Source organism: Tachysurus fulvidraco, chromosome 2, assembly GCF_022655615.1.
Source record: "Tachysurus fulvidraco isolate hzauxx_2018 chromosome 2, HZAU_PFXX_2.0, whole genome shotgun sequence".
Classification (NCBI taxonomy): Eukaryota; Metazoa; Chordata; class Actinopteri; order Siluriformes; family Bagridae; genus Tachysurus; species Tachysurus fulvidraco.
The window spans coordinates 24411308-24468325 of NC_062519.1; the positions used below are offsets into that span (position 1 = coordinate 24411308).

Below are 57018 nucleotides of genomic sequence, written 5' to 3' on the forward strand. Positions count from 1 at the left end.
AGACCTCAGTTCTAATGTTAAACTCTGAAAGCACACATTTCATTGCACAGTTCAACTTGACTACAGGTGACTTCCTTAGAACATATTCATAACAAGTTCAGAAAACACCAGTTCCAGGAACCTGTAGTGACCTATTTACACACTTTTGCACACATCACAGAAAAGCAGATGTTAAAGGTTGGTTTCGTATGACTGTATGGGGTTTGCCTTCGATGTCTTTAAGTGATTTTTGTCTTGTTTTCTGATGCTTAATTTTATTGTTAATGATGGGCTATGCTGTGTCATTGTGTGAAATGAAACACACATTGACATACATATGAAACACCACTTTCACTCAGCAGCCCTGCTTCTTCTGCAGCGTCCATTCAGTGTTCATAAATATAAATACATAAGTAACTGCCCTGCTCATTCTGCACTATTACCTATGGCAGGGGTGTTCAAATAAATTGCATTCAAGTAAAAAGTTACATGATTTACATAAGTCTGACTGACCAGTAAGGTCTTTAATTAGGGAAAATTTCATGTCTATAAACAATTAATGACTATTTAGTCGTGGCTTTAAACCAGGGGTAAAAATGCCAATGAACAATTAATAAATTAAAGCATTGCCTTTAAATAGGGCAATTTGAAGTGTATGTATACTGTATATAGTTTTAATTTTTATTATCAATTGTTTTTGATTTTTGTCACAGCTAGTCAGAACAAAAAAGGTAAATGAAAATGGGGAAGTGGTTAGTGTTGGAGTTAAAATCCCAGCACTGTCATGCATTGGTTGTTTCACCCTTTGGATAAAAACGTCAGACATGTTCATTTCTGACCTCTTCAGCTGTGCCAGAACAAGTTATCTGTTTAAATGTCTTTTGAAATCTGTTTGAAATGTACAAATTCATTTAGACAAATTGAGATTAGATATGCAGAATATCTGATACAGAGTGTAGAAAGTCTTAGAATTATGTCTTAGTCTAATTTTGTATGTCTATCTGCTCTGCTACTTTATTTTTTTATCTCACTTCAATCTAGGTGAGTTGATGACCTTTCCCTAGGTAAAGCAAAAAACTTTACCCTTTGAGGATATTGATGTTAAGTACCTTGGAAAAAAATTCATACCCACTGAACGTTTCCACATTTTGACATGTTACAATCACAAAGAAAAAATTATTTTATTGGTATTTTATGAAATAGACCAAAAGAAAGTGGTACATAACTGTGAAGTGGAATGAAAATTATAAATGGTGTCCAAATTCTTTTTACAAATAAATATCTGAAAACATATTTATTCATGTGTTAGAATGGCCCAGTCAAAGTCCAGACCTAAATCCAATTGAGAATCTGTGGCGAGACTTGAAAATCGCTGTTCACAGACGCTCACCATCCAATCTGACTGAGCTTGAGCTATTTTGCAAAGAAGAATGGGCCAAGAAAAATCTCACTCTCTAGATGTGCAAAGCTGGTAGAGACATACCCCAAAAGACTTGAAGCTGTAATTGCAGCGAAAGGTGGTTCTATAAAGTATTGACTCAGTGGGGCTGAATATAAATGCACGCCACACTGTTCAGATATTTATTTGTAAAAAAAAATGTTGGACACCATTGATCAATAATAATAAAATACATTTTGGTTTGTGGTTTTAACGTGTGAAAATGTGAAAAAGTTCAGTGGGTATGAATACTTTTTCAAGGCACTGTAAGTATCAGTTTTTACAGTAACGATAGCACATAGCTATCCAGGCAACTAGCTCAGATTAACACTGAAGCATTATCTCAATACGAATAACAGCCAAAAGCCTCATCATCATTGAAACAAACCTCAACGATCATGTAAGTTTTGTACTGAAAAGTTTCACGCTATCAGATCGTCAACCCATAGTACTGTATTTTAGAATATTTTTAATTTACAAAATTGTACAAAAGTCAAATTCAGAAATTATATATCAAATTCAAATTTTAATTGTCACAATCATACACAGTACAAGATGTAATGAAATGCTTTATAGATTTCAAGCTGTGGCTAAAATTTCAACCCAAATAAAATAATAATAATAATAATAATAATAATAATAATAATAATAAATACTACTATTAATAATAATAATAATAATGATAATAATAATAATAATAAATACTACTATTAATAGTAGTAGTAATAATAATAATAATAATAATAATAATAATAATAATAATAATAATAATAATAATAATAATAATAATAATAATAATAATTTTAATGCAACACACTTAAATTATTAAGATATCTGGTCACTTATTTGTGAGAGGGGATTTTAAAACAGGTGAAATTTCCATAATCAAGCTCACTTTACAACCACAAACACGTGGTTAGGTTATTTGTCTTATGTCACCCACAACCACAAAGTTGAGAATGGAGACCCCGACTCAGATCTATTAATGGCAAAACAAATAATGTAAAGTTTAAAAGAATTATTGCACCTCGTAACACAAATCTGTTTTTTATTTCTGTTCGGCTAATAAAAAAATAAATACATTTCACATATTTTACACTTTATTCGACTCAGAATTACACTGTGAGCTTTTATTTCTTTAAAGAGAAGTTGATTTATAAACGTCTCACAGTAAAATGGAGAAAAGCAACCTCTAGTCAGCCAGGACACAGTGGTGACGTTACCTAACCAAGAGGTGTGGTCTTTACTATATGTGAGTAATTTCAGAGAAATTGAAAGCTGTTACAGAAGGTGAAAGTGGTAAAGAATGGTTTCAGGACATACAAGAAACACAAAAAAACTTTATATTATTATAAAAAATGTCTTTATATTATTCACAATGAGCATCAAGTACATTGTCATATATGTTCAAATAGAAAGTGAAGATAAATCTTCAGAGTGGTCAATAGGTATAAAATGTGATAATAGACATACAAAGATGTCCTATGATCTGACATTCTCTAAAACAAGCATGTTCTTTAGTTGTCTAAGACAAACATGCAGCTTTTTTTTAGTAATAATTGTAAAAAAAAGTGTGGGAAAAAAAAAGTGACCAAGTGAAAAACTACAACTTCCATTTCCCTTTAGTGAAATGTTAGAGGATTTATTTAGATTGCAATGAGGATGTAAAAACAGGTTTCACTAATCAAATCCTAAATCACACTGCCATTTATGATCCCATAGTCTTTAGTAGAAAGCAATTTAAAATGCAGTAATAGCAAACAAATATAATCCAAACTCCTATACCAATGAAACAATACCTTTGCTGCTCAATAATCTTCAGCCATAGATCGATTTTGAATACAGCTAGAAAGAAGCTAGACTTTTACACGTGAGGCATCTGAAAGCAACATAGCTCATCTCTTTTCAGATCACAAAAGTCCCCTCCTCTACATAAAGTGTGGTTTGTGGTTATGCAGCATAGCTGCTTGAACTTCACAAAGAGTAATTACATGCTGACATTAGTTGCTCATGGTTTCAGTTTGAGACAAAAGAAAAAGAGGGAACATATTATAGAAGGAGCTAAAGCTTGTAACTCTGCTTACGATGGCAGGTAGGATCATGCACTGGACTATTACGAATGCCTGAGCTGCTTCAGGACCTGTCTGTGTACTAGACACTATGACGACTAGAGCGCATGAAGTAGGACTTTTGGTGCTTGTTGTTGCTGTGTTTGTTGATAAAGGTATGTTTGTATTCTGATATGCTTCATATTAAGCAGCATTTATCATGTGCAATCAACAACCACAAAATGCAGATATTGTTGATGTGCTGTCCAACCAGTACAAGGGTTAACCAAAGATTTGATTGATTTAAGCAAATGGAAGCAATATTCCATTGTATAAAATCCCTTGAACTATCTGTGAAACTTAACTGTGAAAAATAGTGTATATAGCAAATTTCTATATGGAATACATCATGAATTGTTCTGTCAAGATGTTATTACATAACAAAAGTACTTGGATACATTTTTTAAATTAAATATATGTATTTCAGATGACAAGCTTATACTATAGATAGGCTATTTATAGATAGGCTACTTATGTAGCTCATACTGTAAGTATTTTGTTGAATTTCAAAATTTCAATAATTCAAAATAAAAGAAATGACAGTATTTGAACATACTGTAGGTTAGGAGGTCATTAAAAATTCTTAATAAAATGCACATTCCTGGTCTTGACAACATGTTTTTAATCTTATAGTTGCGACATGTAGCGTCTCAAATCCACAATGTTACAAAAATACCACTAGACCTGATGATGATTTCTTGTGTGAATGGAAGGACCAAGATCCTTCTCCAGATGCTATTTATACCATTTTTATGCAGTAAGTTATTTCATTTAATGTTCTCTACTTCTGTTTTTTTTTTTTTCATTTTCTTTGGCTGTCCTGATGCCAGCACACATAAATACCCCATTTTCTCTAAAAAAAACAACAACAAAAAAAAACAAAAAACAATTTCTCAAATTGTATATTTCTGCAATGAGCTGCAGCCAGATTGCAGTGAGCTCGGCGGAATAATGCTTCACATTTTTATTATTTACCTTTTTTTTTCAGGACCTCATCTCTTAATGATATTTCATATTCTAACCAGTTCGATGCTGGCAAAAAGTTGTTCAAAATACTACCTGTAGAAGATTTAATTACAGCACGTCTTTTAGACATATGGGTGCACAGACAAGTATTCAACGTGACCTGCAGCTCGCCAACCATATCTGTGTTCCTGAATAATTCAGGTAGGATGGAGCAATCATTTCATTAAATCACTTGGCTTGGAAAGTTACTCTGCACTGGCTAGTAAGACAGTACCGCATAATGTATGGCTGCTCGGACCACTCCTATATACTAGCACTTCCTGCTGCCATGACTCTTTGTTCTTTCGATATCCCTTTTGCATTTGCAGTTTTTGGTCATGTCATGGACTTATTCTTCTAGCACTTATATAACTACCATCATTCATCATTCTTATTTTCCCAAATGAATAAGTGTAAATGTAGACTAAATGCAGTAATTGCACAACCAGCCTACCTTACCAGATTAGATTAGACCTTTTTGTACCAAATTGTCTACTCAATGTTCTGATGTCAAAATACTGATAGCTCATTTTTTTTTTGTTTTTTTGTTCTTTTTTTGTGAGCAGTTAAATACAGTCCACCCAATATACAGAAAAAGATAAGGTCAGCTGAAAAGCTCGTATTAAGCTGGCCAAGAGTGAATGACAACAGAGGTGCTATTCATGAGATCAGATGGAAGAAGATTAATGATTCATGGCAGAATGTAAGACTTTTCTTTTCTTTTCTTCCTTTGGCACTGTATGCAGTGTCATGATGTACGTACTAATCTAATATATATTTTACAATTACAGAAAACCTTTAAAACTGAGGATGGTACAAATAATGGTCTGTTTCCCTTTTTATTATTTTGACTAATGCTTGTCCTTCATGTCTTTCTGTTAAAAGAGATTTGAATACATGTTTCTGATTGGCTGCTGGGTTTGGGAAGTTCATTTAAAATGAACCAGAATGGCATAAATACTCATGACAGATGTTATAGAGGCCCCTCATATCTGTACCCTGCTCTTCCAACCACTGAAGTTTCTTTACCTCACACTAACGTCAGCATCATTGTGTGTAAGAGAGTACTCATAGTTGTAAAGCAGGAAAGATTTCCTTAGTACAACCAATAAAAAACACAGTGATGTGCCATTTTTAACACCTTTAATGGCTACACCAAACACCAGCCGCTCAGATGCTGAAAGAAATAAATGTGCAATCGGTGAAATGTAATATAAAAAGGATACTGATGGGCTATACTGTGTGTTTTCACACACTCCAGGTAATTTGGACTCCTACACATTGCAGCTACAAGCGCACACCAGGTACCAGGTCCAAATCCGACGCAAGGCCAAGCAAAGTCTCCTCTGGAGTCACTGGAGCCAGACCGTTGACATTCCCATTGGTGACTTGTCTACTTGTCTGATTTTAAGAATACTACTACTACTACTACTAATATCTTTGATATTTGCAGTTGTTGCTTATAACCACAGATTTTGTTGGGACAGAACTCACCAGACACTTGAGTGTCAGGAAGATTTAAATACTAACTTTAACAAACTAACACAACTTTAACAAACTAACTCTGCACACCAGTTTTTCAGTGAGAGGACAGAATGATGTAGTCTGGTCTAAAATTCAGCACCTCTGTACAAACAAAATCTTCCAAATAATACAACTGCTGTCCATTTGCACTTATTTATAAAATGTAACCCTGTGAATATTTTTTGTATTGATATAATTTTATATCCAGTTGATGTCATATAATATGGATTCTGGTTGTGGAAAATTCCATTCGAGAGACATAATAACTAGCTAGTTATATTCCCTAGTTCAGGGACTTCTAGGCAAGGACAGGGTCCTGTCCACTGCCCTTGTCTTACTCATAAACATATTGTTTATATAACACACAAGGATGGTGTAAATCCTGCCCTTGTCAGCTTTAGTTAGCTTTCCTTTTGTAGTTCCTATTCTTTGACTAATAGGTTTATAGTAGCTAAGTAGCCAGTGAACGCGCTGCACGACACCACACCACACCACAAAAATCTACTAGGAAGAACCAAAAAGGGATTTTTTTCATAGTAAAACTATTTCTGGTTCCTCAGTAAAGGATTCAGTAAATGGTTCTTGAAAAAGGAAATGTTCTACAAACGTTAAACGTTCTTCATATGAACCAAACACAACCCTGACCTTTTAAAGACTGCAGGATGTGCATGTACGAAGATGCCCAGATAGAATACTACATATTTAAAATCATTTGGCATTCATAAGTGGTATTTAATACCCAACCTGGATATTTTATATTTCATATATCATATGTGCTGTTAAATTGTAATGAATGAGTACAGTGATATTTGCCAGATGTGATATTTTCAATCTTTGGCTGTAGTGTTTTTAACAAACTGGAGTCTGTCAGTTACATTTTTAGTAAATACATTGCAGTGGTCTAAGTGAGAAAAGAAATCATGACTCATCTTTTTAGCATCTTACGATAATATCTATGTCACTTCGGAAATAATCACTTTGTACTTTAATGTCAATTTGACTTATATGAAGTGAGCTGTTTCAGTGTCAGGCATTTCAGTGCTTGTGGTGTTCTATAACCTCAACAGGTTAACATGTCACTGGCTTTTTTTTTTTAGAAATTCAACAGCCTGTTGTTCATTGGAGAGAAAAAACTCATGGAGGAAAACGGAAAATCACAATCAAATGGAATGTATGTTTCTCAGCAAGTACTGATTTTTTTTTTTGTTCAACGGATTTCAAAGAAGTCAATGAAAGAGAATATGCATTTTTTTGTTTTATTTGTTTGTTTGTTTGTATTGTTTTAGATTCCACCTCCTGAAGCCTCTTTTGGAGGTGTCTCGTACAATCTGACATTGAATTTACCTTGCGAAAAGACGAAAATGTATACGACAGTGAACCACACTTTTAAAACTCTGGCTACATATTCTGAAGCCAGGGTGTCTCTTGTTGCTATAAACAACGTAGGAAGCTCACCTTCTCAGGAGCTCGTTATTCCACCTGTTGAACATCTCAAATGTAAGCGTCTGTAACTGGTCTCTATGTGAAAAATGACTATGTATTATGTAACCATTGTGCAAACTTCACACAGGAAGATAAGTCTAAGGTGTAATTTCTCAGTTGCATCTGTTTGTGTCTCTCAAAGCCTGCCACAGTGATACCCACAAAGATTCGCTACCAAAGCGTAAACGCTACTGCTTGGAGTGGTATAAGCTTGAAGATGGTGAGACCCGGCCAGCAAAAGTAAACATCTCGAGGTCTAATACACTTGAAGACATTAAAAAAGGTAGAGATAAGAAATATGTTACCAAAAGGTGCAACATGCCTATCATATGATTGCAATAACACACTATGACTAATGAGTTTGATTTCAGATATGGAGAAATTTGTGCGTTATTACTACTTTCTTCACACTGGACGCAAAAAAAATCTACGCACAAACATCTCATGTCCTGTTTATTCCAAAGAAGGTGGTAAGTTTACTAGCTTATACAGTAAGTGGGTTGACTCTTGTATGGTAGGTCTGAAAAGAGTTTCACCTATTAATAAAGTTTTTTCCCCCCTTTTTTGTCAGTACCTTCTTCACAGCCGAAAAATGTCATAGTTTTAAATATCACACATGATTCAGCTGTGCTATGGTGGCAGTCAATTCCAGTGCAGGAGCAGCATGGGTTCCTGAAGCATTATGTAATACGGATATCAAGAGAAGGCCACAATGAAACAGGTGCGGACATTTTGACATTCATTTGAAACTCAATGATGAACTTCTTTGTCATGTCTCCACAGTGATGCTTAATAGCTCATATACTGTAAAAGAAGGCACTTAGGGATTTAAGGATTTGTAGTTTTAACTAACTATTTCTGTTTTTACTTACTGAGGGTGGATGTTTGATCCTGCTTTTTCCCCCACAAACGTTATCTAAAATCTGAAGCCACTATATATTCAATACAAAAAGAAAAGGTAAAAACATCTCACACTGAAAGCCAACAGTATCAGACTCATGGCAACAAAATAATACATTTTTTTATATGTATCACCAATCACAGATCACGTTAAGGCCCAGATTTACTAAACTTGATCACACCAAACATACAGGCTGATTTATTAACATGTATCTATATGTGTCTTTTACAAATTATACCATATTTGTGTATTTTCCTTTAATAATTAGTTATAATTTGTAATGTTCCTACTTTGAGTGTATAGTTTGGTGTCCATACAAAGCTAGATTTACTACAGTCTTGTTGTCAATTTGAAAAAAAAAAAAAAAACTTATTGCAAGAATAAAATGAATCACTTCTTAATTAAAGGTATAACATTTGCCTCACAACTTGTGGCACAACTTGTTCCTGCCATTTGAACTTGTTCCTGCCAGTTCTTTATCTCAGTATCTAATAATAATAGTGAGAATTTGACTTAAAAGGCAAAAGCATGTTCAGAGTCTGTAAAAAGTTTATCTATCTGTCTGTCCGTCCGTCCGTCCTTCCGCCCGTCTGTCCGTCCGTCCACCTGTCCGTCCGTCTGTCCATCCATCCGTCCCTCTATCTATCTATCTATCTATCTATCTATCTATCTATCTATCTATCTATCTATCTATCTATCTATCTATCTATCTATCTATCTATCTATTATACTTTACATAGGCTAATGTATAGATATCTTCTGTTGTGTAAGTGTGAGTATTCAATGTATACACTGTATGTCTTTTCATACTGACACAACTGCATTTCACTGAACTCACTACTACTATTACTGCTGCTAGGATTCTTCCTAACATTTTGATCATTTTCCTTCTTGTATCTCTATTCTTTCTCTCAGGCCACCATGAAGTGACAGCAAACAAAACCAGTTTCCTTTTGAGGAACCTTGAGCCAGGCTCCTCTTACACGGTCAATATTGCTGGGAGAACTGAAATCGGAGAAGGGCCAAATTCTACTAGGACCTTCTTCACGCTCAGTTCTTCTTCGACTGACAATGGTGTGCATTACTTTTAAATCTGTGATTCATTTGCATTTTTAAATGTAACAGAAATAATGTCTATTACTCAATAATATAAAATATATATTCACAATATGTGAATAAAGTTAGAATTTGTGTAACAAAATAGACTATAATAAAGACCTGGTGGCATAAATCTAGAATTTAAAAAAAAAAATTAAATAATAATCATAATAATAAAAAGTAATTAAAAAATCAATTAGAACAGTGTTTCGATTCATGTTTAGTATTTTTTAACTGATTAAACCACTATATAAGCACAATGAACAAGAGATTATTGCAGTCATTGGCTATGAAATACAGCTCTCAATGACGCAACTACAAACTGGGATTATTCACAACAAACACCAAAAATCTCTTCATATCCTTTTCTGTAAGCTTCATAGCATCAAAGGAATCACCGGTGATTTTTCTCTCTCTTAGGGATAAAGATGACCAAGATCCTTATTCCTGTGTGCGCAGTAGTGGTTCTATTTTCAGCTGCATTGTCTGTTGCAATCAGAAGGCAAATATAATTTATTTATTTATAATTGACATATAAAATAACACCATTTTATAAATTCTTTATTTTGGACTTTTTTCAACCATTTGATGTACATTCCAGGTTAAGGAGAAAGCTGTTACCAATAATCCCAAGTCCTGTGATCTCTCCAGCAGCTATGCCTTGTATGGACAATAAGGTTAGAAAGCCTGATCATTTGAAATAGTGTTGGTGTATTTTTTGGTTTATATTTTTATTTTTAACTGTTAACTTCAAAAGCGGGAATTTTTTATTAAATTGTGCCATCAATACTTGACCTACATACGATTTCCAAGCTGTGGTGAGGTCAGAAAAAAAATCATATAGTCTCAGCAAAGTGCACAGTTGCACAGTATAGCATGAACATTTTGCAGATTTAAGGTTTAAAGGTTTAAAGGTTGTGTGTGTGTGTGTGTGTGTGTGTGTGTGTGTGTGTGTGTGTGTGTGTGTGTGTGTGTGTGTGTGTGTGTGTGTGTGTGTGTGCTTACTGATTTATTGTTATAGAATATGAAGCCCATGACAGAGAAGGTGGATGATGTCATTCTCTTGCCCCGTGATGATCAGGATATACACCGCCCCTTTCCCAGACAGAAACACACCACTTCACTACCAGACTTTGAGGTCAGTCTTCCAGATGAAGACGAGGAAGACGAAGATGAGGATGAGGATGATGATGATGCTGAAAGTCATTTTACTGGCTTAATCTCTAGTGCCATAACAAGTTCCTTTCCGAACCCTAATTATAAAGGACAGTTGCTTCAGTTTACTGAGATGCTGGAGATTGCAGACAAAGGGCAGACTGAAAGCTGTGATGTCAACACACCCTCATACAAGAACGGCCTCTTTTTTGAAAATAGAACTGGGGAAAATGAGGAGATATCAGTGCAATCATAACACATAGTTTACTGGAAGTATTACTGCAGCACCATGATCTGAGCCTGGAAAAAAAACACTGTGTGAAACTAAATGGCAGAATTATTTTGGTTCATTCCAGCTTTCTTTACTCTACAGAATCTCTCAGGAGTTGTCTTATACTGTATATTGACTGCACTTGGACATGTGGGTACGTGCTGTTTGTGTGCACGATTGTGTGAACATGTGTGTGTGAGAATGTGTGTGTTTGCGTTTATATCTTTTACGGTAATGCATGAGCTGTGTATGTTTTGTGGGTCTTGTCTCAATTTTGATTTGCTTTGTAAAAAAAAACATCCTCCAGCTCGATAAAGTGCACTTACATTTGTAAGGGTTACCAGTTATTTAAAATATCAACACAATTCAAACAAAGGAATAGAAAGTTTTCTTCACATTGTGTTTTAGTTATTTGCAACATGTGATGGAAATAACCAGGTTCTGAGAAATGTTCTGAGAGCTTCTCAGCAAAATGTTCAGTTGGTGGTGATTACTCACTCTAACACCCAGTTGTGGTCACAGGTATGTGTTTACTGTGCAGTCTGTGAGTTAAATCGCTAAGCTTCAAAGGCAAATACACCAACTGATTTTAGTTCAATAGAGAAAAAACAGACATTTAACTACTGTATACGACAAAAGGATTTATATTAGCAGCAGCATAACTCTGTATAATGCATGTCAACTGTATAGTGGGTTATTGTGCTGAAGAAAAAAAAAAAGTTTGGCACAGATCTGTCCCTAAAGATCAGATAAGAATCAAGAGGAAATGAATGATTAGCATCTGATTTGATTTTAGATGTAGTGGTTTAACCATAGTTTGTATGTGCCGAAAACAGATGTGTTGTGTTTACCTACTGCATAAGATAGTACAGTACTATTGAAATCTTGACTCTGATTGGTCAGACAGGTTCTGATGTTTTTTCTTTTTTTTCTTCTTGATGTATTATCATTTGCAAGGTTTATATTAACGAGTACATTGAAATATGTTATTGTTTTTATAATTGAACCCTTTAACTGTCATTCATTCTGAAACATGACCTTTTTTCCTGTGTGACTTTCTGTTCCTACAGGCTTTTATTTATATAACTAGCATTAGCAGTTTGTTTTAAACATTAATATGGTATCTGTTATGAAACGGGTTTGTTTTATTATCTCTAAGAGAACCTTAAAGTTGTTGTGTTTAACTTCCTAGTTTTGAAGACACTCTTGTGACTATTATAGAAACAATTATGTAGAAACGTTAGTATAGAAATGAATGCTTTGTCTTGTCTCGTCAGAACTACTGTCTGAGTCGTGCTGTTACAGTAAATGAATCATACTTCTTAATCTTCTCACCAGTCAGAAATGGGAAATCAACAGCACTGTGGTTGAAACAACATTGTTACGCAATTGAAGAAAAAGAATTAATGAACACATTTAGAAAAAAAAATGCACACAAGCTAATTGGTAAACAGATCTGAATCAGCATAGGATACAGAATCAACAACAGATGGGAGTCAAATGCCTCTAGAATGCAATGGTACAGGAAGGAGATTGATTGGTCTCTCAAGATCTCTACTGTTACAAAATTGTGGTATATACATGGAAATGTTTCCACTTAACAACAACGTGGGAGACGTTTCTCTCTGTCTGAAAACATAAAACATGCAACTTGTTTATTGAGTATGTATTGTACTAAGTTAGTTGTACTTTCTCTCTTGACTTCCTGAAGAATTCCTGTTTCTTTCAGTTAGAAATGAAAGTAATGAATATTATTTTCTGTGTGCACGCTTAATCTCAGTGCCATTTTTAACATTTGCATGTAGGAAAGGAACTGATACAAACTGTACAACCAGGCAACGGATCATCGATTCTTGGGCCCTTGATGTATCAGTCAGCTGTATGGTCTGGTCTTTATCAGCAATCAGGTCTGTGCTGAACTCAGTTGCACTATTATAAACTGTTGTAGAAAGGACATTATTTACATTTACACTATTTCCTGTTCAGTGTCACCCACATGAGGATGGGTTCCCTTTTGAGCCTGGTTCCTCTCAAGGTTTCTTCCTCATATCATCTCAGGGAGTTTTTCCTTGCCGCCGTTGCCTCCGGCTTGCTCATTAGAGATAGGGACAGATATATAGTATCTTAAATTTTAAGTTAATCTTTTATAAATTAATTTAAAACTTTAATTTTATATATTCAATTATTTATTTTTATCCTTATTTTCTTCTTCTTCTTCTTCTTCTTCTTCTTCTTCTTCTTCTTCTTCTTCTTCTCCTTCTTCTTCTTCTTCTTCTTCTTCTTCTTCTTCTTCTTCTTCTTCTTCTTCTATATTTGTTTCTTTTTCTCTGTCTTCTGTTTCCATACTTCTGTAAAGCTGCTTTGAGACAATGGGAAATTGTTAAAAGTGCTATACAAATAAATTGAATTGAAATTGAATTGAATTGTAAAGACAGGTCATGAATTCTGCTTAATACCAGTTATAAAACTAACAGCTCAAAACCTGGTTGCCTCTACCAGATAGATAAGAAAGACTCTAAATTTGCTATAGATGTTTGAAGAAAGCTTGCATTGACGTTGATCTTTTCAGGGGAAGCTTAAAAGAATATTGTGGTCAGGGGAATTTACAGTTTCAGAAAAATGGCAAAATGATTTGTGGTTCAAAACAAATTTGTGAAACCGTCATTTGTTTTATGCCCATTGCATGTGTCATTCATATAATTTAATGATTAGTGCTCAGTCTATGAAAGATGTTGACCTATCAGGGGTCGGATGTGGTAGCCTAGTGTTTAAGGCATTGGACTACTGTATGTAGAATTAATGTATTCAATGCTAGAGATTTAAGCACTTATGTACGTCGCTCTGAATAAGGGCTCTGCTGGGCCCCTGGCCAAGGCCCTTAATGCTCAGTTGTATAAATTGAAATAAAATTATAAGTCACTCTGGATAAGGGTGTCTGCTAAATGACAGAAATGTCATGTAAATGTCATGTAAATGGCTGTGAAGGATTGAGGATTGACAACATTGGTGTATTCTACTGCCACCTCCTGGTCAATTCATGCAGTACAACACAACCTTTTCTCCATTTAACTTCAGAGAAAGTCACCATCATTTGAGTTAGTGAGCAGCATTTGATCTTAAATGATCCTTTTAAACGGCTCTCTAACTCACAATCTTACTCGGATTGTCGAGAGCTTTGCTATGACGTCATTTCAACATGGCGGCGATCATGGTGAAAAGTAAACAGAAGAAATGACAGTGTGATTTCAGGTTTTCTGCAGTCTTCTGGGATCTGGTTTATATTTTAAAATTCTCCGTTATACCAGGTTAATTAAAACATTAATTCACTTTCACTTTAACGAAAGTGATACTTCATGCACTTTTATCATGATCGATCACATCTACCTTAACAATAAAGAAAGCTTTGCTAAAAATTGTGACACTTTTGAGAGGCTTTTGGAAAGTATTACCTAGCTAATCAATAATAAGTAATATGTGGGGTCTATAGTGAGGAATGCATACTATACACTGTCTTTTTTTTGTTTATGTTTATTTTAAGAAATTTAAAAATAACTTTATTTCTATACATTCTACATCACAATTTTTTTTACTACATTGGCTTAAAAATAATAGGGGATCCTATGATGTTAAAGGAACATTGACCCAACTAGACATCGACATCACAATTTGGTGCAAAGTTTTTGACACTATGAAAATGCCTATCGCTCTTTATGGTTGTAAAGTGACAGGCTAAATGCTATAGATAGAACAAACAATCCACAGAATCCCTGCATGCTGAATGGTGTCAAAACAACAACTGGGGACAAGTTACACATGGTCAAGTCCAAGCAAGTCTCAAGTCTTAACCATGAAGTCTCGAGTCAAGTCTCAAGTCACAGTTCAGATAAATCAAGCAAGTCAAGGGTTCACCCTAAGCAAGTCAAGTCGAGTCCTGATGAGTTTCAAGTCAAGTCAAGTCACAGTACTAAAATAAATAGAGGTTAATTTTTTTGATACATATTTATTTTTGCACAGAAAAGATGAACTTGTACACATATGTATCTTATTCATTATACATTTGCTATATATGAATCATATGCATATCTGTGCTACATTAATATTTGAAAATAAAATAAAATTGTGTTGTTTACAGAAAACATTTAAAATTGAGTCTAAGATGTATAATCTAATCTGTCTAATTCAATTTAATTGAAACTGTCTAAAATGTGTTGCATTTACAGAAAATAAGGTTTGCCAAGACATTGGCACTTCACAGCTGTGAACAATGGGGCTGCATAATAATCCCTCCATGACTGAACACATGCTCGACAGGTGCGCTTGTAGCAGGCACAGCTAATGCCCTCATTGCAATTTGGAACAGTAAAGGCATTTTCTCCTTGTTCATTCCCCAAAACAAAAGGCAGTTCTGGCCATCACAATTGTCCAGGTAATGGTTGAGCTGGGCTGCAGGGCTGACATGAGTGGATTTCTTGTGCTTTTTGTCGTATAAGAACAGCACAGATTCATCACCTTTGATTTGCTCTTCTTCATCTCCATGACCTGTCTGGTCCATATTGGTATGCTCTGCCTCCTGGAGAATCAGATGGAAAACACAAGAATGAAAAATTACAAATGGGGGGCACGGTGGCTTAGTGGTTAGCACGTTCGCCTCACACCTCCAGGGTTGGGGGGTCGATTCCCGCCTCCGCCTTGTGTGTGGAGTTTGCATGTTCTTCCCGTGCCTCAGGGGTTTCCTCCGGGTACTCCGGTTTCCTCCCCCGGTCCAAAGACATGCATGGTAGGTTGATTGACATCTCTGGAAAGTTGTCCGTAGTGTGTGAGTGTGTGCTGCGTGAGTGAATGAGTGTGTGTGTGTGCGCCCTGCGATGGGTTGGAACTCTGTCCAGGGTGTATCCTGCCTTGATGCCCGATGACTCCTGAGATAGGCACAGGCTCCCCGTGACCCGAGAAGTTCGGATAAGCGGTAGAAAATGAATGAATATTCTAGAGCTGCATGATTCTGGATACATTGAGAATCGTGATTTTTATTTTTCATGGTTCTCCCACAATTCTAAACAGACAATGAAAATAAATTTCATGTCATTTACTAAATGTTTTGACAAAATGTTAATCTCACCCACAAAGGCTTCACTTGTTTCATTAGTGGATGAGTCAGTGTTTTTGAAGAATCTCTTGAATGAATCATTAAGTGACAGTCACTGTAACTGACAGAAACTTAATTTGAAGCATCAATTTACTTTAAGTAACTTTTTTTAAAATCACTACTTTTAAACTGCGTAGACACAAGGGTGTATATCTGAACTACAAACTTTTAGTGACAAACTTTTTTGTGTTAGTTTCCACACAAACACTTAAAAATGCACACAATTAATATAGACATTGTTGCCTACATGTAATATAGGGCAGCTCATTTTATGATGCAACATTAAAATTCAGGTTACGTCACTGTTATAGCCAAATTCCCCAATTCATCTATTTACGAGTTGTATCAGTGATGATAATCACATTTTTAATAAGAATTTATTGCTGTTTGTTTATTATAAGTTTGTCATTGTCGAGTCTTCCACTTCAAGTCAAGTCACGTCTCAAGTAACTTGCTCTCAAGTCAAAGTCAAGTCAAGTCATTTCATACTTAAACAAGCAAGTCTCAAGTCCTGAAAATTGTGACTCGAGTTCCCCACATCTGCAAAACAACCACCAACTAATGCAACTAATTCCCCTTAATTACCTTAAAAACAAAGATCTCTGGACAGTTGTACACACATAACATACATTTTATTTATTCTATTACTAATCTAGTTTATTTTATTGTGTATTGCTACATAATTACTTGCACCCAGTGCAATTTGTCACTTTTTTTTCTTCCATTTTTTTTCTGCATTATATTCTATATAAATGCTTTGTCAGTATTGTATGTACACAATTGGGCCAATAACGTCCTTTGAATTCAATTGAAATTTAAAAATTTCAGAAAGAAAGAGAAAAGAGACAATTGTATGTGAATTTTAAAGAACCTTTATATTATACGAATGGAAACAATAATAATAAAAAAATAATAAATAATAATAATAATAATAATAATAATAATAATAATAATAATAATAATAATAATAATAATAATAATAATAATAATAATAATAATAATGTACAGAGCTTTATTCTTACCCTACCTCAGTTAAGACTCGATTTAAATAAATCTGCAAACAGTACAGTAACATCTGTGTGTGTGTGTGTGTGTGTGTGTGTGTGTGTGTGTGTGTGTGTGAGAGAGAGAGAGAGAGAGAGAGAGAGAGAGAGAGAGAGAGAGAGAGATTGATAGATAGAAAGAGCCCTCTCGAGCTGTGTATATTATGAAGTGACCAGCAGGTGGCAGCAGCAAACGCTCATGTGCTGAGCCCATTAATGCAGTGTTTCAGTAACTGTGCTGCTGATTTTTAGTGCATTTCCATTCCAGACCCAGTCATCTGGACTGCTCTTGTCTTCTCCACACTGCAGCACCAAACATCTCTGGGTTCCACAGCTGGGATATGGCGCTAAAGACGCGAGAGTCGACGGGACAGAAACGGAGAAAACCGTCAACTTAAAGTTCTAAAAGGACAAAACTAGAACCCAAAAAGCGATAAGGTTATCTGAGCATTCAGGAGAGCTTTTAGTTCTCTTTGTCTAGTAAAAAAGAAGCAGAAAGCTAACGAACTCGCTTGTTTACTTCTGGAGCTACAGCAGAAACACTTCCCAAACTTATCCGTGTAAAATGGGGTGAGTTTGTCTCCTTCTTCAGTGTAGCTGGGTGTAGTTTGCCTGTGCAGACACGGGATACTTAGTAAACATGTGATACTTTGTCATGATTTGTGTCTGTATGGTATCCGGGGTGTAGTTTCTGGGTAACAACTCATTAACTTTATTAAGTCGACTTAAGTCGTGTTTCTTTCAACGTGGCGATCCGAGGCTTCGTCCCAATCTGTGTAGTAAACAGTGCCATATGTTTGTCACCATGCTGTTTAGTGCCAGTGTGTGTAGTGAAGCCTCGGTGTGCAGGACAGCTGTAGTGTTGAGGAGATGTAATGGGACACGTTATTGTTAAAGCTGCTTTATAAGCTCTGAAGCAGCCTGATGTTTTACTCATTACATATCAGCATGAAAATGCTCTTTTCTCCAAAAGTGGCTGATCTGAGGAGAGTTGATTTGAACTAAGGTTTTACACTTAAACTTATAACCCATCATGTTTATATCTCAGAATCAGGTTTATTGGCTAAGAATTTAGTTCCAGCTGTCTGTGACTCTCAAAAGTACAGACATAAATAACATTATACTATACATTTAGCTTGGACTATACAAGACAAAACAGAACTCTCTCTCTCTCTCTCTCTCTCTCTCTCTCTCTCTCTCTCTCTCTCTCTCTGTGTATCAGAATCAGAATTAGGTTTATTGGCCAAGGAATTTGGTTCCAGCTGTTTGTAACTCTCAAATGTACAGACGAAAATAACACTGTACAATACATTTAGCTTGGATTATTTAAGACAATACAGGGTATGTGAGACAATATAGACAGTACGAGTATGTATAGTGTATGTGTATGTATGTATTTATGTGTGTGTATATATATAAATACATTGAAAGGGTAAAGCATGTTTGAAACGGCAATAATTTTAGACCCTATCCAGACTCGACACTGTTATCCATCTTGGTTGATCCAATTATCAACCAATCTCATCAACAGTTTATAAATATACAGTAGACGTGCAGGTTGGAAAAGATCCAAGTGACTTTGAAAGAGGCTTTGTTATTGGGGCCAGATTGAAGAAGCTTCAGTCCTAAAGATTCCTCAACTGTGTTTGAGTAAGAACGGTGACTAGGTGGAACATATCAGCAGATAGGATTGGAGAATCGTGACCAAAAATTCACATTAAATTATAGTAAGGGGAAATATAGTAGGGTCGCATTGCAAACAGTGCCATTCCAAAGGAGCTTTATGGTAACATACAGCAGTGCAAATACCATAAGTGCTGATTTACAGAGATGTGGAAAAGGGGATATGGTCAGATGAGTCACTTTTTTACCACTTCACTTTTTGACAAGTGAGTGAGATTGCACATTCGACTCATACCAAGAGGATGGTATGGTATATGCCTGAATACTTGTCCACTATAAAGGAGATCCAGCAGCTCTGTTATATGAGGGTACACTCTAATCAGATTGAACACCTATGTTAAATTTTTGGTTTGTTGTGTCAGTTGTCATTTGGAAAAGTGGTGTTCATCCTGTAGTCTGATCTAGAGACTTGTGTCTAATCCATAAATCTGTGCATCGGAATTGTTATGATAGCTCGTGGTCAGACACCATAACTGAAATAATTTTCTTTCCATTTTGTCAAACCTTTGTGGTGTGGGTTCGTAGTGATACTGACTTTTTGTAGACCTGGCAAACTTTCTTTTCTCATAGAGCAATCAAGTGTGTACTGAAGACACTTGAAAATGCCAAGCGTGAAGGACTAATCTTCTCATCTGTCCAGTTGTAACTGGAAAGATCTTAATACCAAGACTGAACAGGGCCTGACACAAATATCTGTGGTGTTTTGCAAAACATTGTATTGTAACAGCTCACTATTGGGCACAAGTTGATACTCACAGCTTTTTTTTATTAAGAATGGGGGAAATGGGTTTAAGACATAATTAATGTATATTCCTGATCTTAATATTGCCTCCAGGGAATCCCAGTACGCTAAATTTGCCAGAGATTCATGTCCTCTTTTACAGTGATTATAAAAGGGATCGAGCCAAATGTGAGATTTTGTTTGAGAACAGCCAAACTGTTCTCAGAGCCCATCTAGATGCAAGCGGATTGACTCTGAAGATTAGTCCATCAGATGGTGCATTTCTTGTAAGCCAAATGAAAGATCCCTAGCTTTTCAACAGAATGTATATATTTTTTTCTGGTAAAATAAATGTTTCGGTAAAAAAAACAAGCAAAAAAAATATTAGTGAGTTACAAACCTTTTGCATGTTTGGTAAAGTTTGCTTGAGGCTGTTATGTGCCAAATCTTACAACAGTGATACATAAGCAAGCATGGCAGGTAACATGACTAATAACCGATCATACCGTTGTGCAATTTAGCTTTCCGAGAACAGTGTTTGAGAGGTTTTGTCATGATCCGGTACACTCCGGAATTATTGGTTCCCCTCATGAAAATGATCAAAAATATGCAGCATATCCACACAACCAGGCTCAGAAGTAAATATCCTGGTTTATCCGTGCTCAGTAAAGCCTATGGAATCATACTGGAAAAACCAACCCAAGGAATCATGTCCTACCTCCATATTTTCTGTTGATACTAGGTGCTTATTGTTGTATGTATGCTCCTCTTTGTATATTGTGTCCTCAGCCAAAAAGTGCTTCAACAACTAGCAGCACAGCTCTCCGTGGTTCAGTATTAAATTCGAACCTTGCACTGTATCTCAGACGTGCGTGTGTGTGTGTGTGTGTGAGTGTGTGTGTGTCTTTCCTACCATGAAAGCCTATACCTAACGATTTTCCATTGGTTAGTGACTTGAGTACAAGTAGTAAAATTCGTATAATTATGATAAGTGATTTGGAACCCAGGTTTATGTAACTCGATTATAAGCTTTTTGAATTTTCCAGTGAGAGAGGATGTCTTGAAGCAGAGTAAGACTGAGATGACATTAAAAGCTCCATATTCGTTCCGGATCGCACATTTTAGCTTTGTAAATATAAACGCACCAATGGCATCTGTTCGGAAACGTGACCACTCCGTGAACCTGCCGTCTTTGTCTGCTCAGCTGGCACAGGCTCACGGTAAAGTGTGAGGAGGCACTAACGCTGTTGGCCTGAGCACTTATGCTGAGTGGTTCAAGCTTCTCTCTGAGCGTTTAGATCGATAGAAACGTTATTCATCTCATCAGAGAAGACATCCTGTAATACATTTCTGACTTTTATAAACGAGTCACTTCTATAAATAGATTGCAGCACGCAACGTTATTTTTTTGAAGTGGAGATGATTAATATTACAGCAGCAAAATGAAAAAATGAAAAAAAAAATAAAGCAGGTGCTAAATGTTGCACCACCCATTCATGAAAGTGTGAATACCAAGAAAATTTCAAGTGAAAATTTTTGAGTGCAGACTTTACCAGATGACCCACAAGCAGTGTTATGGGACTGAATCTCAGATGTCTTTCTACATCACATAAGCTGGGCGCTCAGCTGTATTGTTCTGTGTTATCTAGGGCACAAACAAAGTGAATATGACCCCATTTGGGATTTGTTCTAACTAAAAGAGCTGGATCATGGGAAGAAATAGTATCAAGCTAAGAGAAATTGTCACTATGGGCAAATCAATAAAAATCAATATGAAGTATTATATTCCGATTTAAAATTGTGATGTGTCTTCAACTCCGAAAAAGGAAAAGAGTGAGCGTAGCAAATACGGCTTTGGCAAACACTACACTAGCCTACTGTTGAAGATTTTTTTTTGCTGGCAGAGAATCCGTTCCAGCCAGAGAAGACTGGTGAATAGATGGTAGAGGAATTATACATTTGTGTTCATTCATAATTACCGCCTAAGGAAACACACTGTAAGGCTTTTAGCAGTAGCAGTTTTCCTGTAAGTCGATTAAAAAATGTTCAACTTGTTTTGTTTTAAATTATTTGAAATATTTTTAGTAGTGCCTTTTATTTAAAAACTCTTCATTAAAAACAAATCAGAATAATTTTTCCCCCTGCAGTTTGTGTGTAAATTCAAAATCATTGTATGATGATCAGTTTGAACTATTATCTAAATGGGAGCCAATAATTATGGAGCTGACAGCTAAATTGCTTAGCTTGGTTTTGTTTGCGATAGTTAAATTGTAGAATCTCAAGATCTGGATCCATTACAGTATGTTCTATACTGTGTTTGTAAAATGCAACACTTTCAAACTCCCAAAATCGGAGAATATAGAAATCCGCGGAAGCTGAAGCAGGTCAGACTTCATTTACCAGAAAGCACGCATCGTCCTTTATAGCAACTTTTAAAACCTTACACAAGTGACTTGCGATAAAGTGTCACAGGCATGCTTCACTGTGACATCCAGTAAAGTCAGTACCTTAGAATCAGTACCTTAGCTTTAGCCATTAGTGATTCAATCCACGTGAAATCCCTTGAGGCCTCCTGACCGACCATCTCGGATTAGCTTCATGCTTTCGGGAAATAACGTCAGTATTTCCTGTAAATAGTGTGTAAAATTTCAGGCTTGTGTCTGCATTTGATTTTGAGATATAAAATGCAGGTTTGGTCGTAATATTACTGTAAAAAAAAAAAAACAGTGCTTCAGAAAAAAGTGCAGGTAGTTTGAATTATTATTGTTAGATGCATGAACATTTCAGGGATTGTTAGTTAGAATAAGATGTCTCTTACAACAAAAATACAAGATCCATGGTTGCTTATTTGTCAAATCATGATCTGAATAATTAAATAGAGATTATTATTTCATCCCTAAGATCAAAGTCTTCTCCATACTACAGCAGATATAATGTAGTGTATTTTTTAGGAATAGTACTAGTGTTCTGGTTAAAGAACTAGATTTATATCAGATAGAACCCAGACTTTGCAATTTTTGGGCTGTTTAAAAAGATTTCACATCTAGATTTACATGCATATTTGACATGTATGACAGAGTCTACTATAAAAAGAATTCTACCACTTGAATAAGCATATTTTAATTAGCAACGACACAAAATATCATCTACCTTGAAGCTATTTTAGAAGTTAAAGACATATTATATTAGACAACAATTCCTGAAAATTTCACGCATCTAGCATAAATAGTTCAAACCTTTTATTCCGCACTTGTTTTTACAGTAAAATTAGGGCCACGCCCCCTTTTTTAGATCCTCTAGAGCAGTGGTCCCCAACCTTTTTATCGCCGCGGACCGGTCAACGTTTGATAATTTTACCGCGTCACATTGATTTTGTTTATATTTTAGATTGTTTTTTAATAATTTAATAATTTTAATTTAATTGTATTTAAACATGCCTTCAAAATAAAATACAGTTACACCAAAAAATTAAAATAAAGTGATTTTAACTCACTAGAATGTTAAATCAATGAGAACCCTGCGCTTGTTTCTTTGCAACGAGACGGTTCCATCTGGGGGTAATAGGCGACAATGACACCTGAAGTGTGTTGCTTATGTCCAGTTTATTTTGTTGTTTTGTTTTGGTTGCTGTCACTGCAGAAAACCCCGCTTCACACAGATAAGATTTCGGAAACGTCACCTAAAACCGCCCCGATATCACGATATTTTTGCGCATGCACGGTATTGGTGCGGATTTAGGTGACGTCTCTCAGCTCTCGGTTAACCTCTCATCCATGGAAAGTCGCACAAACCCGAGAGAAATACACCACAGTAAATAAAATGGAATAATTTAATATTTCTTGGGTGGCCCGGTACCATCTGATCCACGGCCCGGGGGTTGGGGACCACTGCTCTAGAGCTCAGAAACAAACTATATAGTGGGAACGGTGTCAGTATGAAGTAAACCTGTGGTGGTCTGTTAATTTGAGGTGGATTTAACAGAACATTCTTAAAGAAGTCTTTAAAAAGATTTAATTTGAGTATTGTGGTCCGCTACAGGGAGCAGCCTCTCTTTAGCACAAAGGCACACGTCTTCCAGATTGATCCGGCTACTAAGCGAAACTGGATTCCTGCCAGCAAGCATGCCGTCACTGTGTCGTTTTTCTTTGACGCCAACAGGACTGTGTATCGCATCATCAGTGTCGGCGGCACGAAGGTAAGAGCGCTACAAGCCCTATGGTCTTTATTTTGAGTTAAGTGTTTTGACTTCTTGACATTTGTTTTGACTCAGGCAATTATAAACAGCACGGTAACACCTAACATGACCTTCACCAAGACATCGCAGAAATTTGGGCAGTGGGCAGACAGCAGGGCAAACACCGTGTATGGATTAGGCTTTTCTACAGAGCAGCATCTTCAGCAGGTGACCAGTTTCACAAAATCTGAAGGTTTAGTGTTTTCCTGGAATAAGATAATAAGAAACCAGATTGGATTAACTGTTAATTAAGTAAAAAGGTATAATTATAATGAATGTGATTTTAAAAATGTGACCCCAGATTGCAGTTGGATTAGTTAGTAATTAGTAATGTAGTCAGTCTTGATTTAAAAAATAGTTAAATGTTTCTTATGTATTTTTTTAAATACATTGTGCTTTGTTTGAATGCTGTAACAAGCTGGATCACTTACCAGATCTAAACACTTACCTCCCATACCCATTCATCCATCTGTCCATCCACCCATCTATCAGCCCATCCATTCACCCACCCACCAATCCCGTACCCAGTCCCATACCTAGTCCTGTCCCAGTTTTTACCCAGTTCATTTATCCATCCATCCACCCATCTTAATAAAGCTTCATTTCGTCTCATCTCTCAATCTGTTTTTCATCCATCCATCTTTCTAAATAAATCTCATCTAATCTCTCATCTTTCTCTCTCATATCCATCCATCCTTCTATTCCTTCTTCTTAATAAAGGTACAGCTTATCCATCCATCCACCCATCTCAGCCCCAGTCCCATACCTAGTCTTGCCCCAGTTTCATCCCAGTCCCATTTTAACCCAGTTCATTTATCCATCCATCCACCCATCATAATAAAGGTTAATCTCATCTCATCTCATCTCTCAATCTGTTTTTCATCCATCCATCTTTCTGAATAAATCTCATCTTCTCTCATCTTTCTCTCTCCCATCCATGCATCCATCTTAATAAAGGTACAGTTTAACTCATCCATCCATACATCCCAACTCCATTCCAATCCCATCCCAATATCATCCAAATTCTATGAGTCCTGAGTCCATCCATCTGGTTTTTATTTTTTTCTAATTTTGTTTCATCCTCATCTATTCATCTATCCCAATGCCCTTTAATCCCAATCCCAGTCCCATTCATCCCAATGTAAGCGATCCCAAACAATCTATCAAAATTCCACCCATTTATTCCAATCCCATCCAGTACAATATACAATAGGTTTTGTTATTTCTCTTTTGTGAACTCTGTCCAGTTCTCAGAACAGTTCAAAGAAGTCAAAGAAGCTGCACGTCTCGTGAGGGAGAAATCACAAGAGAAGTTTGAGCTCATCTGTCCTGGTTTAAACATCGACCCTCTTCAGGTATTTACCCTGCTTTACATTATAACACTTTATTATACATTCATACTTATATATTCATTACTTACCTGGCAGGGGCAAAACCATGATCAAGGAGGTGGTTTGCCTAAAGCGAGGCTTGGCCATTGCACTCGGGCTTTGCTGACCTTTGCGAATTCCCCAAATGCAGGAATCTCGACTGCATAATTTCTGATAGTGGGGGACTGCGTTCGCTCTCTCCCCTGTTTTGTTGGGAAGTCATGGCCTAATGGATAGAGAGTCTGACTCGTAACCCTAAGGTTGTGGGTTTGAGTCTCGGGCCGGCCACGACTGAGATGCCCTTGAGCAAGGGACCGAAACCCGCCAACTGCTCCTCGGGCGCCGCAGCATAAATGGCTGCCCACTGCTCCGGCTGTGTGTTCACGGTGTGTGTGTGTGTGTTCACTGATGTGTGTGTGCACTTTGGATGGGTTAAATGCAGAGAACGAATGGGTTCCCTTAAACAGTATGGACGGTCTGTATGAGTTGTGCCCTGATGGAGAGTTATACATCTTTAATCTGACCTGAGTATTATGAATGATTCAAATAAACAGAGTGTGTGCCAGTGGAGGGGAATAAATGCGCTTCTCTTTAATTAATAAAAGATATTTTAGGGTCCTGCCTGAAACTGATGGTAGATAAAAGCAACCATACACGGAAAAGGTAGGTAAATAAATAAATAAATAAATAAATAAATGGAGCCTCAGTGTGAAGTCTACGGCTTTATGGCTTCACTCGCTGTTAGCGGTTTAAAATTTTATTTCAGAGGTGCTGACTTTTGTAAAAAGTCTGTAATTTACCTTTGAGGATGTAGCATCTTAGTCATTTATAAAGTTAGTTATTTATATACTGGTTCTAAATATCTTTCATTAAGCAATCTGTCTTTTATTTATTATTGAGCTGTAATACATATACATTATTAATAAGAAAGTGTGACTTCAGGACCGCAGAAAGCTCTTCAGAGTTCCCTTTAGTTTCTAAAAGTCCCAGAAGAGCCCAAAAGGTTTAAAAGCCAGTTACTGCTTATCTGATGTCTTCTTATAATGTGTAAACGCTGACCTTGTTTGTATGACCTCTTGATGCCGGATGCAATGGATTGTGCCCACGTTTAAAGGAAATTATTTTCCTTCCTGTATGTCTTAGTTAATACATTCCTTATGATCATGTTGTGATAGTCTTGATTTTGCATTTACTATTTTTAGGTATAATCCATCAATTTCTCTTTCCAGTCTATTGATGTTAACCTGCATGGAGATGCCTTGGATGAGTTGTCCGTCACCGACGGTCACATCTTTCAGTTTGAACAGATTTTAAAATGTCGTAAGAGCAGGCTTCTAAATCTCACTCCTCTCGCTGTCAGCTAAGGAGTTGATGTGATTGAGTCCTGCAAGCAAGTACGAGCTGTTTTGGATGAATTTTTTGAGATGGATTTAATAATGAAAGGATTTTTTTTTCTTCATTTTTTTCATAATGAAAGAGCACAGGGCTTGAAATCCAGCACAGCATGTGGTCTGTGGTGGTGAAAGAGAACGTAAACCCCAAATACTTTAAAGAATTTTTATAGTACATGGACACTAATAATATGAAATGAGTCATGTAAACATGCTATAAATAGTTAGGAAAGGAAATCTGTTCAATGATCCTGTGGAAAATTTGTTCTCTACGGAACAAAATATAACCTTTATTAAATTATTTGTAAGTTTTGTAAGGTTGTAAGTAAACAATCGAATTATACAGATCTTTATGGTTTACCATGAAACTACAATATCGATCAGACCTTTTGGATTTTAGTTAAAAATCATGTTGGACTTGAACCAATTTCAGTGAAAGAAAACCAGATTTTATATATATATATATAATATATAGTTTTTTCAATAGCAAGCCTGTATTCTATTTTTCTTTTGTTAAAAAGGTCTGAGCGAATGAGCGAACGAGTGCGAGTCTGAGCGAATGAGCGAACGAGTGCGAGTCTGAGCGAACGAGTGCGAGTCTGAGCGAACGAGTGCGAGTCTGAGCGAACGAGTGCGAGTCTGAGCGAACGAGTGCGAGTCTGAGCGAACGAGTGCGAGTCTGAGCGAACGAGTGCGAGTCTGAGCGAACGAGTGCGAGTCTGAGCGAACGAGTGCGAGTCTGAGCGAACGAGTGCGAGTCTGAGCGAACGAGTGCGAGTCTGAGCGAACGAGTGCGAGTCTGAGCGAACGAGTGCGAGTCTGAGCGAACGAGTGCGAGTCTGAGCGAACGAGTGCGAGTCTGAGCGAACGAGTGCGAGTCTGAGCGAACGAGTGCGAGTCTGAGCGAACGAGTGCGAGTCTGAGCGAACGAGTGCGAGTCTGAGCGAACGAGTGCGAGTCTGAGCGAACGAGCGCACCAGTGCGAGCCTGAGCGAACCAGTGAATGAGCGTGAGTCTGTGTGTCTGTGTGTGTCTCAAAGTGAATCAATGTACCATTTGTTAGCTTTACTCCGTACATTCAATACTTGTAAAAAAAACTCTATGCCTTTTATTTCTATGCATCTACCGGTAAAAGGGAAACCTTATCTTCTACATGGCAGACTACTTTGCAGCAGTTGGTAATACTACTAACTAAGTATAAGAGAAACTGTGGTCTGTTATTCTGGAGAGTTTAATTAGGGGTTCTTATTAAGCCAGAATCCTTTTCACCTTTTGGCTGTCTGTTTATAGGCTCTGTCTGGAGACCGGCGCTCTCTGACAGCACTTCTGTGTGTAAATGGCTCTGGGGAGGACAAGCTGTTTCGCAGCAAGAGCGCAGACCTTGAGCTGGCCATGAAGAAGGAGTGTGTTAAAAAGATACGTTCAGAAGGGTAAGACACCAGCGTGTGACATTTATCCAATAACAATATTTCACATACACAACATCTCAACATCAAACGCAAATTCAGTACTTGACACACAGCATCATTTTGAGTAGCCAAAAAAAACAAGTAACCAAATTGGCTCCGCTCTCTTAGTGAGAGGGTTGGCATACTCTTCACATGAATCACAGCATTACTAACCAATTATGAGTGTCTGTGTGCTCCTGTATGTGGAAGAGGGCAGATTTTTCCTCTGTAATGCAGTTTAAGTTCTATAAGATGTAGTTAGATAGCACTTTTAACCCTCACCCTCCCCTTTTGGTTTCTGTTGTATGATCAGTGAGAGCTGAATGGTGGGAAAATTGCCAGGGAGCCTAAAACATTATGGGAAAACATGGCCGTGAACATATGTACTGTATGTTAACACCAGAGCCACAGGATATCCATTATAGGATCTGTTCACATGGGCAAATATTTAGTTCATACCTGTACATTCAGTACAGCTTTACCTGAGTATGCGATTACGTTCCTTTGAAGGTGTTCATATCGTACTTCTGCCATATGTGCTCTGGCTTTCACTAGATCCATATGCGAGGTAAGCATGGAGGCCGAGCTGTTCACTCTGAGGAAGAGCAACGCTAAGCTTGTTGCAGCGCTGCGTGAAGCCAACAGCAGCATTGAACAGTGGAAGAATCAGCTCTCGGAGTATCAGCAGGAGACGCACAGACTCCGAGATCAGGCTAGTTGTTTTCTTCATCTTCATTTTGTTCGCAGCAGACTCTTCGGCGAAGCAGCACACTATACATGGCTGTCGATCTCACTACTTAAACAGTCTAAAAACCGTTTTGACGGACCCGACTCTAAAACACATTCAGAACTACAAATAAATGTATAGCAAAAAGCAGCTCTGAAGATTTTGTTGGTGTTTCTGTGTATAATCATGGAGACACCGAGGCGTCACCATGATGGTAACACCTATCCAAAGATTTTTCCTTCAGAATTGGATTGACACGGATAGTTTGTTCATAATCGCAATAATAATAAAATGAATAAAGAATAGCATGTGCTGGATCAAGTGCTATTTTACAAACTTCTGAATTATGAGAACGGAAGCCAAGTTGTCAGATATACCAGACTAATATTAGATGTTTATTCAATGCAAGCATCTCATTTTATATATTATATATAATGAATGGGAGAAGGTAGGCATTGAAATAAAGTCTAGTATCTAGTATACTGCCAATATATTGTTGATTGTGAGTATTTTGTATGTAATCACAGTCAGTTTTTATATCATGTTTTATTGTGGTGTTTGACACTAAATGTTTGTCTCCCTGAATTTTTTCAGGCTTAAAGCCAAATATTTATGTTTCAAGATGGTGATTTAGACTCTCTTAAGAAATATCTGTCAACCTCAGATGGGTGAACAGTAGTCCATGCAGCTTATTTGTGTAATCTGAATAGTGCACATAGAAATTCGACTTAAGTAAATGAAGTCATCCCTAAATCCATTTTTTTTCTAAACTTCATTCACTTACTCAGAATTCGGTGCATAAAGAACAACACAAGTAGGTGGTGGAATGTAGTTCAGGTCTCATGGGAAAAGTCACTGTAGAACAATGTTTCATTCTAACTGTAATGTAGAAAAGAAGAAAAATGACTATAGGGAACTCTCTGCCGTTCATTTGTTCAAGTATAAGCAGAAACATGATCAGTGCTCGAAAGCCTAAGTGTGTTAAAAATGACCCTGTTCTCTCCTTCAAGGAATTTCCAGCGACAGAGCAAAGATTTGTCGCCTCTGAATTAAGCACGGCGTTAACGTGTGGTTTTGAAGAACCGTGTGTAGGTCATAGTATGATTACTATGTGTCACTACTATGGTAATAATATTTTGGGGATGAGTCGTGAGGACGTTATTCACAACCGTCTCGTTCTGGATTTCAGGTGGCCGAGCTGGAAGAGCAAAGCGGACATTCTGCTGCAAGTGAGAACAAGACCGAGGATCTCTTCCAGTCTGTAGAGGATATGGAAGCCCTCTTAATGGCTAAAGATGAAGTATGAGCGTTCTTCATTGTAGTTCTTTTGTAGCACTTGGGGCAAGAAAATGTGACCGTTTATAAGATCACGCTGCACATATCATGGTCATTTCAGTCACCTGAAGGTTATAAAGCAAATATTTATTTTAATTATTCAATACATGTGTAATGTTTAGTCTTGTTTATTTGTATGAAAGGTGCCAATAGTTTAGCACTTCAGGTGCTGTTTGTCATAGTTTGAGCTATGAGGCTGGCATATGGAACAGTTACTTTACTTTAATTATTTAATTACTGCTTCTTCTTATTTGTGTACTGATTCTGCCAGCTCTTTGAGACACACACGTACATTATACGTTTTGCAAAGCAGTCTGTTTCTTGTCAGAAAACCTTTTGGATAAAAATATTCTTGCAGGAAATTAACAAGCTTCAAGGCAGGAAATCAGATTTCCAGGATTTGGTGGAGGAGAGGGAAGAGATTTATAAAAGAATGCAGGTAAGCCTGAGCGTCTTTGTTAATAACTCTTCTTGGTGCTGCAGAGAAGCTGATTTAATGTAACTGGAAGCGTTTTTGCTTCGTCATTAGGAACTGGAGCAGAGGAACTTGGAGCTGGAGCAGCAAGTGCAGAAAGCAGAGCAGAATTTAGCATCCTCCATGGAGGCAAGGCAGCAGACGGAGGGCCAAGTGCGGAAAGTCATCGAAGTGCTGGACGTCAAGATTTTTGATCTGAACAACTTGAGGCAGAGTCTGGACAACTTTTTAAATAAATAGCACCAATCACGTGCGTCAAACATCAGACCGCTAAATCACGCAGGCATGTAGAGAAGAAGCACGGCAATTAATTCCTCTTAAACGTGAATCCGCTATAGTGGTCTACGTTACTTTTCCAAATCTCAGAAAAAAACTTCGAAAATTACACTTCACTCAGTCACTAAGGTTTAGAGACAGAAACCCATAATTATTAGAATAAGACTTGGATTTTATCCCTCAACATTTCTGTTATTCTTATAAATATGCATGTTATTTCTTACTGATTTTTTTTTCTCTAATGTTTTCCCTGCCTCTGCTTTATTCATATCCTGATAGATCAACTACCCAGGTGACTTATTCTGTCTATAAATCATTACATGACAATTTAACAGAAAATCGTATTAAAAAAATCAGCTTTATGTACAGCTCTCATCCTAAAAGGTACAAGTGAGATGAGAGTGTAAGAATGGGATAAAGGATTCATGTGTCTCTCTTATCTGATACCATTTCATCTACAGTAGGACTGCTTGATCTACAGTACTTGTGCATGTAGGCCGTTTTTTCCCGTTTAAAATCAGAATGTAATTAATGGGAGATCCCAACTTGGGAGCATGCATTAAGTAGTAAAATGTGCATAACTGGGATTAATAAGTCTGATTGATGTATTATATACCATTGTTTGTTGCAAAGGATGTAGTTACAGAAACACTACATAATTTGTAGTAAAGATTAATGTAACTCTCATTGCAATAGTAGTTACCACTGCCAAAGCTTCAGACCTGATCATAGACAACGATGATGAAACATCGAGTCATTAGTTTACAGTCTCCTTACTATTACTGCTACCACTATGAGGCTGCTTTTTGACTTCTAAGGAATTTGTAAATCTGTGTATTATTGATATAATCTGCTCTATTGCCTATACGTTGTATGGCCAAAAGTATATAGACACTTGATCATCGCATTCATATCTGGTTCTTCTCTTAACTCTTAACCACAAGTTTGAAGCACACCGTTTTATACAGTATATTTGTATGCTGTAGTGTTACAATATCACTACACTATCAGTTCCAGCATGACAAAGCTTCCGTGCACAAAGCACGCTCTATTATGACCTGGTGTGTTGAGGTTCAACTGGAAGATCGTGTCTTGCACAAAAGCCCTGAATCTGACTCAACCTTACTTGAACACCTTTGGGATGAACTGAAACACAGACTGCACCCCAGACCTCTTCACCTGTCCTCCTTAATGCTCTGGTAGCTAAATGAGTAGGTTATAACAGAGTATGAGGTACTAAATGTGGACTGAGATTGTTATATATACATTGGTCCGGTGTAAACATACATTCGGCCATACAGTGTATGTTGGATGTATGCGATTTAGAGACTGCAAGTGGAGAGTTCCTCTGAATTAGATTGTTTCGCTGCTTATTTATAGTATTTCTTATTGTATATCCCATCATAATTTTTTTTTAGAGATGAATATGAAACATTAAAATATGACTGCTTACACTTAACATTTCTTTGCACAATATGCTGCAACTCGTCAAGGACTTTATACGAACTTCCCACTTCAGCTGTGAACTCTTTCCTATTCATTTTAAAGTGTCATATTGCAAATTTAGAATACGTGATGCTTTTTCTTATAACAAGTTAAACAGAGCTATTACAAAACGTGCCGAGGTTCAGACTCACAGCCGCGCATAAGCTCCGGTTTCTCGCCAAGCAAACTATTCAATATTAACAATGACCCTTTTTCGGTATTGCCATTTCTTCTTGAGCAGCTCTTTGCTGTCCATTAACAATGTTGCATAAATTTGCTATTTTTCTAATGCTGATATAATGAATATGAAAAATGTTGTCCTTTTTTAATTGGGTCTCAATAAAATGTACTGTCTTATCTTCTGTGAAAAACTGTTTTCACTGTTGTCTTTACATGGTATCAGACAATGCTTTGTCATTGTGCATGTGGTCAGTCATGGCCTATTACCTTGTTTCAGTTGGCCTGTGTGGGGAAAAAAAAAAGATATAGATTTTGAGTTTACGATGCAGAGCCAGGGATGATGTTCTCTCTTAACTGTCAATCAAGTCTTAAACTTGTGCTAGCGCTCTACCTCCCTAGTTGGTTGTAGTTGTATAAGAGTAGGTGGGAATTAATAGATGACCAAATTGCTGATAAAATGAGGAAAAACACTTGCATACGGAAGAAGACAATTACATTAGTGAAGATGTAGCAATGATACAATGAGATGAAAATATTTTTTACCTTGGATTGTTTTGACTCTTTCATTACAGGTTTGAGGATTCTTGGCAACAGTCTGGAAAATCCCAAGGCTTTAATCAAAGGTCAAATGACTGACAAAAAAAAAAATAAAAAATGAAGAAGAAGCAAAAACTGTAGTGCAGTTACACAGATTGTATTTGGAATTAGGAAACTGAAGGAGTTTTTTTAATATGTCTATAATGCACTATTCAATTACTGTAGTTTTGACATCAGTCTGAAAGGATGAATTTTTACCTCAGAGATATTCAGTACTGAAAATCTCAAGCTATTTATATATATTTCAGGAGCTTGAAGTCAGAAGAGATGTTCTGGTTGTCTGGGGAAACCATTAATAATTAAATCTCCAACAACAAACTGTGTGTGTGTGTTGCATAGGTTATATACCCCACTTGATCAACATGCTGTAAGGTACAGTAAAACATTTCAGTGTCTCTCAGCATGTAGTGCAAGTGTAAAATTGTGCTTAAAAAGAAGCCAAACCGATAAGTACTGGACTTTGGTTGTTTTTCAATAACTTTGTTGTTTGTTTTAAGATGCCAGCTTTATTTACTAAATTAATCAGTAGATTTAATTTAGGTATTCGAAGTTAGTGCATTGTAAATGAAAATAGCTGGAAGAATATTTCTTGACCAAAACATCATTTATAATCATTTGATATATGCCTTATTCCAAGGTGTATTCTGAGGCAGGATGATGAATTCATGTGTTTCTGGGATTTTTTAAATCTTTAAAATAATACCAACAGAATATTTGTACCCTATTATTATTATTATTATTATTATTATTATTATTATTATTATTATAAATCTCCTGCTGTCTTAAAATTTTGACATTTTGTAATTATACATTCTCATTTCTGCTTATTTCTGCACCTCCAGGTCAGACTTTATTTTTTAACAAGGATCCCCTGCAATAGATGAGTGACCTAAGGCCTTTTTAATGGTGCTCAGTGTAAATATGGACTTGTCATTGCCTCAACCTTTATTTAGAGAGAATCTCTCCACGTTATCACACATCCCATTTTGGGGTGGATACCAGACAGACGTTAGGCATAAAGGAGGCATATGAGAAAACTTTCCAGCAAGACTTTAAATCATTTGAATCCTTAACCAAATGAGCTGCTATTTATGAGCCCTCTCGGGCAAAAGTAGACCAGGAGGATCTTCAGGATATCAGGGAGTATGAGACAGAAGTGGCCCACTCCTTCATTCTTCATCATCTTTCACCTCTCAGCCAAGTCCCAGCATGGACCAAACTGACCACCAACCTGAAAATGTATTCAGACCAAAGATACAAAGGCTTCTGCAGCACACAGCCTGAGAGTTTCCAGCATCTTCATATGCTATCAGCTGTGCCCAGGCCTGTTACTGTAGTTTATTCTTAGCTACCACAATGAAGCAGAGACGACAAACTTCCTGAAACCACACAGAGAGAATCGTATGTCTCGCACAAAGTCTCACCAGTTGTTAAAGCGGATAGAAAGCACCAATGTCAGTGAGTTCAGTTCTTGTCAAGATTTTTAGCATCTTCTCAGATTTCAGATCTTTATGTTGTGAATGTGAATATTTGTGGGTTAGATGTAGCACCAGGAATTACAGGAGACAAAAAAAAATCTCATTCTCCAGCTCCTCTTCCAGTATAGATGGTCCTCTCCTCTGCCAACCACTGAGACGGTAGAATTTCCAGTAAATTTTCAGTGGAAAATTTTAAATGACTTTGTCATTTACTGGTTCAATACAAGCACTTGATTATCGATCGTCCCATACGTGTTCCACATGTCCTGCAGCAATTCCTCTCTCCTTGGTAATGGGAGACAAGAACAAAATATCAGAAAGTGAAACCACATATTCAGCCTCATTCCATTGTACAGGGGCCCAGAAGTATGTTTCCTTATATGTTACATATTAGTGAAAATGCCATAATACTACAATACTACATACCATAAACAATAAAGGATAATAATAATAATAATAATAATAATAATAATAATAATAATAATAATAATAATAATGAGTATGTTAAATTGGGACCACTGCATGCTTTAACGTTAGTAAGTAGAAAAAAAAATTTTTTATTGACGATTCATGTTTCTTATTTAAAACATCATTTTTAGTTGATATTTATCAGGGTTTTTATCAATCATCATGTAGACGGTTAACATTTCATTTATTTATCTTCAGTGTTTTAGCTGGTCAGGGTCAGGGCACCAACTCACAGGGCCAGGACACTTCATACGGAAAATTCTCAGAAGACAGCATATTGACAATAGCATATTTTCAGAGAATGAATGCAGTTTTTATGCAAATATTGATCACACCCATTTTTTTTCCTTACTAACTGCACTTTATAGTCATTTTCATTTTAGAATCTTTTTTTTTTTAATTTCTGAAAAAAAATCTCACAACTTTCATTTACATGTGCCTAAGGCTTTGGCATGTTGCTTTTAGTCAGAAAACAATATTTGTATAAAATTAGAAATGCCTCTGTCCTTTTTCCTCATAACTATAACCCTGTATTGTTAAAGCTGTGCATCAATCTTGGAGATCATCCAGATAACAAATGGACCACAGCTACCTCTTTTAATGCAATCAAGCCTGGTATGTCTAAAGAAAATTTCTCTCTCTCTCTCTCTCTCTCTCTCTCTCTCTCTCTCTCTCTCTCTCTCTCTCTCTCTCTCTCTCTCTGCACTCTGAATTGTCTGGATAATATTTATGTATTGTACTGTACTGTACTGTACTGTACTGTACTGTATTGAATTTAAAACAGCTTTAATTTAAGGTAAGATGCTACAGGCTGAAATGATTTGTTCATTGTTGTTACATAAAGCATATCATCTTTTAAACTACAATAATAAAAATATCAAAAGTTAAAAATTATTTTAAAAACGTCAACTCCCATCCACTGGATTAGAACACTGAAGAAGGATTAAGCTTCGTCCACTTTGCAAAATCATGTCATGTCACAAAAGCGAGTGCTGAACATACAATATACAGTATAACCTTTATAGATACAATGATATGATGGTTCGATAGTAATATTATATACCAGTAACATCTGGACATTTGAGGCTTTTATTTCTAAATATGAAACTGGCAAATATCCTCCAGAAAAGGAATGAGTTTAAAACCTAATATGTCCATGTGATGACAGGTTGATGTTTGTGCTACAGCTTTTGGGATCTGTCCGTTTTGTGTTTATAGATGGAATATTGACCAGCAGGTGGCGCCATTTCAGCTTTTTTGTTCCAGTAAACTAAAACATTACAGGAGTTAATCAGTTGGTTCAATTGGTTATTTAAATAATTTTTTAACCAGAAAGCAAATGTGAAGATATAATTCTGGCATGTATGCACACGTACTACTTACTGTCTAATAAAACATAAAAAAACGAAATGCAGTCTGGCATCTAACCAGAGGTGCAGTAAGCAGCAAGTGCAAGATGTACAGTATATACAGTATGATTACAGTGTTTACAGTATGAACAGGATAATATACAGATGAATATGCTATGGATATATGGGTATTGATATACAATATATACAGGTTGGGTGCTATAGACTTGATATACACAGTGTTATATATTATATAGACAAATATACAGGTGCTATTGACATAATATTCAGGGGTGGGTGGTCATCGGGAGGCAGAGTTCAGTAAGGTCACAGCTCTAGGGAAAACGCTGTTCCTCAGTCTACTGGTTTTTGGCTGGAGGTTCCTGAAGTCTTTAAGTCTTTTGCCTTGCTGTTTGCGGTTGTGCAGTTCCCATACCAGACTGTGACACGGTTGTTCAGGAGGCTCTCAATCACACAGTAATAAAAGTTCACCAGGATGGCTGAAGACAAGTGACGTTTCTTCAGTGTCCTCAGGAAGAACAGGCACTGGTGGGCTTTCTTGACCAGCCTGGAGGTGTTGGTGGTCCATGACAGGTCCTCTGTTACGTGGATCCCCAGGAACTTGAAGGTAGAGACATGTTCAACTGTCAGCTCATTGATGTGGTGAGGGTGACTTTTCTCTCCTACCTGAAGTCCATGATGAGCTCCTCAGCAAACTTGATTATAGAATTGGATCCATGCACAGGCCTGCAGTCGTGAGTGAAGAGGGAATAGAGGAATGGGCTTAGTACACAGTCCTGTGGTACACCTGTGCTAACAATGTGGCCTGACCTGACATGCTGGGGTCTGTTGGTCAGAATGTCTATAATCCAGTGACATAGGAAGGTGTTGATGCCTAGATCCCCAAGTTCGGTAATTAACTAGGAATTAAGTGATGATGGTCCCTTAAAGTCCACAAACAGCATTTGTGCATGTGTTGTTTTTTGTCCAGGTGACTGGGCACAGAGTGCAGTGCTGAAGAGAGACTGCATCCTCTGTGCTTCTGTTGCTCTGGTAGGAACAAAATGATGTGGGTCCAGTGTGGGTGAAAGGCAGTTCTTTAGATGTGCTTTTGAGTGTTTCGGCACTGGGCACAGTTGCTAGGGCGTGGGACAGTTTGAAGGTGTCCTTAAAAATCCCCTGCATGCTGTATTGCACATGATCTAAGCATACACCCAGGAATGCCAACTGGTCTGGCAGCCTTGAGTGAGTTGTTCTTGCCCAGTGCAGCATAGTTGTCGGAGGAGTGAGTGTGAGGGGCTGGAGGGTTTCAGTGGGTCTGAAATTTAAGAGGATTTTCTGATTGATACGATTGCAGAGACACATTTATTTATTTTTATTAGTTATCTTAATTAGCTTTTGTACATTCTCATTTCAGCAAGGCATTTCACAAGACAACCTGCCCGGTAAAATTTTTTTTAATCACAACATTCCTTGAAAACACCACACACTTGTGCATGGAAAATTACAAGAAATTCTGAAATACTAAAGCACCTGTCAACTGAGTCAAAGACACTGTGATCACATGTTTCCCCCATGTTGATGTTTTTGGAGATGAATTCATCCGCTTGACCTGCATTTGTACGTTTTTATATATTAAGCCACTCTCACATGATTGGTAAACTGTACGAATGAACAGGGATTACACGTTTTTTGATAAATAATTTTTTTCATCATTGTATATCATGTTTCCACTAGAGCCAGTTCATATCCAATCAGGAAATGTAACTCTGAGCTCTATACCTAGCGGTGACACGGGCACAAAGCACAACCAAGAGAGATCAACAGCTACAACCAACTGACTATTTTTCACAGAGGTGAAACTCAATTTCAGTTTCTTAAGTCAGCACCTCGAACTTACCAAAGTTTCAATATCTAAGTAATAACCCCAGTGTTTGTGTTTGTTCTTCAGTGCCATTTCCAAGAATGCTAAATGTCATTTGTGTTTACTCAGGAAAACCAGAAACAGTTCCCAGTTCGCATGGATAGCCCTGGCCTCAGGACCAAGAGTAAAGTGGAGTTTGGGAGTCTCCACATGGAAGGAATGTTTTACAGCACCACAGCTCAGGAAAGCTATACACATAAATACGTGACTCGAGTCAAGCCCCGGATTTATCCGTCAGGCCGAGTGCTGGCAGATCAGGGTGACCCCACATGAAATGAGATCAAGTAAAACAACACAAAACACATACTGTACTGGCAATAGAAACGCAGACTGTGGAGCATAATGTTCTGTCTATGAATAGTAAATAGTTTCAATTCTGAATTAAATTTTAATGTAACTTCAGCCTGAATAAGTGCAGCTTTTTTATTCACTACTGTATCTACTGTATGCTGACAAAGTAACAGCAGTCTTTTTACTGAAACTACATTTACTGATACAAATTGAATCTATTTCGCATTTTTGTAAGTCATCCACAGTGTCAGTGCTTTGTTACAGTTAAATATAAGACTGTTCCTTCATACTCTCTGGTTGCGTATTCATAATTTCGTGAGAAAAATGAAAAAACAAAACAAAACAGGGGCTGGTGAGGGACTTTTCATTTATTGAAGCTATTAATACAAATCTAACAACAGTTGTATCTTGGATGTTCACACCATTAAATGCAATATAAAAAGGATAAAACTTGCTTTTCTTTACATTAGAGACTCTAAAAAAAGAATTTAATTGAAAACACTTTTATTGAGCATTTGTCCTGTTTATATTCTTTATAAACATATGTTGTTATATAAAATAAAATATATCCTAATAAAAAGGCTCCGTCCATCATCCATAAGGGTTGAATATAGAACTATATTGGATTCAAGGGGCAGTAGTTGTTCAGGCGGTTAAGGTTGTTAACTAGAGGATTGGGGTTCAAGCCTCAGCACTAAAAGATACCACTGTTGGGTCCTTGACCAAGGCCCTTATGCCTTGCTGCCCCAGGGACACTGTATCATGGCTGACCCTGAAGCTCTGACCCCAACCTTCAACGTTGGGATATACAAAGAAAGAATTTCAGTGTGCTGTAATGTACATGTGACAAGTAAATGCTTTTTTGATCATTTTCTATTCATGAGAAATTGTAAGAAACTCTTAGAATAGCTAATAAATCCTAACTACCATCAGCACATCTGATGAGATGTGAGAAATGTGTGTATTTTTATGTTTTGTCTTCTGTTTGACATCTGTAAGACATCTGAGACTGGTTCAGCTGTTACTACTGTGCAAAGTGACTGTGTTCAACTAACCTGTAGAAGACGTGACACACACTATATATATATATATATATATATATATATATATATATATATATATATATATATATATATATATATATATATATATATATATACACACACACACACAATGGAGGTATGTTATTAATACATATTGCTGTTGAATCAGAGCTTCTGAGTGCTACAAAGATGTTGATGTTTAAATCCTCTAACAGCAGCTTTGATAGTATTTCTGGCTGCAAGGCTGATATTAATGCACTCATTCTGACTGAACTCATTCTTGGGCAGATGTTCTACATTTAAACAGATTTTTTTTTTTTTAAATTAATGTAAATGTTCTCCTTTTTGAAAGTAGACCTTTTTTTGCTTTTGTGCATGGAATCTTCAGTGACCATAACCTTTTTTGGGCATGCATAAATAAAAAGATATTTTTTGCCACAAACACAAGACAGCTTCTCACCCAAATACCACCATAAGCACAGTGAAGCATGGTGGCGGCAGCATCGTTTAATTGTGTACTGCTGCTGTTCATCTGGAACCGGGGCAATAGTTAAGAGAGAGGGTATCACAGATAGATCCATCTATGAATTTTTTTCCCAAACTCTTATTCCAAAAGACTGAGTGCTCTATTTATAAGCAAATGGCGCTTTAAATTATTATAGTGACGTGACATACGGCTATGTACGGTGACCCATACTCAGAATTCATTCTCTGCATTTAACCCATCCAAAGTGCACACACACAGCAGTGCACACACACACCGTGAACACACACCCGGAGCAGTGGGCAGCCATTTATGCTGCGGCGGTCGATATGAGCTAATATACTGAATGAATCATGTATAAGCAGGTTCTGACATGCAGGCACAATATGTCAATAATTTAAGATAGTTAAACATGCAGCTTTACATTAGAGACAGTTCTGTACACTTGTAAGAGGAGACTAAATATTTGACCAGACTTCATCAACCCACTGTTTCTACTGAACTGTTTGCCACCTGGTCTCTTGGGACATTCCTGTTTATTTTCCTCTAAACAAACACAGAACAGTTTAGTCCTCTGACTGCTGTATTACCTTGAACTTGGGTAGTTTTGGTTTGACAAACTTTCATTGTTGACCAAAACTGACAGACTTTAAATGGGAAAAAAAGGAAGACGTTTGTATTTTTGGGATATTCTAACATATCTAACACTATTCTTAAGCAAATATGTTAAATATAATTCAGTGTACCTCTTCATCCTGGTGATGATTGCAGTAGATCCGGAGAATGTCCTAGGAACAATGGGTGTACGGCAGGAATGCAATATACTGTAGTCAATATCACATGGCACCAAGATCAATTTATTATTAGTTTAATAATTATTATTTTGTTACAGAAACAGAAATCCAACAAGGCATAAAGCTTATGAGAAATATACTAAATAAATACAGTACAATAACACGTTCTTAGCAATAAATAATAATAATAATAATAATAATAATAATAATAATAATAATAATAATAATGACATTTTGCTTGGCCAGAGAAACCATAAATGTATATTACGGCATACCGACCTGCATATTTCTGCATATGTTGATCCAAGCATATAAATCTTTTTCATGTCTTTTACATTTGACAACAAACAACATAACGTACTACACATCTGAACAAAGAAATAGCCAAGCCCAAGACACTAGGAAAGGAAAGGAGTATATTTTCAATGAATCTGTGTAAAGAGAAACTTGTGATGAAAAACATACTGTTCCTGAGGGACGAGCTGCTTTTTCTGATCCAGAGGTAGAGCAGAAACACTACACACATCTTCGGTAAGATGATACTCTTCACTAACCTCATCCAGTTACACTATACAGTCAAAAGTATGTGAACACCTGACCATCATACACACATGTTCATATATCATAGAAATATAATATTAGCAAAATGAGCAGACTTAAACATTCATATTTTTCTATAAACACATATATTTGGTAGCCCACCCTGACTTCCAAACTGAGAGCATGTCAAAAACTTGAATGTGACAACTACAACAGACATATTTAAGTTGTTATTCATTTTAAAATGGGCTATCTTGTCATTGCTGATACAAAAAGAGGCCTTGAATGCGTTTACACATACACTTTAAAGTAAAGCTAGGAATTGTTAACTAACTTTAGCTAGCTGGTATTTAGAATTAATTCCAAGCTAAATAAATATAATATTGCTGTTTAATATTTGTGGAAGATGAATCATATGACATTCTTTAAAAAAGATATGCAAGAATGTTGATGCTTAAGATTAAAATTTATCTATTTAACTAAGTTGATATGATTAACAGTTAAGCAGGTGGATTCCATAACCACACTCCTCCCCGTTCCCACCTAGGACCAAGAAGTTCCACCCTCAGGATCTACAGAAGCCCATAGAGGAGTGTGTCTATAAACTAAATGACAGGAGGCACATCCAAACACAAACAAGCAATTTCATATGGGTTTCCGCGGCACATTATCCTCATTAAAAAAAAATCAACGATATACAACAATGATAAAGTTAGTGTGATTACAACTATTTAAAACTATGTAAATTTTTACTCTTTTAATGTTTCCTGTTCTCATGCCAGATATGTATGTATGTATGTATGTATGTGTGTATGTATGTGTGTATATATATATATATGTGTATATATATATATATATGTATATGTATATATATATATATGTATATGTATATATATATATATGTACGTATGTGTATATACGAATTAAGCTGATTCTGATTCTGCTTCTGAACAGCAGGAAGGGGCGTGGCTAGTTCTGTTCACATGGTCTTGTTTGTAGTGGGCGTGGTGAGATAAACGTGGCGAGGGTTATATGTACTGGACACGGGTCTATGAAGTACACAAGTATCTCGAGCTTTGCTCCACTTTAGGTCAGTTATTTCCTCACTTTAGGTCAGTTATTTCCTCACTTTAGGTCAGTTATTTCCTCACTTTAATCCCTGATAAAACTGTGTTCCGTTTATGAGAATAGCAGATATTTCCGGTAGTTGAGAGGACACGCTTCATTTCTTCTAGTCTTCTACAACAATGAGTTGTATCAGGCTGTTTGCCCTGGAGCTGGACTGTCCCGGGGACCCGGTGTACCGGAGCGGGGAGGCAGTGAACGGGAAGGTTGTGCTGGAGCTCCACAGGCAGACGGACATTAGAGCGCTGAAGGTACAGAGCAGCGGAGTCGCGTTTGCACACTGGCTGGAGCAAAGGGGTATCGGTGTAAACACTCTGTACAACGACTACACGTCCCAGATCACCTACTTCAAGAAGAGACAACATCTGATTGTAGGTGTGTATCTGTAACTTACTGTTGTTTGGTCAATGGTGACTTGCTGCTCAGTGTTTTTCTTCTTCGACCATGGTAGAGAAAGCAGAGGGCCACTAGGGGGCGTTTTTATCTGCCCACAGCTACAGATGCAGACAAAACACCACGTCCTCCATCGAGTTGCCTGTAAACTTGCATGGTGGAGAAGAGTTCTCAACAACAAGGATAATACGAATCATTTCATTTGAATAGCAAAGTTTTATTCAGAATCAGCTTTATTTGCCAAGTGTTCATACATACATATATACATATCTGGCATGAGAACAGTAAACATGTAAATTGTAAGGATTTGCATATTAACATAGTACTTGAGAAAAAGGCAGTAATTAGAGATGGAGAATTAATTACAGAATGAATTACAGAACACAGGTAACAATCCCTGTACTAGCTGTTTAAGCCGGACATGACATGGGGGGGGGAACTGTTTTTGTACCTAGATGTTCCGGTGCACAGAGATCTGTAGCATCGTTCGGAAGGGAGACGTGCAAACAGGTTGTGGCGGGGGTGAGAGGGGTCTGTAATGATGTTACCTGCCCGTTTCTTCACTAAAGAGTTGTACAAATCCTGAAGGTTGGGCAGGTGAACACCACTGTTACTTTCTGCTGTCCTAACAGTCCACTGCTGACTTCTTAAATCTGATTTGCTGGCTGACACAAACCAAACAGTTATAGAAGAGCACAGAACCGACTCAATAACAGCTGAGTAAAACTGTGCCACCTGTGCCTGTGGCAGGTTGAACTTTTTCAGTTGACGAATGAAGTACAAGCTCTGCTGGGCCTTTTTCACAATGGAGTCAATTTGATTGTCCCACTTCAGGTCCTGGGAGATGGTTCCTAAAGGGTTTCCAAAAGTCTACTTTCATCTCCACAGTTTTGAGCATGTTCAGCTCCAGATTGTTGTGACTGCATCAGACAGCCAGCTGCTCAACCTCTTGTCTGTATGCAGATTGTCTCTGTCCTGGATGAGACTGATGACTGTAGTGTCTCTGCAAAATTCAGGAGCTTGACAGAAGGGTGTTTAGATGTGCAGTCATTTGTGTCGGGAGAGAAAAGCAGTGGGGAGAGAATGCAGCCCTGAGGAGCTCCAGTGCTGATAGTGTGGGTGTTGGATGTGAGTTTTCACAGCCTCACTCACTGCTGCCTGTCTTGTCAGGAAGCTGGTGATCCACTGACAGATGGACGTGGGTACAGAGAGCTGTGTCAGTTTATTCAGGAAGGTACCTGGGATGATGGTGGAGCATTTGAAGCAGGAGGGGACTTTGCACAGCTCCAGTGATCTGTTGAATATCAGTTTGAAGATGGATGATAGCTGGACAGCTTGACATGGGCATGTTGTAAGATTTTCAGAGTGGGTGTGAGGTGTCAGACCAGGCTTTTTTTTTTCAAACCTGCAGTAGAACTCGTTCAGGTCTTCAGCCATTTGTTAAATAGCCTCAGTGCTGGGGGATGGGGTCTTTTAACTGGTGATGGCTTACAGGCCTTTCCACACTGATGTAGCATCATTACTTGAAAGCTGTTTTTAACTTTTCAGTGTAGTTTTGCTTTTCCACTCTTATCTTTCTATTTAGTGTGTATTTGGCCTGTTTGTACAAGGCTTTGTCCCCACTTCTGTAGGCATCTTCTTCAATGGATAAAATCTAAATAATATGCACATTACAACATACAAAATTTGTACAACTATCATATTTATTTATGAGTCCTTGTTCTTGTAGCATTTCCTTACCTTTCAACCTCCTTAATATGCATCTTTTAGCTGGAAATGTGCATATTGTACTTTTATAATGGACACAAAAATGACAGAATTGTATTCCCCACCCCAAAATAAAGAGAACCCAAACTGATCACCAACAGCAATTCCAAATTCAGACTGAAGAGGAATTCAAGCAGACTTTATGCATACTTTATTTTATTTTATTAGTGTTTAGGATTAAATCTGTTTAATGTAGTCAGTCAGTTGCACTAATTAGCACTCATAAAAAGATTATACTACTAAACTACAACTCGACACAGTGAACCCCCTCATTAGGCATGGAACATCCCCGTTAGTTTGCATGCTCCAGCAGTGTAATCAATTCAAATGTTTCAGATGAAGATTTGTGATTTTGTAATAGTGGTTGTAATCATGATAACGCTTATCTCTGATAAAGAAACACATTTTAACCTTGAGTGTGGAACATAACGTGAGTGTGGAACATAACGTAAGTGGAAAAGTGGAAGTTATTGAGGCTGTAATAGTGCAGAAGATAACATTTTTCCACTTCTGCTATGATATAAAACTCATAGCAAGATGGAAAAAGAGGAGTAAGCTGAAGCACCATCATATGGAGTTTATTACCAATGTTTATTACCACATCTCGCAGGCAAAAGGGATTTTAACCTTCAGGCAAAGACTGGGCTAAATAAAGCTCAATCAATAAAGAAAATCTAACTGGAGAGATTACTGGGCTAAATAAACAAAAAATATTCCAATTATTTACATCAGACTAACTTTTAAAGACAAGAAAATGCTTATTGTGTCTAACCAGTAGTTTGTTTGTTTTTTTTCTTTCTTGTTTTCTTTGTAAAAGCTGATTTGAGTTGAAGCATTTACATTATATTACATGGTATTAGCTACAACGCTTCTATGAAAAAAAGAAACAAAACCCCAAAGTGAGTCAGTTCTCAGTGCTCACCTGAAGGAGTTGACTCACTTGTGAAGGATCACGGACCCTTGATCTCATAATTTCAGTCACTTTAGTTCTAGCAGCCATTGTTTTTATTTATTCACTGTTTCACTGTTTGACCTACCAAATTACTAGAGTTCTGGAGAAATGTATATACATGGTCTTTCTTCAGAAAGATGGCAGAACAAAAATACCTAAGACAGACCATGTTTTTATGTCGATTTGCATTGCATTTGCTTGACAAAAATAAACAGTCCACACTGACATTCCCTCATTAGAATGTAATCTGTAGTTGTAGAGGAAAAACTCTTTTGCTCAGTGATGCTTTGAATATAGAGTTAATCTGGTTTTGGCTGTGGGCTGAAATATGTTGTATGGACAAAGGTTTTTGGACAATTCACCATCACATTCATATGTGGACCTACAAACTGTTTCCACTAAACTTGAAACACAAAAATGTTCACACTTTTTTTTCACAAGTACTTTGTACAGTGTAACAGTAAGCATACACTGTAACCCTTCAATGACAGTAAGCGACTCAAACCAGTTCCAGCTTGACAATGCCTCTATGCACCAAAAAAAATCCATGAAGACATGGTACGTTAAGTTTGGCCTGGAAAAAAATTGTCCTTCACAGAGCCCTGACCTCGACCCCACTGAACAACTTTGGGGTGAACTGAAACATTAACTGCACACCAGGACTCCTATCTCTGACGACACTGACTGGCTTCACTAATGCTCACTAATCCTGAATGAAAATCTCCACAGCCACACTTGTAAATCTAGTTGAAAGTAGAAGAGTGGAGCTTATTTTTCACGATGCACAAGCTCAGCCCGTTCTTGTGAAGATATTATATGTTAAAAACTACTAATAATAATGGGAGGCGTTATTATTGCGCGATTTACTTTCTAGACACCAGGGGGAGCCAGAGATACACAAGGAGCCACATAGTACAGGCGCTCTTCAGTCTACACGGAAGGCAGATATATTTTGCACAGAAATGGGATGGCGTTATGAACTTTTTATTTATTTTAACATCGTTTTTCTTTTTGCTCAAAATGTTTAAATGGACAATATGGCAGGCGCATATTCGCCTCATTTATTTCAATGTTTTATGTCATGCTCCACGATGGTTAAGTTATATTTAAATTAATTTCGGTGTCAGTTCACATTTGCATAAAACAGTCTGTACACTTTGTCTCGGCGTGTATTGTTTTCAAAGTCTGTTTTCGAGCATGCTCAGTCAGCTTGTTTTTCACCAAGAACCTGCAAGCATCAATCATCAGGCAGCGTTTGCTCCGCCCACCCTCTCCACACCCAGTGATGTTTACAAGCCACAGCCAATCGCGGCACAGATCTTTGCATAATTAGGAGAATTCCCCGCCCCCTTCCTTCATGTTAAAGGGCCTATTGAGTCTATGATGTTTTTTAGTTTTGTTTTGAATCGAGCGAGAAGCATCGATTCCCGAGCGATTCTAACACAGCGCCCGGGAGACTCGGATACACTTTTGAGCCTTCCTTAAGAACCGTGAAGATGAAGATTTTCGACAAGGTGAAGAAGTTTCAGGTTGTTTTTGACTCCCCTGATGTTTCCTCTCCGCCTGTGTTCAGCAGTGGAGATGTGGTGTCAGGACGAATCGCGCTCGAGCTCAGTGCAGAAACTAAAGTGCAATCGGTAAAACTTCATGCTGAAGGTTATGCGAAAGTGCATTGGACTGAATCTCGCAGTGCAGGATCCAGCACGGCTTATACACAGAACTACAGCGACGAGGTGGAGTATCTGAACCGGAGAGAGGTGCTTCTGCAGGCAGGTCTGTTCCCCTGATCTTACACAGGAAGCTCTGTGTGCTTTGTTTGTGTTCAGCCTCATCACTCTTTTATAACCCTTATAAAGTGCTACTGAAGACAGTTTTGGGTCCATTAATCGTTATAAACCGTGTAACTGAAAGACTAGCTGGTTTTATATGCATGATGTGACCATATTGTTAGAATATCTCAGTCTTCATCTCACCTCACACTCGTGAAGTGTACGAGTCTGAGGCAGGATGCTGGTCAAGTCATAAGGACTTCTGAAGTTTCACGTTATAACATGATGTTTTTTTCTCTCCCCCAAACAGATAACGGGGAAACGACAACGCTTTCTGCTGGAAGACATGAATATCCGTTCAGTTTCCAGCTTCCTGAAGAGTGAGTTTGTTTTACTTTAATTTGCATCTTAAATATCATTGAAGTGTTTTCAAACAGGCTAATATGGATGGAGAAAATAATCTGATCTTGTGTTTTGTCTTCCAGGACACTGGTGACTTCCTTTGAAGGCAAGCATGGCAACATTCGGTACTGGGTCAAGGTGAAGTTGCACCGACCGTGGCATCCAGTGAAGAAGATCAAGAAAGAGTTCACCGTTATCGAACCCATCGATATCAACACGCCGTCCCTCCTTGTAAGCTTGAAAGCATTCGCTAGAACTTGAGGAATAATGTGTCTGCTGTAGCAGGAACATGTTCTGAATATTGGTGAAAATTGCAGGCACCTCAGGCTGGAACCAAAGAGAAGATAGCTCGTGTCTGGTACCACAATTTTGGACAAGTGTCTGTCACTGCAAAGATCAACCGCAAAGGCTACACACCAGGTGAGGGTGGTAACTTTATGCATGTTCAGAGAATTTGGAAAGGAAAATTAAAAAAATGACCATGAATGTTGATGCATCATTATCCCTTCACAGGTGAAGTGATTCCGGTCTTTGCTGAATTTGACAACTCCACCTCTCGACCTGTCGTGCCCAAGGCTTACATCACCCAGACTCAGACCTTCATTGCAAGGGGCACCATGAAGCAGAAGCAAGCCGTTATAGCCACACTGTGTGGAGATGTAGTGGGAGCCAGGCGCAGGGAGACCTGGCACGGCCGCGCCATCAAGATCCCTCCGGTCGGTCCCTCAATCCTTCAGTGCCGTATCATCAAAGTGGAGTACATGCTTAAGGTAAATATGAGGTTTCTGCATCTGCCATTCTCTCTAGTTTAGAAATATTAGAGATGTTGCTATGTGAGCCCTCAGATCCTTAAAGTTTCACCGCTTTCATTCATTAGGTTTGTGTGGACATTCCTGGCCCCTCAAAGCTGTCTCTGGAGCTTCCACTGGTCATGGGGACCATCCCTCTCCATCCTTTTGGCAGCCGCACCTCCAGCGTCAGCAGCCAGTACAGTCTGAACATGGACTGGTTCCGCATGGTCATCCCTGAGCAGCGTGAAGGTGAGCACATCCTCACTTCCTCCAACTCTACCAAAGTTCTTTTCCCTATTCAGAATGCACATTTACAGAGATTGGATTTTTCTTCCGGTTTTCTCACAGCCCCTCCTGAATACAGCTCGGTCGTCACTGAAGAGGAGGCTGAGCAGAATTCTGTAGTCAGCCGTGTTGAGGAGGACCTCAGCGCAGTACTGGAGCGCCCCTTCATGGCGTATGTGCAGGAATTCCGCTTCAGGCCACCACCAGTATACAGTGAGGTATGTAACATTCAGGTGTTTTAGAACAAACAACAGTAAAATTAAATCCCTGTTAAAGATCTAAATAACTTGTCTCTGTTAAACATACAATCTTCTTTCTATTTTTCAGGTGGACCCGAATCCTCAGCCCGTGAACATCAGACCACGCTGCATGACCTGTTGAACATCACGCTGAGCATCACACAGTGATATCATGTTTAAAATAAAAAAAGCAGAGATTTGCTGTCTGCTGGAGGCTTTAGATCTCTGAGATTGGCACCTGCCCCTGGGGAGCTGTGTTCATCGGCTTAGGATATGTGCGGTGATGCCAGTTAAGGACGAGAACTAGGAACTGTCTGGACTGATGGCCGGATGGATTCCCGAGTCTTTGCAAGAGAGAGAAAAATTAGAAGAGGCACAAGACGAATGGATTTTTTTTCCTCTCACGCATCTGTCCTTTAACCTGTCTCTGAGTAGACTTTGGTCAGTGCCCGCTAATGACTAACAACCTCTGAAGCTTATTTTGTGTTAGAGGTGGCTAGTCTGGGGGAAAGGTTTGCTCGTGAAGGAGCCTTTTTTAAAAGTAATGCCTAACCCTGTGGGGCTCAGTGTTAAGGTGACTTTTCTGTACTTAAAGTCAACATTGTGACCACTCCATATCATATAATCACCATCTGCTATCTGGAGTAATAATGCTTTTAAACAACAAACCATTGGTGGTAGTCAAAGTGCTTCTGGGAATGCATTGTTTCTCCTTTGTATCTCTACCACCAAGAACACAATGTTACTCTTTTTGGTGTTTGCTGTATGCAGGTTAAAAAAAAGAGAGAGAGAGTTGTGTATATCCAGACCTGCCTTTTATATGCACGTATAATACAGGGCAAAAGGATAAGTTGAAGTGTCTCCATATTTACTGAAATATTTACTGGAGGCAGGATGTTTTCTCGAATAGGAAACTGCCGATGTGATGATGAAGACAAAGCATAAACATTTAAGGCTTTAACATGACTCTAACAAGGTGCTTTTTTTAATGTTTTGCCAGTGGCCTTATATGACTTATGACAACGCTGTAAGCAGGCACAGACCTTATGTCTTAAAGTCATTAGCTGGATAACAAGCCATGTTTGCTCGCTGTGCCTTTTTCTGTTGTTGCAACAGCAGCTCGACTGATTACAGGGATTATGCACGACGATGCATTAAGCTTTAAACTTGTTATACCACTCTGAAGTGTACTTAACATTCCAAAGATAGCTAATGAAATTCCAAATTGTGAAAAACAACTTCAGGTAATAACACGTTGAATGTACTGTTTATGGCACTCATGGAAAAATGAATGTATTTTATAGTTGATTTCTTTTTCTTTTTTTTTCATATTCAAAAATATATTTTATTAATTGTTTATTGTGTGGCTGGAGTATTAATTTGTTTATGACTGGTTCTGTTACACCACATGTCTAATCCAAAGTGAGATATATATTTTTATATATATTTTTATATATATATATATATATATATTCGATTCCTACGTCCACCAAGCTGCCACTGCTGGGCCCCTGAGCACGGCCCTTAACCCTCAATTGCTCAGTTGTATAAAAAAAGTATGTAAGTCGCTCTGGATAAGGGCGTCTGCTAAATGCCGTAAATGTAAATATATTCTACTACAAGTTTCTACTACACCAGCTTTATTTTAGCAGATTTTTTGGAGACTTATTTTAAAGATCTTTTTAAAGATTACATTTTAAACAATTTCATTATTAGAATGAGATTTGAAAAGGTTTGATTTATAGTAGATGATTATATTTAGATGATATTTTAAAATTCAGATGCTTCTCTATACAAGTCCTATGGCTTTGCTAGCAAAACAAGCATAAACATGTTCTTGCTCTGTATTGCTTCAGTGAGAGCAATGCTACTTAATTGTACTAAATTAAGAAGCAGGGACACACACACACACACACACACACACACACACACAAACAATCTGGGATATTTCATAAAGTTTAACTGGTGAAGATTTGGCCTGCAGCCATGTACTCAAAGCAACCCAAAAATCACCATTTATTTCCCATAAAACACACTGAAGGCTTACGTGGTTTAAAGAGTACAGAAAGTAAAGCAGCTTATCGCTAATGACGTTTCTGCAGCATGTTTGTTTCTTTCCTTTCCCTTTTTTTTGCATTACCTCAGACCATGTGACCTAAGTTGCTCAACTGTGCTGAAAGAGGAACAACAAAAGTGAAACAGAACTTTCTGTACTGAGAACAGCATCGTTTACTGGTGTTTGAATTGTGGCTGGTGAGGACAGGCTGTTACAAGGCTGTTGCTCTGATTACTGCTACCTCAGACAACACAAGCTATTCTTGATATCAAAAACAACTTCATACAGGACCACGTGATTGTGTGTGAACACACAGTACATATGGTTTAAGTTTATTCTCCTTAAAAGACACTCACTTTTACCGACTCCGGTCAAACTGGGACCACTAAAGCATAGAGAAAAGTAAAACAAATTCTGTTCTTATACAATTTAAAGAAGGATGTTGTTTTTTTGTCTACAAATGGGATACAGATTACAAACAAGGGTAAACAATGTTTTTGATCGGCCATGCAAACATGATTTAACAATTAACTTTTTTTTTTTTTTAATAATCTAAAAAATTATGAAATTCATTTAAATACAAATTTAAATAAGAACATCTGCTCATCCATGCAATGATCCAATTAGCCAATCATGTAGCAGCAGTACAGGTCAATGCATAATATCATGTAGATACAGGTCAAGAACTGCAGTTCAAACATGTGCACATCAAACATCAGCCCGTGGAATGGTTGGTGGTACCAGGCAGGCTGGTCTGAGTATTTTTAGGAAATGTTGATGTCATCGACCAGCAAACAAGAGGCTAAAGATCTTTCAGTAAACTCTCAGTGTGACGCTACCACAATCAGGCTTCAGTGTCGGGGTGGTGATCTCAGGGTGATGAGCAGCGAGGGTCTCCAGTAAACGTTGCTTTTTTTTTCACAAGGCCGGAACTTTTGGTTTTGATTTAATCAGACCAGAGAACATATTTCCACAAGCTTTCTGAGATTCCACCATGTTATGGTTGTTCTATGAACAGCTTCATCTTTGTTGTGGAGCTCTTCAGCTCCTTCAGGTTTTCCCTTGGCTTCTTGGCTGCTTCTCTGACATGACAATGTCCTCCTTAATCAGTCACATGGTGGAGTTAAACATCTTCAAAATTCTGGAGAGGTTCTTTTAATAAACAATGAATGATTGATACCTGTTCAGAACTTGTTTTGATATCTCACTGGTCTTTGTGATAATCTTTTAGAGATCATTTTACACTTTATTTGCATAGTTTCTACTTAACTATGTACATGTGTAAAGACACCAACCTGGTCTTTGTAAGGATTCATGATGTCTATTCAAAGTCTACAAAATATGGCACTTTTTATGGCATTTCTGCAACATTTATTTAAAAGGCCTACACTATTAAACAAATGACTGCAGTCAAATAAATAGTTCAAAAGTAAGGTTGTCCAAATATAATAAGTTTGGACACCTTTTAGTTCCATTTAAAAAAAAAGAATTTTTTTTGAAAGAACTGTACTAAAATGTCATGGTGTTACTATTGCAGTTGGTCGTATGGTATACAGACACACATTAATAACGAGTCCCAACTGACTGACACACACACACACACACACACACACACACACACACACACACACACACACACACACACACACACACACACACACACACACCTTGTACGACATATGACATCAATGCTCCAAATGAAGACTCCTGGTCACAAGACAGATGTTTTAATTCCACTCAGCACCAAGTCCCTAGGTCACATGGTTAATTATGCATATTATCAAGAAGTATCTGCATCCAAACACACAAACAAACACACAGTCTAGGTTTTCATACATGGGATCGTGACGTTTGGAGGTGTGCATCTGGAACCAAACTGTTTACTGTGCAGAAGGAAGATTTGGTAACTAATTTATGGAACCCATGAGAACTTCCTTAGCACACCAGGAGGCTCCTGTAACACCTCCGAGAGCCAGTTGGAACATTCCCAAGAAGAGAAAAATACAGCAGGCTGCAACATCTCCATTTTTTTGTATAAAAGCTCAAGTTAAACTTTTTGCTTTTCTATTTTAAATCAGGGCTGTTTACTAAGCTGATGAGTTTAGCTTACTGGATTTTTTTTTTTCAGATCTTACAGATCCTCTTTTGTTTCTCTTTCAGAATTATTCTGATTCAAGCCTACACTCATTACCAAATGGATTATGTCAGATTTTCAGCATGAATGAGACACAAACAGGTCTCACACTTCAAGCCAAAAGAATTGTCTAAATGTCAGATTGATCTCAAACAATGTCAGCATTAATGTCACCTGTTTTTTTATGCAAACAAAACACTATTATTATTTAAATTCACTTAAATTAGGCTACTGCTAAAAGAAGTAACAACAAAGACATTACTGTTTATAGAGCCTTAAACGTCAAAGGCGCTTGCCTGGTCTGCACACATACGATGTTGCCAGATTGTTGTAGTAAATTTTCTGTTCTTTTTTCTTTTTTTTTTTGGGTGGAATAAAACATGGCTAGAATAGCCGTCAAATGGGTACGTAATTAAAGGTTTAGAATTAAAAAATAACGTTTAAGTATATTTCATTCATTCATTTTCTACCGCTTATCCGAACTTCTCGGGTCACAGGGAGCCTGTGCCTATCTCAGGTGTCATCGGGCATCAAGGCAGGATACACCCTGGACGGAGTGCCAACCCATCACAGGGCACACACACACACACACACACACACACACACACACACACACACACACACACACACTCTCATTCACTCACACACACACACTACGGACAATTTTCCAGAGATGCCAATCAACCTACCATGCATGTCTTTGGACCGGGGGAGGAAACCGGAGTACCCGGAGGAAACCCCCGAGGCATGGGGAGAACATGCAAACTCCACATACACAAGGCAGAGGCGGGAATCGAACCCTGACCCTGGAGGTGTTACGTGCTAACCACTAAGCCACCGTACCCCCTCCTTTAAGTATATTTATTTAAGTATATTAGTGAACCTAACAAATACCCAGCTTACTTCAAATTTCATTTGTAAGTGACATAAATTGTTCACGCAGAAATGACATATGTATCTGGCAATGCCACAAAATATCTGGTAACCTTATGCACTATATACACTCAAGATACATATACTGTCAGAACAAATATAGATTTATACATAGACCAAGCTTTAACTTGTCATGGACTTGAAATTTCTATTCTTTTTTGACTGCATTTACCGTTGTTCTGTTCATCCAAATGTTATTTTTTTTTAAATACACATACACTATATAAATAACAACCCATCCGGTGAGAAAAAGAATATTTCCTTCATGCTCTTTTATCATTTCATTATACCCTTAGGGAATATAATGGCCTTTAGTCTGCTGACGCAACACTGTAAGTACAAGTAAACAGCTGCACACAAGGGGATGCAGCAGATGTAAACAGTCTTGCAGCAACTGTCAATAAGATTAAAATGTTGACACGAGAACTCGAAGAGCACAACAGGACAAGACAGAGTCAGAGGATGAGATGACCAGGCTTCGATTATTGACCACAACAGATTATATAATGTGATTATATTGTTTTTATTAGTCTATGCTGGGAAATATCATAGGAATTTATCATTTAGTGTTGTTACATAATGTATCCTGCAAAATGAATTGATCAAATAGGAAAAAAGTTGATTTATAACAAAAAATAACCTGCTGGTCTCACCGTTACTTAGTGTGGCAAAGGTATGGGTATGCTGCTCCTTATGAAGAGACAGTTTTGTGCGTATCTGGGTCAAACATTTCTGTGCAGACGACTGCCAAGTTCATGAAATTTTCTGTCATCGGATTACATAAATCAAGATTTAACACCACACAGATGACACCCATCAGAGGGAAGCTTGCATTTGGTCCATAGATAAATGAGAACACCGTGTTATATTACAAAAAACATTGTATAACTCTTCTGCATAAGGTACTGTATCTGTTATATATAAATAACCAGCGACAGAGGGTTTGAATATTTTCCGATACCATAAATAATTCCGTCTACCACATATCACTTGTACCACAGCAATCTGCTAATGATTACAATTTGTTCTTAATTAAAGAACATATGCTGTCCTATTATCCTTTTATGGTTACATTATAGTGCAGCTTTTTTGTCGTGTAAGAGAGAACCTGCAAGGCTGTCACAGTGAATTACTACATTCATATAAATTGTCCAGACGAAACTACTTAGCCGATGCTATAAAAAATTAATCTAACCAATCAGAACAGATTATTCATCAGCGCTGCGGGTCAGTTGAAAAACAAACATATGGTGTTAATCATGTTACAAAATGATGGAAAATCATGGACAGTAAGAAAAATCTAGAAATTTGCCTAATTTGCTTACAAGTTACATGTCTTTAGGATTAGATGTAGAAATAAGTGAGTCAATGTAACAGCATGTTAAGCTATATTTTGTTTGGACAGTAAAAAGAAATATTTACAGACCCCTTCTGAAGTCCTCCTAATGTCAAAGCTCAAAGTGGCATTTTTATTAGAGTTACACTAAGATTGTGTACGTAATGTGTATTTATAGCTAGTAACACTAATAGCTATTGATGTGACTTGTAAAACATATCAGGAAAAGCATGGTTTTTATAGTAATAATAGCATGATGTACTGTATAGTAAATATGTTTAGCCCATTTCCTACATCCCGATCTAAAATAAATCGATGTTCGACTTACAGTCATAAAGATACATATGGTAGAGGGCAAATCCCATAGGAAAGCTATGAAAGAAACATCATAACATTTCTTTCAGTGACTGCTCATGGGATGATAAGGAGGTACTGTGGGTTGGTTTATAGCAAAAACTTGGCTGGGAGTAAAGTTAAAAAGTTTACATAAAATTTTTCAGATCTCTGTTAAGTGCTCTATTTGGACATGCATCTGAAAAAAAAAGCCTAGTGAAGTAGAATAGGGGTAAAGTAAATTCTGTAAATATTGTCATTACACAATATCGGTGAGTTCGACGAGGTCATTGTGGGCATGCAAGTTTGGGCAATGTAAAACGTTTTGTTGCTTAAATCATGTTGGCTGGGAATGATTCATCAGGTCATGTGACAAAGGTGGAAACTGGCTGACTGTGCATTGTGCTGTCCTGATTCACACTTGTTAGAAGACATAGTGAAGATGTCCACAAAACATGCTTGAAATTTTCTTTAGGCTGATATTGCGCGAGTGTAACTCCATCCTGACAATTTTGTACTTGCATAAACACTGTGTCTTCTCACCTCACTAAGCTGAGTACATACCAGATCACATAGCATTTATAAATGTGTCGGTGAAAGGAGCACATCAGAAATGTTCTGGATGTTCGCTGCAAAACAGCACAGATGTAGAGTATGCTTGTGAACTCCTGAATCCAAAACTCCTTCATGGTTATAAAAATAAGACCTAAAAATTGTAGTTTTTGGTTAAAAAAAAAAACAGCAAAATTTTTTTATTTGTTTCCCAAAAAATGACCAAACCTGAACCATATGCTAACTTCAGGGGAACATTCAGTGTTTGCTGCGAAGATCGCTCACAGTTAGCTGTTTTTAAAGCTACCTTCCTTTTCTGTGAAAGCCAACCTTGTCATATGGCCAAAATAGAACTTGCTGATGAGTGCTTCAGCATGTACAGCTTTCCTCTGGCCTTGCGCATATTTCCCCTTTTGCCATGTTTGCATTTGTCACTCGTGAAAGAAATCTAAACCTCTTATGTTTTCATGTCGAGAGGAATGTTTTGATGGTGTCCACGCCTTGCAAACGG

General features: G+C 37.5%; 3 protein-coding genes and 1 non-coding gene across 6 annotated transcripts; all 4 read left to right on the top strand.

Moving 5' to 3' along the window:
* Positions 1-3396: 3396 nt before the first annotated feature.
* il12rb1 (interleukin 12 receptor subunit beta 1) lies at positions 3397-12015 on the top strand. Its single transcript, XM_027169605.2, has 15 exons — positions 3397-3641; positions 4159-4282; positions 4514-4692; positions 5097-5233; positions 5322-5355; positions 5792-5914; positions 7152-7225; positions 7341-7551; positions 7679-7819; positions 7908-8006; positions 8108-8257; positions 9353-9511; positions 9956-10037; positions 10137-10212; positions 10557-12015. The coding sequence occupies exons 1-15, from the start codon at positions 3578-3580 to the stop codon at positions 10944-10946; spliced, it is 2043 nt and encodes a 680-aa protein (XP_027025406.1). The 5' UTR covers positions 3397-3577; the 3' UTR covers positions 10947-12015.
* Positions 12016-17295: 5280 nt separating this feature from the next.
* homer3b (homer scaffold protein 3b) lies at positions 17296-32663 on the top strand. 2 transcript variants are annotated; one of them, XM_027169893.2, is made up of 10 exons: positions 17296-17717; positions 23590-23746; positions 23822-23953; positions 25033-25140; positions 27837-27976; positions 28550-28706; positions 29732-29809; positions 29911-30021; positions 30415-30495; positions 30586-32663. In XM_027169893.2, the coding sequence occupies exons 1-10, from the start codon at positions 17713-17715 to the stop codon at positions 30769-30771; spliced, it is 1155 nt and encodes a 384-aa protein (XP_027025694.1). In that variant the 5' UTR covers positions 17296-17712; the 3' UTR covers positions 30772-32663. The 2 variants fall into 2 exon arrangements, with proteins under 2 accessions (XP_027025694.1, XP_027025695.1); XM_027169894.2 differs by lacking the exon at positions 29732-29809 and having other exon boundaries at positions 17299-17717.
* On the top strand, positions 25198-25361 carry LOC113657949. Its single transcript, XR_003444272.1, has one exon. It is a non-coding gene; the product is annotated as a U1 spliceosomal RNA (small nuclear RNA).
* A 9760-nt stretch (positions 32664-42423) lies between the features above and the next one.
* Positions 42424-50520, top strand: arrdc2 (arrestin domain containing 2). 2 transcript variants are annotated; one of them, XM_047809990.1, is made up of 9 exons: positions 42424-42530; positions 42676-42940; positions 47757-47826; positions 47932-48079; positions 48166-48268; positions 48362-48618; positions 48726-48888; positions 48988-49142; positions 49252-50520. In XM_047809990.1, exons 2-9 carry the CDS (start codon positions 42688-42690, stop codon positions 49303-49305), a joined length of 1203 nt encoding a protein of 400 aa, XP_047665946.1. In that variant the 5' UTR covers positions 42424-42530; positions 42676-42687; the 3' UTR covers positions 49306-50520. The 2 variants fall into 2 exon arrangements, with proteins under 2 accessions (XP_047665946.1, XP_027025689.1); XM_027169888.2 differs by lacking the exons at positions 42424-42530; positions 42676-42940 and adding an exon at positions 46849-47450.
* The last annotated feature ends 6498 nt before the right edge of the window (positions 50521-57018 follow it).

Coding starts and splice junctions, on each gene's coding strand:
- il12rb1 (XM_027169605.2), top strand. CDS start 3,578: ATGACGACTAGAGCGCATGAAGTAGGACTTTTGGTGCTTGTTGTTGCT. Junction 8,007..8,107: donor TGTTTATTCCAAAGAAGGTG/GTAAGTTTACTA, acceptor CTTTTTTGTCAG/TACCTTCTTCACAGCCGAAA. Junction 9,512..9,955: donor TTCTTCTTCGACTGACAATG/GTGTGCATTACT, acceptor TCTCTCTCTTAG/GGATAAAGATGACCAAGATC.
- homer3b (XM_027169893.2), top strand. Junction 23,954..25,032: donor CAGAGCAGCATCTTCAGCAG/GTGACCAGTTTC, acceptor AACTCTGTCCAG/TTCTCAGAACAGTTCAAAGA. Junction 29,810..29,910: donor GTGGTTTTGAAGAACCGTGT/GTAGGTCATAGT, acceptor TCTGGATTTCAG/GTGGCCGAGCTGGAAGAGCA.
- arrdc2 (XM_027169888.2), top strand. CDS start 47,174: ATGAAGATTTTCGACAAGGTGAAGAAGTTTCAGGTTGTTTTTGACTCC. Junction 47,827..47,931: donor AGTTTCCAGCTTCCTGAAGA/GTGAGTTTGTTT, acceptor TTTGTCTTCCAG/GACACTGGTGACTTCCTTTG. Junction 48,889..48,987: donor CATCCCTGAGCAGCGTGAAG/GTGAGCACATCC, acceptor GTTTTCTCACAG/CCCCTCCTGAATACAGCTCG.